General features: G+C 45.8%; 1 protein-coding gene across 1 annotated transcript; it reads right to left on the minus strand.

Moving 5' to 3' along the window:
* Window positions 1-5,957: 5,957 nt before the first annotated feature.
* On the minus strand, window positions 5,958-31,537 carry NPS (neuropeptide S). The gene is made up of 3 exons (XM_040322113.1): window positions 31,263-31,537; window positions 31,098-31,173; window positions 5,958-6,277 (listed from the first exon to the last, which is right to left on the minus strand). Exons 1-3 carry the CDS (start codon window positions 31,298-31,300, stop codon window positions 6,098-6,100), a joined length of 294 nt encoding a protein of 97 aa, XP_040178047.1. The 5' UTR covers window positions 31,301-31,537; the 3' UTR covers window positions 5,958-6,097.
* Window positions 31,538-72,089: the final 40,552 nt, after the last annotated feature.

Here is a 72,089-nt window from a genome sequence, read left to right on the forward strand (position 1 = left end):
TTTAAACAGTGGAATTTTTTTTAGATCTCCAGACTAGTGTAGGAAACAAATGACTCCACACACTGTATGTACACACAGTGAGTAGAAATTTTATGTGTAATTGTTATTCTTTATATTAATTTGAAATCTATTTCTGTAACGACACGTCTGTAAATTTAAGTCTGGTAAAACAACGATGGGTCAGGGTCTTTGAAGAGAAGCCATCAGGTGGGAAAGCTAATGCCACACAATGTGGTCAGGTAACATCAATATTGGCAGCTCACCAGGTGGTCAGGGGGCACAACCTTGGCATTGTTCCATTATATCTCTCCAAACTCTAAATTGCAGAAGGTTTTGGGCACCATTGTGTAACTTTGGTCCTGTGATGACAAAATGAATAAGATAATCCAAGCATGGTTGTGATGTGCTTCCAGGTTTTTTGAAGTGATATTATAAGTTGCTGCCCAATCCTGATACCATTCACCATATACAGTATGTGCTTGCCTAACATGGTAGCGATAATCCTGTATCAAGTGTTTGTTGTTAATTATATTCAACCAGACAGACTGGCTACCTCCAGCCTTCACAAAAACTAGTTTTAGCAGCTACACTGGTATTGAATTAGGTTTATGGATGATCCACACTCTGATCACTTTTCAGAGGATTTTAACACGTGATGAGGAGGCAATATGGCCTCTACACATTGTCTGTTTTAACCCAGTAAATGGAGCACCTGCCCACCAAAACTGCGTGCTTAAATCATGTGAACAAGCCTCTTCTTGCTGGATAACCAGGCAGTGGCGGCCCATCCATAAAGAGCGCACAGGCGCCGCCCCCCATTCTATACATCCGGCCCCCTGATCTACATATCAGGGCACTGGACTATGGATTCCAATAGGGAGGAGTGTTTTTTTGAAGCACGTGATTAGAGCCTGAGGCTCTAATAGTCTTCAAAATAGGGTGGGCTTGGGGCGCAGAGCACTGCCCCCAGAGCCCACCCAGTTGTGTGACAATAGTGAATTAATTTTCACACTTAAGTTCCTCCCCCCTAGTCAGGAGGCAGGTCGTGAGACCTGTTTCCCAATTAGCCAAAGCATCGGGCAATCCTATTGGATGCCTAGCACTTAGGCGGAAAAGAGAGGAGACACACGGCGGAGGAAGCTGCTGGAGGAGTGGACACCAGAGCCGCTGCCCGCAGCCCGCTGCTGGAGGACATCACAGCCCGCCACCTAGATCGGGTAAGTGCCGGATTGCCGACCTCCAGATTGGGTTGGAGGTAGTACCACGCTGCCAGCTACCTGGGGGGTGGTAGTGTCATGCCGCCAGCTGCCGGGGAGGTGGTTGTTTGCCATCCCCCCAAAAGAAAAACCCACCAGCCGCCACTGTAACCAGGGGAAGATATTGGAACAAAAAAAAATGCAGACAGCACATCCAAATTTTAACAAATTGCAATATATTACTATTTAGTTCTTGGGATTAGATAACATTTTAATTACATGAAATCAGGTCACATGTGGAGGTGGCAGAATTGTGATCCAGCTGGTCTCTATTCCATTGCACAGTGCTTTTCCAGCCACTGGATCCTGGATGAGCTAGATCCGATAATCCCGTAGGAGACTGCTTCTCCTGCACGCCATCACTCTCGGTTTTCCAGAATTGCAATAGCATTTGCTTTATCACAGGAAGGTTCTGAAATTATGGGCTGTACTCTATTACAGCAGGAATATTGCATCATACTAGTAACAAGACATCAAATTTGGAGCATGACATCATTGGGGTAAAATGGCATCACTTTGACAACATAATGCCAAGGCCAAGCTTGTTGGTACAATTATAATGCGTTGTGGATCCTTCATCGTAATGAGGGAAGGGGAGATGAAATAAATATTTGTGTGTGTAACAACGTTACGCGTTAAGTAGAAACCACGGCTTGTCTGAGTTAATTGATTGTAGCTACAAGCCCAGCATCTCTGAAATAAATGTAATTTCCCCGGCTGCCTGTAAAAATTAATCAATATATCCCAAGAGATTACTTCCTTGCTAAATTGCTTCAAAGAAATTAGACCAACCATTGTGTACAAATGGAGCTGCTTTCACCCTCTGCAATTTCACTGCGATTATTTTTTTCACCTTTTTTATTTAATTTTTCATTCCATTTGATGTAATTGTAATTGAAGCCCGTAAGTACATATTTGGCCCTGCTGATTTTATTTAGATGCTTATTTAATTAGGACGCTATAAACATAGAGAATAACTTAGTGATGATAATGATGCATGAGCAGCCTGTGTGTCTTCAGTTTTTTTTCTATACGTTGCCTAGGAATGTTTATGATGAAACCGGATCATGTTTGGTATTGATGGTTGTGGTCACTATGCATATTAACTAGGCTGGAGTTGCCATGATCTCACATTAAGCAGTCACCAACTCACAACACCGTATTTATTGTTCATTATATAAAGTCAGAAAGAGCGTTCACTTTATATTCTAGTGCTGCCAGAATCATCAGATTCTTTTAGAGTGCTTCTGAGCAGGACTGCTGCATAATTCTGTAATTTGCAATGTCCTTGTTAAGAACCACAGAGGGCGTTATTCAGTAGCCTAAGAACACTCAACCTTTTTTTTTTTTTTTTCTGGGATATTTATAATTTAAGGATACTAGGACTCGTTCACACCAGCAGCATTAGACTGTCTTACCCAATGTAGTCAAAATACAAGGGCAAGGCAAATAACCATTTCCTAAGATTTCCATTCTGTGCTATGTTGTTGTGCACTCCAAAAAAAAATTGGGAGGTTGCATTTCTGCACAGGACATGGTACTGTATGCCAGTGCTATGGTGTGAATGGGCCTTTAATGGATTTGGTAAATATTCCATAATGAAAAACAGAACCATTCAATGTATAGACTGCACCCCAAGTGGCTTTATTGCAAGTGTTAATGTTTGGGTGAAGTGTACCTCTCTAAAGGGTAAGTCCATAATAGCTTTATTCCCATTTGGCATGGAGGCTAGGCTTCTTATATTTATCAAGGGCACTGGTGCTGATGTCACTACCCTTGCGTGGGCAGTTCTGATCTGCCCTTGTGTCTTTATAAGAGCCCAGTTCTGCCCACCTGCTCATGTGTCTTGCTGAGTATCCAGTTTTAGCCAACTGCAATTGTTCCTTCCTGAGTGCCCAGTTCTGCCCACATGCCCCTGTGTCTTGGAGTGGCTAGTTCTACCTACTTGTGTCTCCAAGTGCATCAAGTTCTTACCCACCTATTTGTGTCTTCCTGAGTGCCCAGTTTTGCACACTTGCCCTTGTGCCTTCGTGAGTGCCCATTTCTGTCCATGTGCCTTCCTGAGTGCCCAGTTCTGCCTACCTGCCCCCGTGTCTTCGCAGTGCCTAGTTATTCCCATCTGCCCTGTGTCTTGAAGTGGCTAGTTCGGCCTACTTTCTCCTGTGTCTCCAAGTGCACCCAGTTCTTACCACCTCTTTGTGTCTTCCTGAGTGGCCAGTTTTGCACACTTGCCCATTTCTGTCCACATGCCTATGTGCCTTCCTGAGTGCCCAGTTCTGCCTACCTGCCCCCGTGTCTTCGCAGTGCCTAGTTATTCCCATCTGCCCTGTGTCTTGAAGTGGCTAGTTCGGCCTACTTTCTCCTGTGTCTCCAAGTGCACCCAGTTCTTACCACCTCTTTGTGTCTTCCTGAGTGGCCAGTTTTGCACACTTGCCCATTTCTGTCCACATGCCTATGTGCCTTCCTGAGTGCCCAGTTCTGCCTACCTGCCCCCGTGTCTTCGCAGTGCCTAGTTATTCCCATCTGCCCTGTGTCTTGAAGTGGCTAGTTCTGCCTACTTTCTCCCGTGTCTCCAAGTGCACCCAGTTCTTACCACCTCTTTGTGTCTTCCTGAGTGGCCAGTTTTGCACACTTGTCCTTGTGCCTTCATGAGTGCCCATTTCTGTCCACATGCCTATGTGTCTTCCTCAGTGCCCAGTTATGCCTACCTGCTCCTGTGTCTTCCCAGTGCCTAATTATTCCCATTTGCCCTGCCTCTTGGAGTGGTCAGTTCTGTCAACATGCTCCAGTGTCTCCTAGTGTGCTCAGTTCTTCCCACCTGTCATCGTGCCTTCCTGAGTGCCCAGTTCTTCCCACCTGCCCCTATATTGAAGTGACCAGTTCTGCTGACCTGCCCCTGTGTCTTCCAGAGTGCCCAGTCCTGCCCAGCTGCCCCTATATTGGAGTGGCCAGTTCTGCCGACCTGCCCCTATGTATTCCAGAGTGTCCAGTTCTGCCCATCTGCTCCTACGCGTTCCTGTCTGATTACTTTCTTTTTTTTCCAACAGATCCAATGGAAACCGAAACTTAGTTCAACTTTTCATAGATATGACCTGTTTGAAACATGCATGGATACATTTATTTGAATACCCGTATATAGTTTCTCAAAAATACATATACTGTGCGTACAGTCCTTTCAGAAAAAGAAAGCTGAACTGATGGTAGAGGGATGAAGCTGATGGTGGAGTTATGGGGAATGGGAAACGATGGTGAAAGAGTGATGGGAGATAGGAACTGACGGTAGTGGAGAGTGGGGAGCTAATGGTGGTGGCGGGATGGGAGCTGCTGGAGAATAGGAACTGATGCTGCAAGGATGGTTGGGAATGGGAGCTGATGCTGCAGGCTTGGAGGAGGGTGGCAGCTGATGGTGCAGAAGTGGTAGCGGATGGGAGCTGATGGTGGAGGGCTGGTTGGGTATGGGAGATAATGGTGCATGAGTGATGGAGGATGGGAACTAGACATGTGCATTCGTTTTCGTTAGAATGCATTTTCGTCCGAAAGTGCAAGTAACGAAAACCGAATAATCCGACATAAAAAATGCTTTATTTTCGTTTTCGTTGCGGTAAAAATTAGATATAGAGAGTTTCGACATTATAGGGAAAAGATTCGACATTACAGAGAATAGATTTCGATTAATGAGAAAATAGATTCGACATTATAGAGAATAGATTCGACATTATTACTAGTCATATAACATTAGAATTCTTGTAGGCGGAATATTCGAACGGAAATTTACGATTCGACGTAAAGATTCGACGTTCCGTCTAATATTCTTTTGACCATTCGACAGAAACCAAAAAGATTCGACGTTCCGGCGAATATTCTTTTGACCATTTGACAGAAACCAAGTATTATTGGATTTTCGGACGAAAGCTATTCCCCAACGAAAAACGAAATAAATCAAAATTATTTTCGGGAGTAACTAAATTTATTTTCCAAACGAAAAAACGAAACAAAATATTCCAGTCTGCACATGTCTAATGGGAACTGTTGACGACTGGTGGGGGATGAGTGCTGGCTTAAATGAAAAAAGGGGTAGGCAAGTTTCTTTCCTTTTCCTCCAAAACGGCAAATGTTCTATAAACCATTTTGTGATCAAACACAGAATATATAATTTTCAGTGTTAATGCTCTCTGTGGTTCTGAGATTGCAGGTCATTTGACACTTATGCCGCGTACAGACGGTCGTTTTTTGCGATGGAAAAAAAACGACGTTTTTGAAACTTCATTTTCAAAAACGACGTAGCATACAGACCATCGTTTTTTCACAATGCTCTAGCAAAGCGAGGTTACGTTTCACCACTTTTTTCCATTGAAGCTCACTTCATAACTAACTTCTGGGCATGCGCGGGTTTAAAAACGTCGTTTTATACGTCGTTTTTTGCTACACACGGTCAATTTCTGTGAAACAAAAACAACGTTTTAAAAAACGACACAAAAAATTCGAGCATGTTCGAATTTTTTTTTGGTCGTTTTTTTGAAGACATAAAACGACGTTTTGCCCACACACGATCATTTTAAATGCCGTTTTTTTCATCACAAAAAACGGCCGTCTGTACGCGGCATAAGTGTAACAACACTTACTATGACAATTGATGAACAACGCAGGAGGGAGAAAATGTCACTGCTCACAATTCTTAGGACAGATGAAGGTGACAATAGCTTTACATTACAATCCAGTGTTTTACTTCTACTGTAGTATTAAAAGTAGCATCTTCAAATTACGCAGAATAGGTCCACTTTCAGTTCATCCATAAAATAATTCTTCCAGTGTGTGAAATGGGCCTGTGTGAGAACACTTTGTTAGGATTTTGCCCTTCTGAAGGAATTTTTTTTAAATCCCGATCCAACGCCATTCCGGAAGGACCTTTTTTTAAAAGACTTCTCCAATAGAGGCTTGAGAAAGGCGAGCTCCTCGCTTCGGTCAACTTCAACCAAGCAACTGTTGAGCAGGATGAGACAGTGGTCCGTTTTCCCAGAGGACTGGAAGAGGAGATAAGCATTGTACAAAATTGAGGAACCATACTGTATAAATAATTCATAAGCTGCAGGCAACAGGTGTAAACATTTGCCTCAGGCTGTGATTGGCTAAGTAGAACATACTTTGACTCAGTCATCTCGCATCACTTAGTTTACAGTAATATCTAACTCAATATAAAGTTGTTTAAGCATTGTGGCCGTTTAAACACTTATGCCGCGTACACACGATTGGAAATTCCGACAACAAAACTGTGGATTTTTTTCCGATGGAATGTTGGCTCAAACTTGTGTTGCATACACACGGTCACACAAATGTTGTCTGAAATTCTAAACGTCAAGAACGCGGTGATGTACAACACTACAACGAGCCGAGAAAAATTAAGTTAAATGATTCCAAGCATGCGTGGGGTTTTTGTGCGTTGGAATTGCATACAGACGATCAGAATTTCCGACGAGGACTTTTGTTGTCAGAAAATTTGAGAACCAGCTCTCAAATTTTTGTTGTCGGAAATTTCCGACAGCAAATGTCCGGTGGAGCATACACACGGTGTAAAGCTCACATCGGAATTTCCGATCGTGTGTCTACGCGGCATTAGAAATCAGGGTCTCAATACGGGCTAGGGTTAGGGCTAGGGTTGTATGCTGTTCTTGTTATGTTTTTTCTCTGTTTTTGTTGTTTGTATATAAAAGAAATAAAAAAATTATTTGATTTTAAAAAAAGAAGTCAGGGGTTACTGATATTGCACTAATTCTCTGGCACTTGTCCGATTACAGCTGAACATATGATTGAGAAAAGCAGTCATTTGAAAGACTCACCTTAAAGTGTATGTAAACCCTAAGGCCCCTTTCACACGGGGCAGGGGAGGAGCGGTGGCGGTATAGCGGCATGATTTTTAGCGCCACTATACTGTTGTATTTACCGTGATATTCGGCCGCTAGCGGTGCGGTTTTAACCCCCGCTAGCAGCCTAGAAAGGGTTAATATCGGAGAGGCACATTGCCGGCGGTATTGCCGTGGTTTCCCATTGATTTCAATGGAAAGGAGCGGTAAACACTCCGCTCCTATACCGCTCCAAAGATGCGGCTGGCAGGACTTTTGGAGCAGTCCTGCTAGCGCCAGGGCTGTCCTAATGAGAGGGCACACCTGGGCACTGCCAAGGGACCCCAGCTGCATGGGGGGCCCCTGCACTTTCCCCAAAGCAGCTGGTCCTTAACCACTTAAGCCCCGGACCAATATGCTGCTAAATGCCCAAAGGCGTTTTTACAATTCGGCACTGCGTCGCTTTAACAGACAATTGTGCGGTCGTGCGACGTGGCTCCCAAACAAAATTGACATCCTTTTTTCCCCACAAATAGAGCTTTCTTTTGGTGGTATTTGATCACCTCTGCGGTTTTTATTTTTTGCGCTATAAACAAAAATAGAGCGACAATTTTGAAAAAAATTCAATATTTTTTACTTTTTGCTATAATAAATATCCCCCAAAAACATATATAAAATTATTTTTTTTCCTCAGTTTAGGCCGATACGTATTCTTATACCTATTTTTGGTAAAAAAAAACGCAACAAGCGTTTATCGATTGGTTTGCGCAAAATTTATAGCGTTTACAAAATAGGGGATAGTTTTATATATATATTTTTTTTTTACTACTAATGGCGGCGATCAGCGATTTTTTTCATGACTGCGACATTATGGCGGACACTTCGGACAATTTTGACACATTTTTGGGACCATTGTCATTTTCACAGCAAAACATGCATTTAAATTGCATTGTTTATTGTGAAAATGACAGTTGCAGTTTGGGAGTTAACCACAGGGGGCGCTGTAGGAGTTGGGGTTCACCTAGTGTGTGTTTACAACTGTAGGGGGGTGTGGCTGTAGGTCTGACGTCATCGATCGAGTCTCCCTATAAAAGGGATCACTCGATCGATGCCGCCGCCACAGTGAAGCGCGGGGAAGCCGTGTTTACACACGGCTCTCCCCGTTCTTCAGCTCCAGGGAGCGATCGCGACGGGGCGGCTATTAACGAATAGCCGCGCCATCGTCCCGGATCGCTCCCCATGGGAATCCAACCGCCGCATGTAGCGGGGGGGTCCCGATCGGACCCCCGACCCGCGGAAAGGCGGGGACGTACCTGTACGCCCATATGCCTGTACGTGCCATTCTGTGGACGTACATATACATGCGGCGGTCGGCAAGTGGTTAAACCCACGCTGCCCCGAAATTGGGGGCCCCATGATGGCACTGAGAGTGATAGATACACAGGGGAGCCGGCAGTCTGCCTCCTACCTACTTGATGTCTGTTTACCTGCCCTTCCATCATTGTAGGGCCCCCAGAGCATTTCTTTGCCCAGAGGCCCATGATGCTATTAAGACAGCCCTGGCTAGCGCACCGCTTCAGTGTGAACGCCTTCGGGCTTTCACACTGAAGACTGCAGGGCAGGAGTTTTCCAGGCGGTATAGCGGCGCTATTTTTAGAGCTAAACCGCCTGAAAAACGAGTCAGTGTGAAAGGGGCCTAACAATGAACTTTTCTTATTGGCTCCTGTTTGGTCTGTTAAATATATCATTGTAAGTGGAACGATGCCCTGCCGATTCGGAGCAGATGACTCTTTTGTGACACTTGTGTCCATTTCATTCTTTCTTCCATCTTGTAGTGGAGAAAGAAACGTAGCTTAGCGAACCCATGTTATGTCTATTGGCAAGCGGATGTACACATATGTGCATTTGTTTAAATCATTTTTCCTCCAATCTATCGTGTTTAGGTCTGAAAAAACCCCAGAAAAGAACACACACTTTTTTCTTCATTTTTTTTTGGACCTAGACGGACTTGGAGGTAATTGACTTGTAAACCGATTCACATCCATTTATATCCACCTGCCATAGCATAGCATTGAGCATCTATTCAGATGCAGCTAAAAAACCGACAGGTTAATCTGACCAAACCTTTAGGCTTCATATAAACTACCTATATTTACCGTGGCCACGGGCAATCGCAAAAACATGCCACGATTTTTCTCTGGTCAAAACGTTCCTCTCCTGAACTTGCTTCTTCCACATTCAGGAGAGGGATGTTTAAGCCTAAAGGCGGTAGCTCCTAAACTCTGCAAAAAGCCTATGTGTACATTGAGACATAGGCTTTTATGGAGTTGATTTTTGGAGCTTTGGCAAAGAAATAAAATAAATATGCAAAAGCTCTTAAACCCAAGTTTAGGAGCTGCCAGCGTAGGCTAGTGTACATGAAGCCTAAACCCCTTTCACACGGTCGGACCGTCCAGGTCCGCCTGTCAGTTTTGTCGGCGGACCTTAACGGCCGCTCCATACATCTCTATGAAGCGTCGGATGTCAGCGGTGACATGTCTGCTGACATCCGACCTGATCCGATCCGCTCAAATCATATCAGATCGGGTGAGATCTGATGAAAATGGACATGCGGTCCGTTTTTATCAGATCTCTCCATAGGAGACAGAGAGGGACCTGTCATCCACCGGCTTAGTGGAGATCCAAGGAGAGATCTCCCGCTGAGCTGGTGGACTCCTGGCGTGAAATGGGCCTTAACCTGGCCATTCATGGATCGAAATTTGGCCAGTTTAGCAGGATCCAGAATAATTTTGATTCATGCATGACCATTCCCATTCAAGAGGAGCTGATCTAGTCATCGATTTCTCCCGAAAGGGACTATTGGTCACTATATCACTCGATTAATGTATTCTCTCATCTACATCAAATGTGTGGCTAAGGGAATCATTTTTTTTTCTTTTTAACCACTTCCCTACTGCCTATTGTCATATGACATGCGCAGGAACACTCTGTCCCTCTTGGCGGGACGTCCTCGGCTTCCCGGCGGTATAGGGGGTTGCGCGCACGTCACGTCACGCCACTTGGGAGCCAATGTGCGTGCACAGCGGCTGCGATGTCCGCCGGGCACCTGCAATTGCTGGTGACAGAACAGGAACACGGATCTGTGTGTGTAAACACAGAGATCCATATCCTGTCAGGGAAGAGGAGGCCGATCGTTTGTTCCTTGTATATAGGAATACCGATCGGTCACCTCCCCTCCTCCTACAGCATACGCACGGCTGGGATTCCCAACCAAAAGCTCCCATGGCAGTTTTCCTGTCAGGAAACCCGGTCGTGTGTAGGGGGAAAAAGTTATCAAGCAGGTTCTCTGTTTTCCCCTCAGGTTTCCCGGCGGACTTTTTTTCCCGCCGGGAATGCCGTACAGTAGGTGTGGTAACACACTTAACCCCTTGGAAGACTGCCATGAGAGCTTTTGGGCGGGAAAACCGTCCGTGTGTACGCTCCATCGCAGTTTTCCCAACCAGCTCTCTTTTTTCCCGCCAGAATTCCTGGCCGTTTTTAACCCAGCAGTTTTCCTATGGGAAACACTGCGATGTAGCATACGCACGTCTGGGATTCACAACCAAAAGCTCTCATGGCAGTTTTCCTGTCAGGAAACCCGGTCGTGTGTAGGGGGAAAAAGATATCGAGCAGGTTCTCTGTTTTCCCCCCAGGTTTCCCGGCGGGAAAAAAAGCAGCAGGAATCCCGTACGTGTGGTAACAAACTTAACCCCTTGGTCGCCCCCTAGTGTTAACTCCTTTCCTGCCAGTGACATTTATACAGTAATCAGTGCCCACTGATCACTGTATAATTGTCGCTGGTCCCAAAATAGTGTCAAAAGGGTCTGATGTGTCCGCTGCAATGTCGCAGTCACGATAAAAATCATAGATTACCGCCATTACTAGTATAAAAATAAAAAAATGACACAAATCTATCCCCTATTTTGTAGGTGCTATAACTTTTGCGCAAACCAATCAATATACACTTATTGCGATTTGATTTTTAACCAAAAATATGTAGAATATATATATATTGGCCTAAACTGAGGGGAAAAAAAGTTAGTTTTTTTTTAACAAATTGGGATATTTATAATAACAAAAAGTATTGTGTTTTTTTTCCCCAAATTTTCGCTTTTTTTTGTTTGTTTATAGAGCAAAAAATAAAAACTGCAGAGGTGATCAAATACCACCAAATGAAAGCTCTATTTGTGGGGACAATAATGATGATAATTCATTTGAGTACAGTGTTGTCATTTAAAATGTTTCACTGTCTTGAAAACTGAAAATTGGCCTGGGCAGGAAGGGGGTGAAAATGCCCTGTATTGAAGAGGTTAAATAGCCGACTCTGATAAAAAAAAAAGATCCATCTATATATATATATATATATATATATATATATATATATATATATATATATAGGTTTACTCTATACTTTGTGGAAATGTGAGTAGGGGATAAATGCAGTATTTTACCAACAGATAGCGCCCAGAAGCGATTTAGCGCCCAGAAGCGATTCAGTTCGCATGTGCCGCGCTATATAAATTTTTCATTCATTCATTCATTCAGACAATTGGGCATCCTCCCATTCACATAGCAGCCGCAACGCTTCACTTACTGATTCCCTCACCGAGGATGGCGGCAGGGCAGCCGAGACCCGAGTGATTGCTTGGCTTCGGCTGCCCGACATTGCAGGCACCATGGACAGGTAAGTGTTCTTATTAAAAGTCAGCAGCTACAGTGTTTGCAGCTGCTGACTTCCGCTTTAACCACTTGACACCCGCCCGCCGTCAAATGACGGCGGGCGGAATGCTCTGCTGTTTTGACAGGACGTCATATGACGTCCTTTTATTTTAAGCCTCTAGGGCGCGCGCGCCCGTCGCGTCACTCGAAACACAGTGCGCGTGCCCGGCGGCCAGTAACTGAGCAGGGACGTGGAGCTCTGTGTGTAAACATAGAGCTCCACGTCCTGTCAGGGAGAGAGGAGACCGATCTGTGTCCCTTGTACATAGGGACACAGATCGGTCATCTCCCCCAGTCACCCCCCACAGTTAGAACACACCCAGGATACACATTTAACCCCTTCCCCGCCCCCTAGTGGTTAACCCCTTCCCTGCCAGTCACATTTATACAGTAATCAATGCATATTTATAAATGTGAATGGTCCCAAAAATGTGTCAAAAGTGTCCGATGTGTCCGCTATAATGTCGCACTCCCGAAAAAAAAACGCAGATCGCCGCCATTCCTAGTAAAAAAATAAATAAAAAAAAATCATTATGTCCCCTATTTTGTAGGCAATATAACTTTTGCGCAAACCAGGTTATTGCGATTTTTTTTTTTTTACCAAAAATATGTACAATACGTATCGGCCTAAACTGAGAAAAAAATATATTTTTTAAAAAAAAATGGGATATTTATTATAGCAAAAAGTAAAAAATATTGGCCCAGATTCAAAGAGATTTGCTCTTTTTTTGCGGAGGCACAGGGCAACGATTTTGCCCTGCGCCCCCGCAAATTTGCGCCGCTGCCCTCGATTCACGGAGCAGTAGCTCCGTAAATTGCGAGGGCGCGCCGGCAAAATTGCCCGGCGTAAGCGCGCGCAATGTAAATGATCCCGCCGGGGGCGTGAATCATTTAAATTAGGCACGTTCCCGCGCCGATCGTAAAGCGCATGCTCCGTCGGGAAACTTTCCTGACGTGCATTGCAGCAAATGACGTCGCAAGGACGTAATTTGCTTCAAAGTGAACGTGAATGGCGTCCAGCGCCATTCACGATTCACTTACGCAAACGACGTAAAATTCGAACGTGGCGACGCGGGAACGACGGGTATCCTTAGCATTGGCTGCGCCTGCTATTAGCAGGAGCAGCCTTGCGCTAAGCACGCCGTACGGAAACGACGTAACTTGCGTACGCAGGGCCCGCGCAACAATTGTGAATCGGTGTTAGTATGCAATTTGCATACTATACGCTGATCGCAATGGGAGCGCCCCCTAGCGGTCAACGCAAGAATGCAGCCTAAAATCTGCGTGGCATAAGAGCCTTATGCCACGCAGATTTTAGGCTGCAGTCGGCGTTACGATGTTCCTGAATCAGGAGCATTCGTAACGCCAGAGCAAGTAAGCAATTGCGCTGCGTAACCTATGGTTACACAGGCGCAATTGCTTCTTGAATCTGGGCCATTGTGTTTTTTTTCAAAATTGACGCTCTTTTTTTTGTTTATAGCCCAAAAAATAAAAACCGCACAGGCGATCAAATACCACCAAAAGAAAGCTCTATTTGTGGGGAAATAAAGTACGTTGCACAACCGCGCAATTGTCCGTTAAATCGACGCATTGCCGGAAGCTAAAATCTCGTCTGGGCAGGAAGGGGGTATATGTGCACAGTAGGCAAGTGGTTAAAGCGGAGGTTCCGCCGAAATTACAATTTTTTTTTAAAAGCCAGCGGCTACAAATACTGCAGCTGCTCACTTTTAAAATATGGACACTTACCTGTCCAGTGCACAGCGATGTCGGCACGAGGCCGAGCAATCGCTCGTCCCTTGGCTGCACCCGTCGCTTCCTTGGTGAGGGAATTGTTATAGTGAAGCGTTGCGGCTTCACTGCCCGGTTCCCTACTGCGCATGCGCGAGTAGTGTGGCGCGCCATCACTGGTCCCCACTCCTTCCTGGGAACAGTGTGTTTCCCAGAAGACAGCGGGGGGGGGGGGGGCGTGACTGCCACAGGAGAGTATTCCCGGAAGTGGGTGCAAATACTTGTCCTAGACAGGTATCTGCACCCCCTCCCCCCTGAAAGGTGCCAAATGTGACACTGGAGGGGGGGGGGGAGGGATCCCGAAAAGCAGAAGTTCCATTTTTGGGTGGAACTCCGCTTTAAGTAGACACCACCGCTACAGTGATCTCCACTTGAGCGTGACTTTCCTGCCCAGCCTCTCCATCTCATCCATATAGAGAACACTTTGCATTCATTCAGAAAACACAAAGCATTCTCTGAATGGTGCCCAGCCCATTACCTTCTCCATCTTGTTCACCCAATACATACAGTTTCAGCCTTAACCACTTCCATACAGGGCACGTATACACCTTCCCGCCCAGACCAATTTTTAGCTTTCAGCGCTGTTGCACTTTGAATGACAATTGCGCGGTCATGCTACACTGTACCCAAACTAAATTCTTTATCGTACATCACGGGACACAGAGCGGCATATTCATTACTATATGGGTTATATGGAGTACCTTCAGGTGATGGACACTGGCAATCTCAAAAACAGGAAGTGCCTATCCCTATATAACCCCCTCCCATAGGAGGAGTACCTCAGTTTTTACGCCAGTGTCTTAGGTGTTGGTCATGGTTTAGCTTGCCTCCACATCCTTGGGATTAAGGTGGGCTAACCGGTTCTGTCCAAAGGCCTCAGTGCTAAAGTGGTCAGCAACCGGACCCCCAAACCATTGGGGTATAGCCCATAATGCTTTCTGTCACAGAGAGCTGGACCCTGGGCCTAGAACTTAGAAACCTTTGGGGGCCTAATGTTTCTGTTGCCAGAGTGCTATATGGGCCCAGGACAGTGGATCCTTCATAGGAACCCAGGGCCTGAAGGTCTAGACGCCCCACGGAGATGGGGGAAGATTGGACCTCTTGCTGTGCAAAGTCCTGCGGCATGGAGCAGGTAAGTGAAGGGAAACTTGCGGAACTTGGTTCGCAGCAGGTTTTTCCGGGGGGAAGGTCACAGTGGGACATGCCTATGGTTATGCGCTGCATCTGGCAAGGTGAGTCACATATCTTAGGATAGGATGACTGTATGTATATATTCCCCATAATCGTGACCTCCCTGGTAGTATTGCAACTGTGCTAGAAAGCATTGAAAAAGGGTCTTTGTGTATAGTGACAATTCTCTCTAAGAGAAGCCCCTGGGAATCTACTGAGGTTTCTTATGAAAGGGAGTGAATGCTCCTACCTGCAAGCCTGCTCAGAGAGGTCCAGGCGGTTGCTGCAGGAAAAGATGCCGCTCTGTGGATCCTGGCCTGGACGGCAGGATCAGCCTCTGACCTCCTCGTGGGCCCCCTGCCCCCCCCCGCCGGCGCGCGCGCGCGCGTCCCCGTGATATGGGCGCAATTTCGCGCCGTTTTGCTGAAGGGGAAGGGCGGGCCTGTAGGTAAAAGGAAGGGGCGGCCCTTCCAAAGGTTCCCAGCTCAGTGAAGTGTGGAACTGAGAGAGGAAGGACCAGAGCGGCAGCGTGGGGCGCCGAGGACACACAGTGGCCAAAGAAAAGTATTACAGTCTTCAAAGACTGTCTTTTACCCTAAAGATAGGGTTTCTTTTTCAGCAGTTTTTTGTTTGGCAAATACTACTAAAGGGGGACAGAATGGTTTTTCTTTCTTTGGTTTAAAAAAAAAAAAGAAAAAAGAAACAGACCAGTTAATAAGAAAGAAGGCATTTTTTCCCCAGAAGGTTTTGGGCAACAACTATTTATTTTCCCAAACACCGTTAAGTAGCGGGCGTACCTCAGTATTGTACCATGGCGTCTGGTTTAGAGGGTACAAGAGGTGGGGATTCCCCCAGAGGGTCTGAGGTCTCAGACAAAGGCATGCCGCTACTTTCCCCAGAGGGAACCTTGGTGGGACCATCGAGTTCTGGAGCTGGAGCTGGCACGGGTCAGTCCAACCCTAGGGTGGTCACGGACGAGGTACTGTCCACCTCTCTAAAGGAGATGGAAAAAAGAATGGAAAAAATGATAGCCAAGGCTATGCGGGGCAGAAAACGGAATAGATCTCCGTCGCCCGAGCGTGAACCCTCAGATGAGGAGGTCCCTTCCGCAGGGGAATGGGAAGACCTCTTGGACAAGGACCAAGTAGGTTCAGGGATCGAGGATCCGGGTACAGAGGAGTCTGGCGCAGCCTCCCAAGGGGAGAGCTGGTGGGTTCAAGTCTTAACAGACTTGGTCCATAGGACGTTCAACTTGCCAGTACCAGATCTCCAAGTATCAACGGTCTCAGCCTTGGGCTCACTAAGAGCGCCTCAAACCAATGCGGTTTTTCCGATCCATCCTCTACTAGAGGAAGTTATGTTCCAAGATTGGGCCAAGCCAGATAGAATCTTTGTACCACCAAAAAGATTCTCTGCCTTATATCCTATGGAAGAGAAATTTTCCAAGAGATGGGCAGCCCCGGCTGTAGACGCAGCCATCTCATGTGTTAACAAATCTTTAACATGCCCTGTAGAAAACATACAGGTGTTCAAGGATCCGGTTGATAAACGCTTGGAAACGCTACTTAAAACCTCCTTCACTACTGCAAGGGCAGTAGTGCAGCCAGCTGTGGCTGCAATTGGGGTTGCACAAGCATTATCGGATCAAGCTAAGCAGATGCTTAAACTTATTCCTGCCCAGCAGGCAGAAGAATTTTCGGACGTCCCTAGGGCCATACGCTTTACGGTAGATGCGATTAAGGATTCGATCCAGCAAGCGTCACGTTTATCGTTATCCTTTATCCATATGAGAAGACTCTTATGGTTAAAGAGCTGGGAGGCAGAGCCCCCATGCAAGAAGCTCCTGGTAGGGTTCCCCTTCCATGGAGGACGACTCTTCGGAGAAGACCTGGACAAATACATCCAGACCATTTCAAGCGGAAAAAGTACGCTTTTGCCCACCAAGAAGAAGTTTCGGGGGCCTGCGTTTAAACGACAGTACTCCCCTGGGCAGGGGCCCTCCAATACCAAACAGTGTCGACGGCCTCCTGCAAGATCAAATTTTAACAAGTCGCAGGGACAGGCCGGCGCAGGCAAGAAGCAGTGGTTTCGCAAGCCAGCAAAGCCAGCCCCCAAGCCGGCCTTATGAAGGGGCGCCCCCACCCTCGAAGGTGGGGGGAAGACTGCGTCTCTTTGCAGAGGTTTGGGAGGCCAGCATTCCCGACAGATGGGTACGGTCCTCTGTGGCTACAGGCTACAAACTAGACTTCCTAAAGTTTCCTCCTCCTCATTTTCAGGAGTCAAGAGTACCAAACGATCCGAAGAAGGGAGCCGCATTAATAGCGGCATTGAATCATCTACTCTCTCAGGAGGTAATAGTAGAGGTACCAGTCCAAGAACAGGGGCTAGGTTTCTACTCCAACCTATTCATCATCCCAAAGCCAACGGCGATGTCAGGCCAATTTTGGACTTAAAAATGGTAAATGCATACCTAAAGGTCCGCTCATTTCGGATGGAATCCGTGCGGTCAGCAGTTGCCGCACTTCAGAAGGACGATTTTATGGCATCCATAGACATAAAGGATGCTTACCTTCATGTTCCAGTTTACCAGCCACATCAAAGATTTCTACGCTTCTCGGTGGCTCTACGTCATTTCCAATTCATGGCGCTTCCCTTCGGGTTGGCTACGGCCCCCCGGGTGTTCACGAAGGTCCTAGCTCCAATCCTAGCCAATCTAAGGATCCAAGGGGTCACGATCCTAGCATACCTGGACGACCTCCTAATCATAGATCACTCGTCTCCTGGCTTGGAACGAGCAGTGGCCCTCACAGTTCAGTACCTCGAGAGGTTCGGCTGGGTCCTAAATCGAGAAAAATCAGCATTCCAGCCCACAAGGCAGTTGGAATATCTCGGCATGAGATTAGACACAGAACAACAGAGGGTGTTTCTGCCTCTGATAAAAGTCAAAGCCATCAAGGAATCAATCCTACTGGTTTTAAGCAAGAAGGAACCAACTGTTCGCCTATGTATGCGGTTACTAGGCAAGATGGTGGCCACATTCGAAGCGGTACCGTACGCCCAGAGCCACACTCGCATCCTGCAGGCAGCCATCCTGTCAGCATGGAGCAGGAGGCCACAGGCCTTAGATATCCCTTTGCCGCTCTCATCAAGAGTCCGACAAAGTCTATGTTGGTGGTTAGACCCTCAGAATCTACTGAAGGGGAAGTCTTTCAGCCCAGTGGCTTGGAAGATAGTAACCACAGACGCCAGCCTGACAGGCTGACAGGATGGTTGCACTCGCCAAGGCACTTGGGCAAAGCCAGAGAAGCAGTTGCCCATCAACATCTTGGAGCTCAGAGCTGCTCGACTAGCCCTCAGGGCTTGGACGTCCAAGTTGCAGGGGTTCCCGGTGAGAATTAAATCGGACAATGCCACGGCAGTGGCATACATAAATCACCAAGGGGGAACCAAGAGTCAAGCCGCTCAGAGAGAGGTGAGCTTGATTCTCCTATGGGCAGAAGCTCATGTGCCCTGCATATCGGCAATATTCATTCCAGGAGTGGACAACCTTCAGGCGGACTTTTTAAGTCGCCAGACTCTGTTGCCGGGGGAATGGTCTCTACATCCACAGGTCTTTCAGACACTCTGCCAGAGATGGGGAGTGCCGGACGTGGACGTCATGGCATCAAGACTCAACAAGAAGCTAGACAGGTTCATATCCCGCTCAAGGGATCCGATGGCCTGCGGAACCGATGCACTGGTTTGCCCTTGGCATCAGTTCAAACTACTTTATGCTTTTCCCCCGCTCCAGTTACTACCCCGCCTACTGCGCAGGATCAGGGTGGAGCACATACCAGTCATCCTGGTAGCTCCATCATGACCCAGAAGGGCATGGTATTCACTAATCCTAAAGATGGTAGTGGGAGACCCTTGGACTCTTCCTCTACGGCCAGACCTGCTATCGCAAGGTCCGATCCTCCACCCTGCCTTACGGCATCTAAATTTGACGGCCTGGGAGCTGAATCCCTGATTCTCAGGGGTAGAGGTCTGTCTCAGAAAGTAATCTCTACCCTAATCAGAGCCAGGAAACCGGTCTCTAGGGTGATTTATTACAGAGTCTGGAAGGCCTATGTAGGCTGGTGTGAGTCCAAGCGATGGCTTTCTCGCAAGTTTACCATCGATAGAGTATTACGTTTTCTCCAGCTAGGAGTGGATAAAGGACTGGCATTAAGCACAATCAAAGGACAGATTTCAGCTTTGTCAGTGTGGTTTCAGCGGCCGCTGGCCACCCACTCGCTAGTTAAGACCTTCCTTCAAGGGGTCTTACGTATTAATCCTCCAGTTAAATCCCCGCTTTGTCCGTGGGATTTAAATCTTGTTCTGTCAAGTTTACAGAAACAACCTTTTGAGCCGTTGGCTGAAATTCCTTTGGTTTTACTGACAAGGAAGTTAGTATTTTTGGTCGCCATAGTTTCCGCCAGAAGAGTATCGGAACTGGCAGCCTTATCCTGTAAGGAACCATATCTTATTTTTCATAAGGACAAGGTCGTTCTCCGCCCTCATCCTTCCTTCCTACCGAAGGTTATATCCAGTTTTCATCTAAACCAGGATTTGGTATTACCATCCTTCTTTCCTAAACCTACTTCCAGAAAGGAAGGGTTGCTGCATACCTTGGATATTGTCAGGGCCATGAAGGCCTATCTTAAAGCTACAGAGAAGATCCGGAAAACAGATGTGTTGTTCATTTTACCGGATGGGCCCAAGAAGGGGCAGGCAGCTGCAAAATCCACCATCTCGAGGTGGATTAAACAGTTAATCACTCAGGCCACGGCTTGAAAGGGTTGCCTCCTCCGTTATCATTAAAGGCTCATTCTACTAGGGCCATGGGCGCCTCCTGGGCAGCACACCACCAGATCTCTATGGCTCAAGTTTGCAAGGCGGCAACCTGGTCTTCTGTCCACACGTTTACAAAATTCTACCAGTTGGACGTAAGAAGGAATACTGATACAGCCTTTGGGCAGGCAGTGCTGCAGGCTGCAGTTTGAGACCCTCGGATTCCGGGGGCTCCCTTTTGAGTTAAATTAAAAATTATTTTTTCTCAACTAAGTTGGATTTATTATGATTTGAGTATATCTCTAAATTAAATCCTTTTGTCTTAGGAAGATGTTCTCCCTCCCCTCATTGTAAGCATTGCTTTGGGACATCCCATATAGTAATGAATATGCCGCTCTGTGTCCCGTGATGTACGATAAAGAAAAAGAGATTTTTAATACAGCTTACCTGTAAAATCTTTTTCTTGGAGTACATCACGGGACACAGAGCTCCCACCCCTCTTTTGGGGACCATTTTGGGAGGCATACTGCTTGCTACAAAACTGAGGTACTCCTCCTATGGGAGGGGGTTATATAGGGAGGGGCACTTCCTGTTTTTGAGATTGCCAGTGTCCATCACCTGAAGGTACTCCATATAACCCATATAGTTATGAATATGCCGCTCTGTGTCCCGTGATGTACTCCAAGAAAAAGATTTTACAGGTAAGCTGTATTAAAAATCTATTTTTTATCATTTTGTACCCACAAATAGAGCTTTCTTTTGGTGGTATTTGATCACATCTGGGATATTTATTTTCTAAAAAAAAAATTAAAAAATGACCGAAAATGTAGAAAAAAAAAAGTATTTTTTTGTTTGTTATAAAACATTGTAAATAAGTACGTTTTCTCCTTCACTGATGGGCACTGATGGTACTGCACTGACGGGCACTGATAAGGCGGCACTGATGGGCACCGATGATGTGGCACTGATGTGGTGGCATTGATGGGCACTAATATGCAGCACTGATGGGCGGCACGGATGGGCACGGATAGGTGGCACAGACGGGCACGGATAGATGGCACGGACGAGCACGGATTGGCGGCACGGACAGGCACGGATAGGCACTGATAGGCGGCATGGATGGGCACTGATAGGCGGCATGGATGGGCACTGATAGGTGGCACGGATGGGCATAGATGGGCACTATTGTATGTGTTGTACTAATGGATGCCAATCAGTGCCAAACAATGCCTGCCAATCAGTGATGCCCATTGTGGGCACTGCTTGGCATCCATTGCGGCACTGATTGGCATCCATTTTGTGTGTCCTCCTCATCCCTGGTGGTCTAGGGTGGCATCCTTTTTATTTTATTTTATTTTTTTACACTGGTGGTCTATATGGCCATCCCTGGTGGTCCAGTGGGCATCCCTGGTGGTCCAGTGGGCATCCTCGGGGGGGGGGGCTGTGCTGATGATCGATCAGCACAAACCCCCCCCTGACAGACGCGAGTGAGGAAAAGCCGATTACCGGCTTTTCCTATTTACATCGTGATCAGCCGTGATTGGACACGGCTGATCACGTGGTAAAGAGTCTCTGTAAAGAGTCTCTTGATCGGTGTTGCGGGGTGTCAGAATGACACCCTGCAACAACGATCGCCGCGAAGCGCGCCCCCGGGGGCGCGCAGCGGCTCAGAATCCTGAGGACGTCCAGTCAGGATTCTACAACCACTTTGCCGACGTCAATATTTCATTGGCGGGCGGCAAGTGGTTAATCAACAAAAGTTTCTTGTGAACCCCCTTTAACAATCACTTCTGCTACTGTAGCTATTAATCCTTGTGCTCCAAATGACACACCAGCAAATTTCAGTAAATCAGCCGGACCTGGTCTTTTGAAACAGACCTTGGCATGGGGTGATAGATGGCGATAGGGTGAAACAGGGTGATAGCATGGGGTGATAGATGGCAGACTTCATTTCATTTGTCCTGATGCAAGCAATTAAGCCTAGCTTAGTGAAAGACCCATTTGTATGTGATATTTTAGCACATTGACTTTTACCGCACAGTGCACGTTGTTTCATGATTAATACATTCAACCTTTTCCTACCTGGAAATGATGGTCGGAGAAAGTGTATTAAAAGACAGTACTGTTGATACAGATAGATGATGGAAAGTAGGGAACGCATCTGTCCATCCAACTAACTTATAAAATTCCACTTAAAACTTATATTTTAGGTTTGGATGGGTTCCATGTTCACTGCCAATGGGGAGATTTTCTTTAACTCCCACAAGAACATAATAAAAAAAAAATAGGATTTTTTGTACTCACCGTAAAATCCTTTTCTCTGTCGTCCATTGACGGACACAGCTCCTTAAATCTTGACATGTGGGTTAAAGCGGTGGTTCACCCTCCATAGCAACATTTTAGCATAAAATTAGGCATAGTAGCGCGAGCTACAGTATGCCTGTCTTGATTTTTTTAGTCCGGTACTCACAGTGCAATCGTACATTGAAGATTCCGACTCCCCGCGGGGAATGGGCGTTCCTATCCAGACGGAGGATGATTGACGGCCGGCTCTGGCACGTCACGCTCCCCGAAGACAGCCGGAGTAGGTCTCGGCTCTTCACGGCGCTATACGGCGCCTGCGCACAGACTATGCGCAGGCGCCGTGAAGAGCCAAGCCTATTTCGGCTATTTCCGGAGAAGCGTGACGTGCCAGAGCCGGCCGTCAATCATCCTCCGTCTGGATAGGAACGCCCATTCCCCGCGGGGAGTCGGTATCTTCAATGTACGATTGCACTGTGAGTACCGGACTAAAAAAATCAAGACCGGCATACTGTAGCTCGCGCTACTATGCCTAATTTTATGCTAGAAGAAAAAAAAAGTTTTTTTTTGTTTATAGGGTGAACCCCCGCTTTAAGTTCCTGTTCATAGGAGAGGAGTCCTCTCCTATGAACAGGAAAATAACCCACATGTCAAGATTAAGGATGAGCTCCAGTGTGTTCGCATAGTACACGTGCAGAGCCCGCCAGGAAGTCTTCACGGCGCTGCGCTAATCACAGCCAGGGAGACATTGCCCCGATGCTCGGCGGCAGAGATCGGGAAATGTCTCCCTGGCTGTGATTAGCGCAGCGCCGTGCAGACTTCCTGTCGGGCTCTGCACGTGTACTATGCGAACACGCTGGAGCTCATCCTTAGTCAAGATTTAGGGAGCCGTGTCCGTCCATGGACGAAAAGGGAAAAATCTTTTTTTTTTTTTGGTAGCTGGACAGTTCAACAATATGATTACAGTGGAAACTTGGTTTCCGAGTAACGCGGTTAACGATCATTTTGAAAGACGAGCAACTTTAAAAAAAATCAGACTGTTGTCTCGCAAAACTAGAATTCAAGCTAGTGAGGTGTGCAGTACCGCATTTGGCCAGAGGTGCGGGGGCGCCGATGACACTCGGAACGGTTCAGGTGGGTTTCCGAGGTCAGCCGAAGGTATCCCCAAGCATTTCCGAGGCTCTTCAGCACCCCCCCCACCTCTGGCCACATGCGGTATTGCATGCTATTGAAGTCAATTACATAGGGGAGAGCGGAGAAAAGACAGGGCGGTCCCTGCACAGTGTCATCCACCGGCTCAGAAGGGATCAACGGAGCGATCCCCGCTGAGCTTACGGAGCATACGTAGGCGGATCATTACCCCGTGTGAAAGGGGCCTTAAGCTTTGAGTTTTTTTTTTTTTTTTTTAAATGACAAACATGATGTCATACTTACCTCCACTGTGCAGTTCGTTTTGCACAGAATGTCTCCAATCCAGGGCAGGATTGGGCTAATTTTAAACTTGCACCAAGGTATATAGATAGGATGATACAGTGTAGGAAGGTCAACGGGCAAAGAGGGATTCAATAGGAGACAGAACTCCGGAGATAGGGGAGGGTGGGAGGGCGGGATCAAGGGTTGGGGGGGGCTTGAGGGTGGGATAAGGGTTTGTTCGGCTAGGGGACACTAATGTATCTATTCACGTATTTAAGAATTTTGCTTTTCTTTATCTCCTTTTGTATATTTATTGACATATATTAAAAAAAAAAAAAAATAAGAGAAAGAAATTTCCAACCATGATGCGAACAAAGGAGACTGCAAATTGAACGCTAAAGTGATTGAGTATCCTGATAGTTCTCTGAGGCGGAAAGCAAGAAAAAAAAAAAAAAAAGAATGTCTCCAATCCTCGTCTTCTGGGGTGCTACGGCGGCTCCTCTCCGCATTAGATAACCCCCTCTGGAAAGGTCTCTCCCGAGGTGGTTACCTTGCGGGCGCGCTCCGGTGTCATACACTCAGCGTCCATAGACCGCGTCATTGGATTTGATTGACAGCAGCCGGAGACAGTGACTGCGATACTATCAGTCTATCCAATGAAGAGCCGAGAAGCCATGGAGAGAGCAACGCAGGATCGTGCCCACAGAAATTTGGGGCTCAGGTAAGTAAAACGGGGGGAGGGGGGCTGGGGGGCCGGACACTGCAAGGTGTTTTTTCACCTTAACCTCCCTGGCAGTATGCCTGAGTGTGGCTCGGGGTGAATTTTTCATACCAAAAGCGGTAACCCCCGAGCCACACTCGGGATTGCATTGCAGGATACATGTAGAGCAGGGGTCTCCAAAATTTGCAAAGAAAGGGCCAGTTTACTGTCCTTCAGGCATTAGGGGGGGCCGGAGTGTGGCCAGTGAAAGTAGAAAATGTCCCAGCATCAGTGGGGGTAAACCGTGTCCCATCATTGGTTTTTGTGGAAGGAATAGTGCCCCATTGATGGTGTCAGTGGGAGGAATGGTGCCCTATTGATGGTGTCAGTGGGAGGATGGTGCCTCATTGATGGTGTCAGTGGGAGGAATGGTGACCCATCATTGGCATCAGTGGGAGGAATGGTGCCACGTTGAGTGTCTGTGGGAGAAATGATGACCCATCATTGGTGTCAGTGGGAGGAATAGTGTCCCATTGATGTGTCAGTGGGAGGAATCGTGTCCTATTGATGTGTAAGTGGGAGGAATGGTGCTGCATCATTGGTGTCAGGGGGGGGAATGGTGCCCCATTGATGGTGTCGGTGGGAGGATGGTGCAACACCAGGAGTCCATGGGAGGAATAGTGCCTCATTCTTGGTATGAGTGGGAGAAATAATGAATAATGCACCATTAAATGGTGTCAGTGGGGGGAATAGTGCCTCATTCTTGGTATGAGTGGGAGGAATAATGAATAATGCCCCATTGATTGGTGTCAGTGGGGGGAATAGTGCCTCATTCTTGGTATGAGTGGGAGGAATAAAGCCCCATTGATGGTGTCAGTGGGAGGAATGGTGTTCGTTGAAAGAAAAGTGTCCCAAGGGCCGGATAAAGGCAAGCAAAGGGCCACATCTGGCCCCTGGGCCACAGTTTGGAGACCTCTGATGTAGAGGTTACTTGCATTGTCCCCTGGATCCTGCGATGTCTCCCCGCTGTGATCTGCGATCCTCCGTGTCTCGCTCGATTCACAGTGCCGAGCTCCGTTTCCTGCGTGTGTTTTGCGACGCACGGGGACGGAGTTCGGCGCCAAATTAAAAAGTAAAAAACACAGTATATATACAGTATACTCTGTAATCTTAGGCCCCATACAACGAGAGGATTTATCCGCGAATACGGTCCAGCGGACCGTTTCCGCGGATAAATCCTCTTGAGGATTTCAGCGGATTTCCATGCGATGGAGTGTACTCACCATCGCATTGAAATCCGCGCCGAAATCTTCTGGCGATGACGTGTCGCGCCGTCGCCGCGATTATGACGCGGCGACGTGCGCGACGCTGTCATATAAGGAATTCCACGCATGCGTCGAATCATTACGACGCATGCGGGGGATCCCTTCGGACGGATGGATCCGGTGAGTCTATACAGACCAGCGGATCCATCCGTTGGGATGGATTCCAGCGGAAAGATTTGTTTAGCATGTCAGCAAATATTTATCTGCTGGAATCCATCCCAGGGGAGATATATCCGCGGAAACAGATCCGCTGGAGTGTACACACCATAGGATCTATCCGCAGAAACCCATTCGCTGGGATTTTTCAGCGGATGGATTCTATCGTGTGTATGGGGCCTAACAGATTGTATACAGTACTGTATCAAATAAGTACACACCCCCTTTGTCCCTAGTGGTCTGTCCAGTGTCCTGCATGCACTTTTATACAATAAAAACGGTACTTTCTGCCTGAAAACTGTAGATTGTCCATAGCAACCAAAAAGTGTCCCTTTACGTCAAAAGTGCTTTTAGAGCAGCTAGAAAACAGGCACACGGATAACAATAAAAACCGAATAAAACTCTCAGCCCTTTCCATTCTATTCAACACTATAAAATGTTTTGACTGCAGTTGTGCTGTAAAATTCTTATTTTTTTTAAATACTTTTTATTTCATGAATCTGCATTGACAAACGTAATAATATCACATTTCGTTTTACAATTCATTTGTTTCCTCATATTAACCACTTCATTACCCGGCTATTGTAACATGACGTCCGCATCCTGGGCAGGAGCGTCATATGACGTCCTGGGCTTCCTGGCCGTCTAGGGGGCGTGCGTGCCCCACCACGTTGCTCTGGACCCGGTGTGCGTGCCCGGCAGTCGCGATGTCCGCTGGGCACCCGCGATTGCCCGTGAACACAGCAGGACCATGGATTTGTGTGTGTAAACACACAGATCCACGTCTTGTCAGGTGTGAGGAGACCGATGTGTGTTCCCAGTACAGAGGAACACTGATCGGTCTCCTCCCCTTGTGAGTCCCCTTACAGTTAGAATCACTGCCTAGGAAACATAATTAACCCCTCAAATGCCCCCTAGTGTTAACCCCTTCCCTGCCAGTCACATTTATACAGTAATCAATGCATTTTTATAGCACTGATCGCTGTATAAATGTGAATGATCCCAAAAATGTGTCAAAAGTGTCCGCCGCAATGTCACAGTCATAAAAAAAAAAAATCTCAGATCGCCGCCATTACTATTAAAAAAAGAATTGTCATAAAATCTATCCTGTATTTTGTAGAGGCTATAACTTTTGCGCAAACCAATTAATATATACGCTTATTGCGATTTTTTTTATTTCGTACCAAAAATGTGTAGAAGAATACATATCGGCCTAATTTGAGGAAAAAATTCATTTTTTTTAATAAAAAAATTTGGGATATTTATTATAGCAAAAAGTAAAAAATATAGTTATTTTTTTTCAAAATTGCCGCTCTTCTTTTGTTTATAGCGCAAAAAAATTAAAAACGCAGGGGTGATCAAATACCACCAAAGGAAGCTCTATTTGTGGGGGAAAAAAGGCATAAAAATTTCATTTGGGTACAGTGTCGCACGACCTCGCAATTGTCATTCAAAGTGCGACAGCGCTGAAAACGTAAAAATTAGTCTGGGCAGGACAGGGGTGAAAATGCCGGTATTGAAGCGGTTAATCAATGCATTCCATAACAGACAAACCAAACACATTATATTTCCTCCCAGACTGCAAAAAAAGAAAAAAGGGACTAAAAGAAAAAAAATTCTTAGTTATATATTAAATATTTTTTTCCTAATAAACTAGTTCAGATCCCACAAGCGTTTTTTTTTTTTTTTTTCTAATCTAAATGCATCAATTTGACCTAAAACTTGTTTTATTGCTTACAAGCATGTTTTTTTTTTTTATTTCTACTAAAAAATAAATAAATGGAAACTTAGAACCTTTTGAACCGCTTTAGATTTGAGTGGAAATGACACAATAAGATTTTCAATGAATAGGATGTCAAAAAATAAAAATAAGAAGACAGGCGTGATCAAAGGGAAAAAAAAAAAAAACGGTAAGAGTGTTCAAATGGCGTAACATTTCCAAAATACTACCGACAGGATCTGCCCTGGTCACTCAATAAGTGTGTAAGTAATAATGATTCTGTATCTTATTTAAAGCGGAGGTTCACCCTAAAAAACATCTATGTACCATCCCATCCAGCATACTTGCGTCAGCTATAGTATGTTTTATTTATTTTATTTTTTTGCGCTGTATTTACTGTTTAACTGTTTAACCACTTGACGACCGCCGCATGTATATGTACGTCCACAGAATGGCGCGTACAGGCATATGGGCGTACATGTACGTCCCTGCCTTTCCGCGGGTCGGGGGTCCGATCGGGACCCCCCCGCTACATGCGGCGATCGGCTTCCCGCGGGGAGCGATCCGGGACGACGGCGCGGCTATTCGTTAATAGCCGCCCCGTCGCGTTCGCTCCCCGGAGCTGAAGAACAGGGAGAGCCGTATGTAAACACGGCTTCCCCGTGCTTTACTGTGCTTTACTGTGCTGGCTGCATCGATCGAGTGATCCCTTTTATAGGGAGACTCGATCGATGACATCAGACACACCCCCCTACAGTTGTAAACACACACTAGGTGAACCCTAACTCCTACAGCGCCCCCTGTGGTTAACTCCCAAACTGCAACTGTCATTTTCACAATAAACAATGCAATTTGAATGCATTTTTTGCTGTGAATGTGTCAAAATTGTCCGAAGTGTCCGCCATAATGTCGCAGTCAAAATATCTATCCCCTATTTTGTAAACGCTATAAATTTTGCGCAAACCAATCGATAAACGCTTATTGCGATTTTTTTAACCAAAAATAGGTAGAAGAATACGTATCGGCCTAAACTGAGGGGGAAAAAAAAATGTTATATATGTTTTTGGGGGATATTTATTATAGCAAAAAGTAAAAAATATTGATTTTTTTTCAAAATTGTCGCTCTCTTTATGTTTATAGCGCAAAAAATAAAAACCGCAGAGGTGATCAAATACCACCAAAAGAAAGCTCTATTTGTGGGGAAAAAAAGGACGTCAATTTTGTTCGGGAACCACGTCGCACGACCGCGCAATTGTCTGTTAAAGCGACGCAGTGCTGAATTGTAAAAACGCCTTTGGGCATTTAGCAGCATATTGGTCCGGGGCTTAAGTGGTTAATCGCTCAGTTTCATTTCAGACTCCCGCGGGGAGTAGGCGTTCGTATGAAGAGGGGAACATGATTGACGTCCGGCTATGGCGCGTCACGCGTTCTGAAAATAGCCGGAGTAGAACTCGGCTCTTCACGGCGCTATACGGTGCCTGCGCACAGACTAGGAGCTGACTGCGCAGGCGCCGTATATATCCGAGTCCTATTTCGGCTATTTTCGGAACGCGCGACGTGCCATAGCCGGACGTCAATCATGTTCCCCTTTTCATACGAACGCCTATTTCCCTGCCGGAGTCTGAAACGAAACTGAGAGATTAAACGGTAAATACAGCGGCGGAAAAAAAAACAACATACTATAGCTGACGCAAGTATGCTGGATGGGATGGTACATAACAAAAAAAAGAAAAGTTTTAGGGTGAACCTCCGCTTTAACAATATGTAGATATATTGATATACTGTATAGATGGATGTGAATCCAAAATCCACAGCGTTTTTTAAAGTCTTCCAATAGTCAGTGTAAATTCCACCTCCCTAATCAGTCAAAACCCCATCCGATTTTGTCAGCCACAACCCATCACTGTCCGGCTTAAACAGATGATTGGTATAGGAATTGTGAGAAATAAATGCAGGGCATCAAATCTTGTCATAATTTGCTACAAAAATGTCAGTAGCTTATTTTGTTTGTCTTTTATTATTGATTCTGAGTTCAGCATCTTAATATGTTGCTAAGGGAACATACCCTGATTACATTACAAGAAGATGCTTAAATACTAGGATGCTGGAACAAAAAAAAAATAAGTAAAAATAATCCCTTTGCTGTCCTCCAGTAAAGAATGTAAAACATCATGTTCAATTATTGTCGCAAATGCTTCCGAAATTTATTTCATAAGCAAACAATGTATAATAATTCTAAATCCCCTGCCCTTTGTGGTAACGGGTTCTCCTAAATCACTGACAATTCCTATTTCAACCAAGACCACTTACCGTATATACCCGAATATAAGCTGAGGCACCTAATTTTACCACAAAAAACTGGGATAATGTATTGACTCGAGTATAAGCCTAGGGTGTCCATCTGCTTGCCTCACTGTGCCCATGCCCCACTGTGCCTATGACTAGACTGACATTTAACATGGGAGTCTATGGAAGGGGTGCCCAGCTTTGAAAAATCGGTGCTCCCCTGCCGTAGGTCCTCCGGACAACAAACTTTGCACACTTGTAGAGGAGTGGGCAGGGGCGGACTGACCATTGAGGCACTCGGGCACTACCTGAGGGCCCCATGCCACTAGGGGGCCCCATCAGGGTTACCAGGCTCAGTAAAACCAGGGACAGTATGTAAAAATCAGGTTTTTTTTTTTACATCTGTCCCTGATATGTCCGAAAACGACATGCTTTTGATATGAAAATCCTGAGATTTTAGCTGCCCCACCTCTGCACTGCCTCCTGGCGTGGTGGTCATCTGTAAGCCCAGGGGCCCCATAATCTTCTATTGCCCCGGGACCCCATGAGTTGTCAGTCCGCCCCTGGGAGTGGGGCTACATGTGTGCCAAGTTTGGGGTCGCCGACCGGTACAGAGTCAGCAAAATCCGGGAGATCAGGTGCAAAAAGGTGACTCGATTTATAATCCCAGGCGTATATTTTCAGCACGATAAAATGTGCCCGAAAAACTCGGCTTATACTCGAGTATATACGGTATTTGCACCTTTTCTGGTAAATATAACATTCTATGGGCAAGTGGCAAATTCAATATCTTTTGTAATTAGTTTTCATTACCTATTGTTTCCATAATGCTTGTGCAGGCTCCTGAGGTACCCATTGCTTCCAGCTGGAATTGTTGATTGTAGAAGTGAGTAAACTGTAGACGCAAGAAATCCTGTGACTACATAATATTCCATAGTCACCTCCAGATTGGTGTAAACTGCTGTATCCACAGACATCCCTTCAATATGTACAAACCCTTGACCACAATAGGTACTTTAGGAGCCTGCATGCAAGTGTATTTAATCTGTAATAAGTATATTAACTCTACACAGGACGAATTATATATATATATATATATATATATATATATATATATATATATATATATATATTATACACAGAGCTTTTTTTCTCAAAAATAGGTGCAGGAACTCAACCACGACCCCGTTCAGATTTCACAAACAGTAGAAGGGTCTTAAAGGGGCATTAAATACCAGGATTGCATTACATACAGAGTGCAGAGTTCAGGGGGTTACACACAGAGTGCAGAGCTGTCATTTGTAAACACAGAAGTGATTGTGGTGAGCAGGCACAAAGGTGGTGAAACTGAGTTCCCCCAAGTTCCCCCTGAAAAAAAGCCCTGTATATATATATATATATATATATATATATATATATATATATATATATATATATATATATATATATTTATATATATATATATATATATATATATATATATATATATATATATATATATATATATATATATATATATATATATATATATATATATATACACAGCAAAATTGACAGTACCTGTTTGACACTTACCAGAGTCAGCCCAGGCCGATACCAGAGATGCATTGCAGATATCCAGAAGATGAGCACAAAATGGAATTTGGCTATACTGTGACACAAAGAACATACAAAGAAATGAATATACCTACCGCAATGAGTTTTAAATGCCGTACATCACATTGATTTTATATTCCTTACCTGCTCAGCTGTCTTCCTTCCATAGTGACAACAGGCATTCGAATCCTCTAAATGTCCTCACACTTAGGGAGCATTTTATACTCTCTGCCTGGGTCAGGGTAGCACACTGTAGCACGTCTCATTGATGATGAGGTGGCCTTTAATGAATGTTAAATTGCGTAAATGAGACCAAATTCACAACTTTTCTCCAGGAGAGGAAAACTTGACTTGGATCAACTTGTGGCCTTTCAGGAACGGACACATGTCAAGCTGCCATTGCAAAAATAGTTCAACAAAGACCCAAGTACTGGAGATGAACTGATATTTTCCTGCTAAACCTGACGTGGCAAAGTACAACTCAACACGTCAAGTCTGTAAATGTCAACTGAGTAACTAGTATCGTCACTTCTCTGCGTACCTCTGGCAACCCTGACACGAGGTTGCCTTAATATTTTGCCGTTCTGGGCTTGATTTTTGAGAAAACGTAGTCCAATGAACTTGGTTCCTGCTTAGGCAATATTGAAAACCTAAGCCAAGTTAGAATTAATTAATTTGTTAAACACTATCGTAGCTGTGTTTTTTTTTTTTTATTATCTGTGTATCAAGTAACACTAATATAAAGTTGCCACCGCAATTTGCCTGCATGTGTTTTTTGTAATCATCCATAAATTTTCAATGAGCCCCATTTTTTGGTTCTATAGGCCCAGATTCACAGCAGAGATACGACGGAGTATCTCAGATACTCCGTCGTATCTCTCAGAGTATCTATGCGACTGATTCATAGAATCAGTTACGCATAGATAGCCCTTAGATCCGACAGGTGTAATTGAATTACACTGTCGGATGTTAGGATGCAGTACCTCGGCCGCCGCTGGGGGGAGTTCACGTCGTAAACCAGCGTCGGGTATGCAAATTAGTAGTTACGGCGATCCACGACGGTTTTTCGCGTTCGCTTCGTCGCTGCTAGTCTAGTTTCCCGTCGCAAAGTTAGTCGTCGTTTTTGCTGCCCTAACTTTACACAGCACACGTATGTGCTGTATAAAGTATGGCCGTCGTTCCCGCGTCGAAATTTGAAATTTTTTTTATCTTGCGTAAGACGTCCGGGAATACGAAAGTACGCTACGCACGTCGCCGTTCGAAAAAATGACGTCACTTCGCGCAAAGCACGGCGTGAATTTCAAAACGGAGCATGCGCAGTAGGTCCGTCGCGGGAGCGCGCCTAATTTAAATGGCACACGCCCCTTTGAATTATGCAGGCTTACGCCGCAGGCCGCCAGCGTAAGTTTTCATGCAAGTGCTTTGAGAATCAGGCACTTGTGATGAAAACTTGCGGCGGTGTAACGTATCTACGATACGTTACGCCGCCGCGATTCTACGTGAATCTGGGCCACTATGCCCCGTACACACGGTCGGAAATTCCGCCAGCAAAAGTCCGATGTGATCTTTTAGTCGGAAATTCTGACCGTGTGTATGCTCCATCGGACTTTTGCTGTCGGATTTTCTGCCAGCAAAAGATTGAGAGCAGGTTCTTAAAAAAGTGGTATCAGGACAACCCTATTTTGTAGTTTCACCACAGCTGGAGGGTCAAGGTTGAAACACTTAGGCTGCTTTCACACTGAGGCGTGCAGCCGCGGTGACGGTATAGCCGCGCTATTTGTAGCGCGGCTATACCGTCGTATTTACCGCGATATTCGGGCGCTAGCGGTGAGGTTTTAACCCCCGCTAGCGGCCGAAAAAGGGTTAAGACCGCCCGCGTTGCGGGCGGTATTACCGCGCTATCATTGATTTCAATGGGAAGGCGCGGTATAGGAGCGGTGAACACACCGCTCCTATACCGCGGTAAAGATGCGGATAGCAGGACTTTTGGTGTGCTCCTGCTAGAGCACCGCTTTAATGTGAAAGCCTTCGGGCTTTCACATTGAACACTACAGGGCACGATTTTTCATGCGGTATAGCAGCGCTATTTTCAGCGCTGTACCGCATGAAAAACGCCCCAGTGTGCAAGGGGCCTTAGAATGGAGTCTCTAAAAATGTAATTTAGTGGGTATTTCTTTTTGTTAAAATAAACTATTGTTTTAATTAATCAGTATGGAGAGTTATTAAATCTGATATAAACAGATTTTGCAAATTATTTTAGTTCTTACAAATATTTGGCTTTGGAAACGTATTCACAATTTTGGGGATATGTTAAGGGATACATTAATGCGGGCAATATACTAATGTGTAGGTAGATAGAGTTTAATATGTCAAAGCCCAACTCCAGGCTGCTTTTAAATAGTGGTACCCCCTTCAAACTGCATGAGGTAAATGCTTGTATGGCTTGGGGGAGAATAAGTACAAATACTGTATCTATTGTGACATGGGGGATGTTTAACTCAGTGGTAGATTCATTCAAGTAAGTTTATGTCAGTCAGGAACTATATTTAGGGGCCTGGTAGCCCACTTTTATTAAAAGGAAAACGAAAAGTCCATAAAACATATTGGCCCAGATTCTGAAAGGACTTACGACGGCGCAGCGCCATGTACGCCGTCGTAAGTCCTAATCCGACCCGTCGTATCTATGTGTCTGATTCTTAGAATCAGTCACGCATAGATATCCATTAGATCCGGCAGGCGTAAGTCTCTTACGCCGTCAGATCTTAACTGCATTTTTTTTTTGCCTGCTAGGTGGCGCTTCCATCAAATTCCGCGTCGAGTATGCAAATGAGCTAGATACGCGAATTACCGAACGTACGCGCGGCCGACGCAGTAAAGTTACAACGTTTACGTTAGGCTTTTCCCGGCGTATAGTTGCCAGTGGGGATAGAAAGTTTGGGCACCCCAGGTAAAAATTTGTATTAATGTGCATAACGAAGCCAAGGAAAGATGGAAAAATCTCCAAAAGGCATCAAATTACAGATTAGACATTCTTATAATATGTCAAAAAAGTTAGATTTTATTTCCATCATTTACACTTTCAAAATTACAGAAAACAAAAAAATGGCGTCTGCAAAAGTTTGGGCACCCTGCAGAATTTATTGCGGGCACTGCCCCCTTTACAAATCTGAGACCTGCCAGTGTCATGGATTGTTCTAAATCATCGTCTGGGAAGACCAGGTGATGTCAATCTCAAAGGTTTTAAATGCCCAGACTCATCTGACCTTGCCCCAACAATCAGCACCATGGGTTCTTCTAAGCAGTTGTCTAGAAAACTGAAACTGAAAATAGTTGATGCTCACAAAGCTGGAGAAGGCTATAAGAAGATAGCAAAGCGTTTTCAGATGTCAATATCCTCTGTTCGGAATGGAATTAAGAAATGGCAGTCATCAGGAACAGTGGAAGTTAAAGCAAGATCTGCAAGACCAAGAAAAATATCAGACAGAACAGTTCGCAGGATTGTGAGAAAAGTAATTCAAAACCCATGTTTGACTGCACGATCCCTCCAGAAAGATCTGGCAGACACTGGAGTTGTGGTACACTATTCCACTATAAAGAGATACTTGTACAAATATGGTCTTCATGGAAGAGTCATCAGAAGAAAACCTCTTCTACGTCCTCACCACAAAAATCAGCGTTTGAACTTTTCAAATGAACATATAGACAAGCCTGATGCATTTTGGAAACGTGTTCTGTGGACCGATGAGGTTAAAATAGAACTTTTTGGCCGAAATGAGAAAAGGTACGTTTGGAGAAGAAAGGGCACAGAATTTAATGAAAAGAACCTCTGTCCAACTGTTAAGCATGGATCAATCATGCGTTGGGGTTGTATTGCAGCCAGTGGCACAGGGAACATTTCACGAGTAGAAGGAAAAATTGATTCAATAAAATTTCAGAAAATTTTGGATGGTAACTTGATGCCATCTGTGAAAAAACTGAAGTTAAAGAGAGGATGGCTTCTACAAATGGTTAATGATCCTAAACACACCTCAAAATCCACGGGAGATTACATCAAGAGGCGTAAACTGAAGGTTTTGCCATGGCCTTCACAATCTCCTGACCTCAACATAATTGAAAATCTATGGATAGACCTTAAAAGAGCAGTGCGTGACAGACAGCCCAGAAATCTCAAAGAACTGGAAGACTTTTGCAAGGAAGAATGGGCAAAGATACCTCAAACAAGAATTGAAAGACTCTTGGCTGGCTACAAAAAGCGTTTACAAGCTGTGATACTTGCCAAAGGGGGCAGTACAAGATATTAACTCTGAAGGGTGCCCGTCGTTCCCGCGTCAAAATTTGGAAAAGTTACGTCGTTTGCGTAAGTCGTCCGTGAATGGGGCTGGACGTCATTTACGTTCACGTCTAAACCAATGACGTCCTTGCGGCGTACTTTGGAGCAATGCACACTGGGAAATTCCACGGACGGCGCATGCGCCGTTCCGCAAAAATGTCAATCACGTCGGGTCACAGTAGTTTTACATAAAACACACCCCCCTGATCCAAATTTGAATTAGGCGGGCTTACGCCGGCCGATTTACGCTACGCCGCCGCAACTTACGGAGCAAGTGCTTTTTAGAATACAGCACTTGCCCGTGTAAGTTGTGGAGGCGTAACGTAAAGCGGATACGTTACGCCCGCACAAAATTACGCCGCTGGATGAGAATCTGAGCCATGGTTTCCCACACAGGGGTTCTTCTTCAGCAAAAGGTACAAATAAAAAATGCAAGCCCCTCTGGCTCTTAAGCTCTCACTCAACTTTAATCGCAGTATCTGTCCCCTTTAAACCGGTCACCCAGACTACTGGTTCATTGATGCAGATGGCTTCACTCCAATGTGCACAGCGCCTCTGGTCTTGGTCCTCAGGCCTTTATAGCTCCTCTTTGGCTCTGGGAGAGGAGTCCCCTGACTCCTGGATGAGAGACCCTCCTGTCTCTCTTGGGTAGAGCCCTGAGGTATTTCCAAGCCTCCATCCCGGACACTGTGTTAGAGATTTTGCCTGCCTAAGACACTATGTTATCTACAAACTATGGAGCCCCATCCAGGAATACCAAAACCTGGAGTAAGTTGCAAAAGCAGTTTTCTCCACTCAAAATAAACGCTTCTTAGTCCTGCACTCAGCAAACTTGAAACCCTGTGTCCTTTTCTTGACCAATTCCACAGTGACAGTGCCCTATATATTGGTGGTCAGTAGGAGGAAGAGTGTCTACAGGTTGGTGGCTATTGTGAAGAATGCTGCATTCTTCTCGCTGAATACTATTGAAAGGGGGTTTCCTACTTATTTATTTATATATTAAAAGATGTTGACCTTTTTCAGAAAAATTAATGCGCATTTTTTTGTAAGTAAAAAAATGTTCATTTATAATTTTTTGTTGCAGGAGCCTGGAAAGCATTGCACCAGCGATCAGCAGATTGATGCCATGCAGGTCTCCTGCAGACCTGTCAGTGTATGGGCTTGCTCATACCTCATACGAGGAAGCCGATACATGCTGACAGGAAGAATGAATTAAAGCGGGATTCCACCCGCAATTTTTATTTTTTTTAAAGTCAGCAGCTACTAAAAGCTGCTGACTTTTAATAAGGACACTTACCTTGTCCTACGTGCCCGCGCTGATGGCCCCCCGATGCCAATCGCACGACTGATGCAGGTCCCGCGCCGCCATTCACACTAGGGGAAACAGGCAGTGAAGCCTTACAGCTTCACTGCCCATTTCCTACTGCGCCTGTGTGAGTCTCGTGCCGGCTTGTGAATGGGCAACTGCTCTCTGAGAACACACACAGTTTCCAGAAAGCAGCGCGCCCCATTCACTAGGAGAAGAAGAAGAAAACATGCCGCGGTGCCGAAGAGGCAGATTACGGACTTCCGCATAGCAACAGGTATTTCGGGTGAGTATACATTTTTTTTTTTCACTTTTTTTTTATTCTATTTTTTTAGGACTTTTGGCCAAATGTTGTTTTCCTGGGTGGAACTCCGCTTTAACTACCACAGTGGTATTTCTTGTACCTACAGGTAAGCCTTAATCTAGGCTTACCCGTAGGCAAGAGTGGTCTGTAAGGGTTTACAACCACTTGAAGTTCTAATGAAACAGATATTTCTTCTATGCTAACTGGCCTGTAGAGAGAATGAAGATTCTGAGTCCTTGTGTACAACTACAGTACCTCTGTGTTGTAAACATAGAGTTGGCATTTCTTTACTATGGGGCAACTTGGTTAAATAATAAAAAGATTAAACTGACTTAAATAACAGTAAAAAAAAAAAAAAATATATATATATATATATATATATATTTTTTTTTTTTTTCAGCTTCAAAAATTAGACAAGTGTCACCTTCAGCCTGCATACCTCTGTGTTGTAAACATAGAGTTGGCATTTCTTTACTATGGGGCAACTTGGTTAAATAATAAAAAACATTAAACTGACTTAAATAACAGTAAAAAAAAATGTATATATATATATATTTCAGCTTCAAAAATTAGACAAGTGTCATCTTCAGCCTGCATACCTCTGTGGGTGGATAATAAGGATTCCTGTATTGGATTATACTTCCCACACCATCATAAAATGACAGCGTTTAAGCTTTGATGCGTCTCGCTGCCATTTCCCCAGGTACAGCATAGTCTGCTAAAGGAGCACTAAGCAGTTTGCTATAACAAATCCCATGTGAAATTTAGTGATAATATCACATTGCTTGTCATTTTTCAGATCACTAAATAGTGTGACATCTCTGGAGAGGTCTCAGCCTGTTCTCCTCTGTACTCACATGTCACCAGAGTTTGATGGGGCCTGTCTACCGTCATTGACTTTTCCGGAGAAGAGTCGTATTATCTGTGGGAGTGTGCGCAAGTTCATTCTGTGGGTAAGTCTCTGTCATTTATATGTTTTTCACTAATGGGTAAGTCTAAGAAGACATTTTAGGTAGAGTGACTCGAAAGAGATTTTCTACAGTACCTGTATTGTATCCAGTCCCCTTTTGACGTTTTAAGGTGAACGAGTACACATGTTTTAAAAGAACAGCATCAATCCTCAATTCTCAAAACCCCCTTTCCCGTCAAATATTTGCATTGTTCTTTCATGTAAGCTGGTGGGTAACTCACAAAGCAGCATCTTAGCTTCTGGACAGCAGGAAGACCTCACGGATATTTATTAGTGACCAGCAGACTGGTTCTCCTGAACTGAGTATTGACCCAGGTTGGACAAATCGCAGCAAAATTTAGATTTGGCATAGGTGGAACTTTACCCTTAACAACTTGATAAAAATAATGGGCCAAATCCACAGCCAGCGGCGCAAATTAAGTTACTCAAAACTTATGTCATTTAAGTTACGGCGCCCTAAGTTGGTGTCGTAAGTGCCGTATCCACAGCGCATTTGCGCACAAAATTGCGCTTACGTAACTTAAATTCCGAGGCGTAAGGCGGGGTTATTGCAAGTGGGAAGGAAGTGGGCGTGCTTCATTGTAATGAGCCGTGACCCCATGCAAATGAAGGGCCGGCCGTACTGCGCATGCGCGCACGAATCTGCTGCTCACTGCGCATGTGCAGAACTTTGCTCGGCGCAATCAGTGAGATAGGTAAAAGGCCAAGCGTACTTAGTTTGAGGATCGCCCTGTGTATAAAAAGCCCCAGTCAAACACACTTCCCTTGCAAAAGTATATCCCAGTGTTTCCCTTCCATGAGCAATTTGCTTCTGCTCTTAACGTTTGTTGGTGTGTTGTTAAGTTGTGTTTGTGAGAAAAGTGTTTGAGGAGTTGGAGAGTCTAGTTGGTGTTTGTTTTTGATAAGTGAATTTTGTTAATTTGTTTGTTATTGTTTTTGCTGTTTTTTTTTTGTGCTTGTATTTTGTTTGTTTTTTGTTCGTGTTTTATTTTGAATTTATAGTAGCTGTCTGCTTGTGTGTTTAGATTTTTGTCTGTGTTTTGGGTGTATATTTCTGTCTGTTTGTTGGGTGTATATTTTTGTCTGTTTTTTGGGTGTGTATTTTTGTCTGTTTGTTGGGTGTGTATTGGTGATTGTTTTTTGGGTGAGTTTCTTGGTGCTGGGTGGTGTCTGTGATGGCCCCCAAGCGCAGGAAGCTTAATTTCACCCTGGGAGAGAAGCGAGTTCTTGCTTGGGGCATCGTGCGATATGGGCGATATCTGCATGGCCCTGAGAGCCGGAACACCCCCCCGGCCAGGAGGAAGGAGCTCCTTAAACGGATAACGGATCAGGTCAATGCGGCGGGGGGGGGGAGACCAGGACCCCCGCTGGCATACAGAAAAAAATTAACGACCTTAGGAGCGTCGTCCACAATAAGATGGCAAAGATGGACGCCCATACCAGGGGCACTGGAGGAGGGGGACCCTGCCCAGTCAGACTGACGGAGGAGGAATGGGCAGTGGCCCAGTGTTTCCACACACAGCAGGTGGTGGGCCTGCTTGGCTATCAGTCAGATGTTCCTGTGAGGACAGGTAAGTTTTTGGTTTTTCTCTCTGGTGATTAGCATGTGTGGGTGGGGGAAGGGAAGATGTGCCAAGTGTGTGGATCCTCAAACCTGTGATTGTTTTGTGTCCTCCACAGATGGCCAGGAGGTTGCAGGCCCATCAGGCCAGGAGGTTGCAGGCCCATCAGGCCAGGAGGTTGCAGGCCCATCAGGCCAGGAGGTTGCAGGCCCATCAGGCCAGGAGGTTGCTGGCCCATCAGGCCAGGCTGCTGCACCACCCCCAAGACAGGCTGCTGATGACTCCCAAGAAGGGCAGGATTCCCCAGGGGAGGGGAGTGGCCAAACCTCCCCTCATGAGGAGGTTGAGGGGGAGGAGGATGAGGGGGAGGAGGAAGAAAATATTCAGATTGGCCGGGAAGTCCTGTTGGCGTCTGATATGATGACCTTTGAGTCTTCCCCTGAGGCTACCCCAGAGGCTGGCACCAGTCAGGCCACCATCAGGGGTAGCCCCTCCCACTTCTCCCCCAACAGGCCTCCACCCACAAGGGTCACTCTATCCCCTCCTCCCAGGCCACAAGCCTCAGGGGCAGGCAGGATGGCGACCCAGGACACCATGGAGGTGGCCGAGCGTCTGCCGGTCAGTCTGCTGAGGGACAATGCCCGGCAGACCCGCACTCTGGATAAAATGCTCCAAAAAATGACCCAGATGGAGCACAGCCTGGGTGTAATGATGGAGGCAGTCGGTGATGTGGCCACCAACTCAGTGGCGGTCATTACATGCATGAACGACCTACAGACCGCCACAACAGGCGTGGCCCGGGAGGTGACTGCCCTGACCCAGGCTGTGCAGGACAATACTAGGTCTGGCCAGGCCAATGCGGCTGCCCTCACTGCCTGTCTCAGTAGAATTGCAGTGGCCTTGGAGGGCAGGCCAGCAGGGGAGGCTCCTCCTTCCCCTGCTCACCCCCCCCAGGAGGCTCCTCCTTCCCCTGCTCACCCCCCCAAGAGGCTCCTCCTTCCCCAGCTCACACCCCCCCCAATGGACATCCTCCGCGAGGGCGTGGCCGTGCCCGTGGCCAGCCAAGGCGTAGCAATCGCCGCCGATAAGTAATTAGCAGGGATACTTTTTTTTTTTTTTATTATTATTATTTCATTTGGTATTCTGTACTTATGATTTGATTTATGTGTGTGAATGATGTGTGAATGTGGGGGGGTGGCATTCCTGATAAAATAAGGGTGTCACCCTCAGTTTTGGTGGAGAAGGGATCCCCAGGACCAGGGAGAAGTGATCCCAGGTTCCTGAATGGTGTATGAATGCACAGTGACATAATTGGAGCCGTGGCGTGGCGTTGCTGCTCCCAAGTACCAAATTGGATCTAATCCAATTCGATGTGCATGTGATGTGTCTGTGCTAGGGACCACAGTGGCGTGCATTCATGCATTCTCATTGTGACATCATTAATGTGCGTTTACTCTGCAAATATGCATTCTGCGAGGCGTCTCCTGACTGCTGTTCCCTCAGAAGAGGGGGTACCCTGGGTTACTAAAGTCACTATTATAGATAGGGGCATGGATGCCCCTGGCATGGTGGCATACAGATTGTAGTCCAGCAAGTGTGTGTGGTCAGCTCTTCCTTCATGGTATTGCTTTAGCTGACCTTTACATGTGTAAAACTAGGGCTGCTTTTATAAAGTGTAAAATTGCTCCGGGAAACTAACAGAAGCGCACAGGTCGTAATCTACGCCGCACACACTTAATTTTGTGGATCGCCCTATCTCCCTCATTTGCATCTTTGCCTATCAAATACAGCGGCATGTCTAGCGTAAAGAAGCGCCGGTGTAATTATTTTAGGTAGGACGGAAATACCGGAATTTCATGCGTATCTCGTTTTGAGGATCAGGCGCAAAGATAAGCGCCGTGTAAAATTAGAAATCTCGAGTTAAGTCGGCGCATCTGCTTTGTGGATTTGGCCCAATGTTCTTTAGCAAGAAACATACATTTTACATTAATAATTATGCTACCAAAATTAGTGTGTGCTGTAAAATTACATCCAGCTTTGTTCCTGTTTCTCCTTGCTGAAGGCTGAAATTTTTCTGAAGCCCAGAGCCCCTGAACAGCAATAAAACTTTAGGCTGTCTACAGAGGCGGTTCTCGGCTTTGTGAGGCAAAACTTAGACATGAGGCCCCCCTCACGCCCATAATTGGAAAAATAATTAAAGTGATACAAGTTAACTGTATAAGGCGGGTACAGTACAAGGGAGAGCAGGGGGGCACAGGGCAGGGGCTGTAGAGTACAGGGGCAGGGTAAGTGGACACAGTACAGAGGGCAGGAGGGGTAGAGTACATGGGGAGAGTTGGTGGGCACAGTAGAGGGGGCAGGTGGGTAGAGTACGGGGGAGGGTAAGTAGGCACAGTACAGGGGGCAGGAGAGGTATAGTACAGGGGGAGAGTTAGTGGGCACAGTACAGAGGGCAGGAGGGGTAGAGTACAGGGGGAGGGTAAGTAGGCACAGTACAGGGGGCAGGAGAGGTATAGTACAGGGGGAGAGTTAGTGGGCACAGTACAGGGGGCAGGAGGGGTAGAGTACAGGGGGAGAGTTAGTGGGCACAGTACAGAGGGCAGGAGGGGTAGAGTACAGGGGGAGAGTTAGTGGGTACAGTACAGATGGCAGGAGGGTAAAGTATAGGGGGAGCAGGAGGGCACAGTACAGTGGGAGGCTAAGTGGGCACAGTACAGACGGCAGGAGGGTACAGTATAGGGGCAGTAATGTGTAATACAGATATGGTCTCCTCAAGCAGAGCTGCACAGGGAAGCTGCTGTCACATATTCTACTTTTTCTGGCAAGCTATCACTAGGCTAAATCTACACTGAAATGACATCTCCCACTCTACCTTCCCCTCCAGAGTTTCTGGCTCTCTTCCAGCACTTTGAATGTGTTAAGAAAGAACTCTGAGGCAGAGCATCGTTTTACTGCTGCTGTTTGTGTGGGTGGCACTGATAGGCAGCACTTATGGGCACTGATGGCACTGACAGGTGGCTGGCACTGAAATGCAGCAATAAATGACATGACTAAATGATACACCCTACACTCAGCATCAGTAAGGATCAGCAGACATCTTGTTACACCCAGCCCAAACTATATGGGCTGGTTGTAACAAGATGTCAGCTGCTGGCTTACTGTGGCCAAGTGCAGGGTGTGCCAAGATGGGCATCGGGCAGTCCAAGCTGACGGTGACCGAATGTGATGGTCCGGTCACTGATCCTGATGCAGCTGCACCCTGACAGCTTACCTAGCTTTTTCTCTACTGCAGGTGAGGACTCTCCGTCCCACTGGCTTCGCACGCTCCACCCACTGAGGCCGCCCGCCTACTGACACCGCCCGCCCTCTCCGCCTACTGACACCGCCCGCCCTCTCCGCCTACTGACGCCGCCCGCCCTCTCCGCCTACTGACACCGCCTGCCCTCTCCGCCTACCGCCCACTGAATCCGCCTGAGTTAGCCCGCCGACCAAGTATCGGGTCAGGCACCGGGAGCATTTGTGCGAGTACAAGTATTCGCACAAATGCTCGGTATCAGTCTCGATACTAGTATCAGTATCAGGACAACCCTAATAAAAAGTAAGCTGATACCCCTTTACCGCATCTAAAATCAGTCCTTGTAGATAAGTTGGAGCAGGGGCGTCTTCCTCCATCTATGAATGAAACGGTGGTTATCCTTCTCCTCAAACCTGGCAAGAATAGTCTACTTCCCGATTCGTATAGACCCATTTCATTGTTGACATTGGATGTCAATATCTTGGCTAGAGTTCTGGGCACACAATTGGCAAAGGTTATTTCTAAACTCATTCATAGAGATCAATCGGGGTTTATCCCTGCTAGATCTACAGCTCTGAACATTAGAAGTTTGTTTTTAACCCTTCAGGTGCCTGTAGATAATCCAGGTAACTGCGCTGTCCTATCCCTAGATGCTGCCAAGGCCTTTGACAGCATCAAATGGCCATACCTGTGATAGGTCCATGTTCTGCTTGAAATGCTTTGGCCTGGGTACTCGCTTTATTAAGAGGGTGCAGGTTCCACACTTTACTTTATGGCGTTCCAGTTTCAACATCTTGGGGGATAGGGTTGTTCTGATGCCTGATCTGTAAAATGCTCTTTGCTGAAACCATGATTCTAAAAGCTTTATCCAACTTAGAAATGGGGCTCTCCAATCACCACTTTCAGGGCCCACGGTCTCGCTAATAAGGAGACTTTGGACAGAAGTTAAGCGCAGTCTACAACTATTGTTTTTTTTTTTTTTCCTGCGACGCCTTTATGGCACCATCCCGAGTATACTGAACTAAACAAACTAGAGGGATCTCAGGCATCGGATACAACAGGTATACAATATCTATCCCAATTGTATAATCGGAACATTTTAAAATCTTTTTCTGAGCTACAGGTTGAATTTGCTTTACCTAGACAACAATTCTACAAATAGCTACAATGACACCATGCCTTACAGGCCCAAATGCGTTATTCTACTCTTACACTATCAGATCATCCTTTGTTGCCGAAAGTATTCACTTTGCCCAGCAAGAAAGGTATGATCTCCCTGATCTATTCTACACTAATTTCAACAATGCCAGATGCAACCGCTCTACCGTGTAGGTTGGTTACGAGACCTGGGGGACGTGTGGGAGCTGTGTTTGCATTATGCAAAGACAGAGATTCACCCATTTGCCCTATATTACTCCATTGAAGAAGGAACTCTTATTTATTTAATGTGGCGATGCCCTGAAATATTCCGTTACTGGAAAGATGTGATGGATACAATCTCTGTTATATATGATTAAGGTCCCACTGGACCCCCTGTTTTGTCTACTAGGTGTAGTGGATGAAGAGAGCTCTGCCCCCTCAGCTAACATAGTTGTACTTAAAGCGGGGGTTCTCCCTAAAAAAAAATTTTTTTCCTAGCATCTTATTCAGCATAGTAGCGTGAGCTACAGTATGCCTTTATATATTTTTTTGGCGCCGTACTTACTGTGTAATCGCCTATGAAAGTTTCCGGGGAATGGGCGCTCCTATTCAGAGGGTTTGCGATTGACGGCCGGCTATGGCGCGTCACGCTTCACGGAAATAGCCGAAATAGGTGTTTGCTCTTCACGGTGCCTGCGCAGTCAGCTCCGATGTCTGTGCGCAGGCGCCGTATAGCGCCGGGAAGAGCCGAGACCTACTCCGGCTATTTTCGTGAAGCGTGACGCGCCATAGCCGGCCGTCAATCACGAGCCCTCTGAATAGGAACGCCCATTCCCCGCGGGGAGTCTGGAATTTTACTACGCGATATAACAGTGAGTACGGCGCCAAAAAAATATATAAAGGCATACTGTAGCTCGCGCTACTATGCTGAATAAGATGCTAGAAAGTTGTTTTTAGGGTGAAACACCGCTTTAAAGGGTCACTAAAGGAATTTTTTTTTTAGCTAAATGGCTTTCTTTACCTTACTGCAGTCCTGGTTTCATGTCCTCATTGTTCGTTTTTGCTCTGATGTTGCTTTAATTCAGTTTCCTGAGGACCACAGTACTGGGAGATTCTAGTTTCATTTTCCAAACCATCACTGCTCTATGGCTCTGTACATGCACACAGGCAGGATAACATGCAAAAACTAAACTAGATGCAAAAATGAAACTAGAGGTACATTATATGATTGATTTTTATCTATTTTTAATCAATTTTAAAAGGAATCAGTTAGTTATTATGTCTCTATACCCTGTAAACAGTCATTTCAGCAAAAAAAATGTTTTCCTTTACAACTCCTTTAATATATATATATATATATATATATATATATATATATATATATATATATATATATATATATATATATAGCTTTTATATATAGCTCAGGAGCAAATAGCTCGCTTTTGGCTTTCCCATCATACTCCAACTGAGAAAATCTGGATAGAACAGGTTAATTCTATACTTGTAAGGGAACGGTTAACATACCAACACAGAAATGCGAATCGAAAGTTCTCTTCTATATGGCAGGCATGGTTGGATACTCCAGGTCTTGCACCATCACAGCTAGTTTTGGGCAGATTATTACAGGCATATATGTTTGAGTCTCTGCCAACTCCTTATCCATGTCAGAATGTAGGAGACACTACTGGTTCTCAGAAATAAGTCCTATGTCCCCTCTAATGGAGTTTCTCTTTGATATTAATTATCTTCAGGGATAGGGAAAATATGTATTATATCTGGCTGATCGGCTGGTGGTCCCTCTCTCCGCAATGGGAGGGAACCACCTGTTTAGTTAAAACTTCCCGGTTATAGTTTTAGCTTACTATATTATTTTTTTTTATGCCAAAGTGCCTCATATTTGTGCCATGCATAAGATGAATCTTACATGCTCCGAACAACTGATGTAATATCCTGGTCCTCTCATTTGCTTATATTGTTTATATACCATGTGCATTGTACAATACCCAATTGCTTGTCTTCTGGTTTATTGTATTGTATCTTTGCTGATTTTTGGCAAACATTTATGATAAAAAAATAAATAAAAAATAATAAAAGTGAATGCATTTAAAGGAAAAAATTTTTTTTTGCTGAAATGACTGTTTACAGGGTATAGAGACATAATAGTTAACTGATTCCTTTTAAAAATGATTAAAAATAGATAAAAACCAATCATATATTGTAACAGACCTATGCATGCTGCCGGGACATCGATAATCTTCATGCAGGGAGGACTACAAGGAACTGCATGGCTTGTCACAATTGGATGTACCACATTGTATTCTGAGCTCAAAGGGTTAACTGGACAAAGGGTCTATTTCACTGCTGAATGCTAATGTTCCCTTCGCATAGCTAATGAACTCTCTTTTGTGTAGGTAACAGCCCCCTGTGAGGTGTATGCTGATGGGGATTATGTGTGAGTGATAATTGTTTTAAAGGTTAATTGAATTCTATTGTCTGATCAAGTTAAGTTTAGGAGCCAAGACGGCTAGCGGCTGATTGGCTCAAGGGAGTGTCATTTGTTTCTGTACAGTTTGTAACCAGATATAAGGAGGAAAAATGTGTTCAGTCTGCTTGACTCTGCAAACGTAGCCCGTCTCGTTTCTTGAAAGGGCGTTCGATGGGATATACCGGCGGTACCTGCATATCGTAGCTTGCCAGGGAAAATGACGTCTCCAACGGCTGAGACCCTCACACTTTATGGGTAGCCGTTACATATATTGTACCTACAGTTTAGTTTCGTTTTTGCTGTTGTTTCCTGGTTCTCTGATGTACAGAGCCAGAGAGCCAATAGAGGGCAGTGAAGGTTTTACAAAACGAAACTGGATTGGTGCTGAGGAGTTTTAGACACACAGGGCCAGATTCTCGTACATCGGCGTATCCTTGAGTGGGCGTAATGTATCCGATTTACGTTACGCCTCCGCAACTTAGACGGGCAAGTGCTGTATTCTCAAAGCACTTGCTCCGTAAGCCCGCCTAATTCAAATGTGGAACGGGGGGCGTGTTTTATGTAAAATATCCATGACCCGAGGTGATTGACATTTTTCACGAACGGCGCATGCGCCGTCCGTGGACATATCCCAGTGTGCATTGCTCCAAATACGTTGCAAGGACGTATTGGTTTTGACTTGAACGTAAATTACGTCCAGCCCCATTCACGGACGACTTACGCAAACGACGTGAAATATTCAAAGTTCGACGCGGGAACGACGTCCATACTTAACATTGGTACGCTGCATGTACGCTACCATATAGCAGGGGTAACTTTACGCCGGGAAAAGCCTAACGTAAATGGCGTATCTGTACTGCGTCGGCCGGGCGTACGTTCATGAATTTGCGTATCTAGCTGATTTACATATTTCTAGGTGTAAATTAGCGTACACGCCCCTAGCGGCCAGCGTAAATATGCAGTTATGATCCGACGGCGTAAGAGACTTAGACTCTAATAGAAATCTATGCGTAACTGATTCTAAGAATCAGGCGCATAGATACAACGGCACAACTCGGAGATACGACGGCGTATCTGGAGATACGCCGTCGTATCTCCTTTGTGAATCTGGGCCACAGTAATCACACCTTCTTGATTAGTCACCACAGTGAGAAATCTCCCAGTACTGTGGTGATCAGGAAACAGACAACCAGGAAGTGTCCAGATCAGAGAGGAATTACAGCAACATCAGAGAAAAAACGAACAATGAGGACATGAAACCAGGAATGCAGTAAGGTAAAGGAAGCTATTTAGCTAAAAAAAAAAATCCTTTAGTGACCCTTTAATGCTGATCCTGTGTAAAGACACAGGATCAGCACTATGGATAACACCATACGCTTTGAATGTTGGCAGCAAATCCAGCTCATGAATCGCTCCTGTATTTTCCAGAGTATAATAAATCCACCCAACTGTCTGGTGGAATGACTAGAGATTAGAAATGACACTTGCCCATGTATATATTGCCCATAATGATGCATATTTAGCCAATTTTCTGATTCAGGGAAACAGGGACGCGTTTTAGCGCCAACTTCATTTGACAGAAGATGTTGTCTTCCCACAAAACCCCAGTAATTCCTCCATTAATTCAGGCAACACAGAGCATAAATCTTTTTTGCAGGAAAGACTTTCTTTAATGTAGACATCTACAACAGTCAACATCAGCAAAAAGGGATGCTACAAATAAACACACTGGTGTCAGTATAAAAGAAAATTAGCTGAGCCACCTAAAACAATTCCATTCTATCATGTTTCTGAGTAACTTATACAAGCATTTAGTTTGCATTTAATGACAGCGGTTAATGGTTTCTATCTATTAAAGCTGAACGGTAGCCATGTAATGAGGCTGCACTACCATCTTTTGTGTGCAAATTTCATCCCCGTTTTAATCTTTTACACCTTTTACTTAGTTTTAGTTTCTCTTTCAGGCTGGGTTCACACCATTGTGAATTGGATGCGGGGTCCCCGCATCTAATTCACAATAGCAGGATATTTTTGGGTAGATTGACGTACCCTGGCCTAAAATTAGGACGGCCTAGCCTAGTCTTTTTAGGCTACACCGCCGTAAATTATTTAGGCTATTAGTGATTCTCAAACCACTTACCTGTTAATTTTCGGCGGCGTAGCCTAAAACGAGCGGGCGTAAGCGTGCCTAATTCAAATGACTAGGAGGGGGGCGTGTTGTATGGAAATAAGGCTTGATCTCACGTTTTTTGACGTTTTTTATCACTGCGCATGCGCCGGGCGACTACATTTCCCAGTGCGCATTGCGGCTAAGTAGGCCGTACGGGCCTATTGATTTCGATGCGTACGACTTGCGCAAACGAGATAAAAAATTCGAACCTCGCGGCAGGAACGGCGGCCATACTTAACATTGTTATTCCACCTCATAGGTGGAATAACTTTAGGCGGCCTATCGCGTACGGAAACGACGTTAATCGACTGCGGCGGGCTCGCGTTCGTTCGGGAATCGTCGTAAATTCTCATTTACATAATCTAGGTCGGCCGCAATGTAAGCGCCACCTAGCGGTAAGCCAAAACATTGCAATCTAAGATAGGACGGCACAAGCCAGCCTATCTTAGATATGTTTAAGTGTATCTCTGTTAGAGAATACACTTAAACATAGGTCGGCTTAGCTTCAGAGTTAGGTCGGCTTATCTGTAGATAAGCCGGCCTAACTCTTTGTGAATCTACCTATTTGACCGGCTCTCTATGGAGTTGGTTCACATATCTCCGCTGCGGCTCCAGTGCAAATTTACACAGGAGCCCTGTGCGTATTTTGGTCTGTTTCAGCCAAAAATTCAGGCTGAAATCGGACCTGAAACGGTAAACCAAGATGCACCGGACCCCTGCTGGGAGCTGCATGCGGCAACCCATCCTAAAGCCTCATAGACACGATTGGATTTTCATCGGACAAAGTGTAGGACTTTTGTCCGAAGAGCGTTGGCCAGGAACTTGTCTTGTATACAAACGGCAAAGAATTGTCGGCCAACAAACACGAAACTACATGTTTTTTCAGCTGTTTAGCGCCACACTTTGGGCAACTTTTGCTAATGTGCTATGGTGAGCATTGCTTCTGAGCATGCATGTTTGTACTTTGGATATTTGTACGACGGACTTGTGGTACACACGATCGGATAATCTGACATCACACATTTGAAGCTCAATGCGAAACGCGTCAGCTGTTTTTCCCACTGTATGCTGGTTCCTGTAGTGCATTTTTCTTTTTACCCAATAAAGGGCATGTCTTTTTAAGACTTTGGAGTGCGGCTGTCCATATATACTTTTCTCTGCATATCACACATTTGTTGGCAGACGATTTTAAAGCATGCTATCCCACATTTTGTCTGCGAAAAATCTGACAACAATTGTCCGATGGAGCGTACAAATGGTCGGATTTATCGACAACAGCCTGTCATCACACAATTCCAGTCTGATAATCTGATCGTGTGTACGAGGCTTAAGAGTTGGGTCTGGCTAAGCTGCATGGCTGCAGTGTGGTAATACAAGTGGTTGTCCGGGGGACAGATTCAGAGAAATATGCTCTTTCCATACTACATGGGCCCGGATTCTCAAACGAGTTACGCCGGCAACTCTGAGACCGAGCCGTCGTATCTATGCGCCTGATTCTTAGAATCAGTTACGCATAGATTTGTATTAGATCCGACCAGCGTAAGTCTCTTACGCCGTCGTATCTTAACTGCATATTTACGCTGGCTGCTAGGGGCGTGTACGCTGATTTACGCCTAGAAATATGTAAATCAGCTAGATACGCGAATTCACGAATGTACGCCTGGCCGACGCAGTACAGATACGCCGTTTACTTTGGGCTTTTCCCGGCGTAAAGTCAATGTTAAGTATGGACGTCGTTCCCGCGTCGGTTTAGAAAATTTTACGTTGTTTGCGTAAGTCGTTCTCGAATAGGGCTGGGCGTCATTTACGTTCACGTCCAAAGCATTGGCTTCTTGCAGGTTAATTTGGAGCATGCGCACTGGGATACTTTCACGGACGGCGCATGCGCCGTTCGTAAAAAGCGTCATTTACGTGGGGTCACAGTAAATTTACATAACACACGCCCACAACAACCACATTTGAATTAGGCGGGCTTACGCCGGCCTATTTACGCTACGCTGCTGCAACTTTGGTTTGAGAATAAGGCACTTGCCTGTCAAAGTTGCGGAGGCGTAACGTAAATACGCCCGCACAAAGATACGCGGATCTACGTGAATCCGGGCCATAGTCTACAAATGTAATGTTGCTGTGGGTTAAAGATGTGGACATGTCAGTGACGGCACTGCTTTGCCCTACATGGGCTGCTACACACAATGGTCATGGACTTTTTGCTGCTGGCCTGCCTGGGTTCTCAATAGGAAACTGCATGTGAAATATTGTGAAATTTAAGCATAAGATTATTTTTATTCCTTTAAAGTGAGAAGTGCGATGAGTTTTAGATGTGGTGGCATTGCATGAAATACCATTAGCGCCTTTGATGACAATGATTGGATGGAAACCAAGCAAGGTCCTTTAAATGCTCTAAAACAATGACTTTACTCTAAAAGACACACATTAATGCAGCCATTAAAGGGGTTGTAAAGGTTTAATAATAAAAAAAAATTACAAACATGACATACTTGCCTCCACTGTGCAGTTCGTTTTGCACAGAGTGGCCCTGATCCTGGTCTTCTGGGGTCCCTCGGCGGATGTCTCAGCTCCTTCCCACAAGAGCTAACCCAAGGGGGAGGGAGTGCTCTCCCAAGGGGGTTAGCTTGCGGGCACGCCCCCATGTGATACACTCGGCGGCCATAGCCGCCGAGTGTATCACTCGGCCGGCCCTGCCCCCGGCACACCACATCATTGATTTGATTGACAGCAGCGGGAGCCAATGGCTGTGCTGCTATCAATCATCCAATGAAGAGCTGTGGGAAAGCAACGCAGGATCGTGCCCACAGAGATTCAGGGTTCAGGTATGTAAAACGGGGGTTCAGGGGGGGGGGGCGGAGAGTGCAAGGTGTTTTTTCACCTTAATGCATAGGATGCATTAAGGTGAAAAAAACACAAAGCTTTACAACCCCTTTAATGTGGGGGAATTTACTAAGGCTGAAGCAGCTAGAATCGGGAGCAGCTATGTATGGCAACCAATTAGCTTCTACCTTTTTTTATTTTTAAAGCTCAATGAACAAGCTGAAGTTGGAAGTTGATTAGTTGCCATACATAGCTGGATTCTTTAAAACTGCATGTGAAGTTGTGCACCAGTACAATGCAAACGTTTTTTTTTTCTTAAAGGGAAGGGATATGTTGTTTACACAAATGTATACTGTCTCCTTAAAAAAAAATTGCATGGGGTTTCCCTCAAAATCTAGGCCGGAACCATATCCAGGCATGCAGCTTGGCTGGATAGGAAAGGGGAGGGCAGTGATCGTGCCTGATAATGGGGAAAGGGTACCTTGGGGGGTGAAGTGAAAAATCTCCCCCTTTCCCTTGGAAGGCACCTTGTCCTCATGTTGATGGCTAGCTGAGGTCTACAGCATGGATTTGTTTGAATCTGGAACCCCCTAGACAGCCCCCCCATAAGTAAGGGATACATAGTATACCAGACCAGACCAAAGTCCAGCCCGCGGGCCTTTTGCGGCCCGCGTTTCAGTTTTGAACAGCCCGCCGGGTTATTTGCATATATATATCTTTTGTGGACCCTGAAGATCTCCCAGCGCCGGGGCCGGCCACAAAAGATGTATATGCCTTGGAACAGGGAGGAGGCGGGACGAGCGCCGCTGCCGTACACACACACAGGAGAATTTCCTGTTTACGAGCAGCCTCTGTAATAGGAAGTCCCGCGCTGCCATTGGACGTCTGTTCTGTCTATCAAAGGAGGCGGGACTTTCTATTAAAGAGGCCGCTGTGTAAACAGGAGATTCTCCTGTACTACATTTTTAGCGCTCATGAGTGCATTACTGGCAAATGGTGAGTGCATTACTGGCAAATGGTGAGTGCATTACTGGCAAATGGTGAGTGCATTCCTAGCAATGGTGCTGCATTCCTGGCAATGGTGAGGCTACATTCATGGCAATGGTGGGTCTGCAGATGGGCACTTGTGAGGCTGCAGATGGGCACTGACCCTTATTTTGCTTCACAGTTCTTTATTACATTTTTTTTTTCCCCTGAAACTTCACTCTTAATGTGAAGGCGTGTGTTATACGCCAATAAATACGGTATATCCAAATAATATGCCCAAGCTCATCTCTTTACTCACACACAGCCAAGAGAATTCTTGTCGGGCGTTGTATTAGTGCTCGGAAAAACACACTTTTTATGGTTCAAAGAATGTCAGGCAAAATGGTCGGCCCTCACGCATGTTCACTTCATCAAATCTGGCCCTCTTTGAAAAAAGTTTGGACACCCCTGTTATACTTTAATCGTTTGCAAAAAAATGTTGAATAGTAAATAAAAACACAGATACCATGAAAAAAAAGTAATTTGATTTCAAAATAAACAGTATCCTCAGATGCAAATCCAATGCCCATTATGTCCTCTAGCAACAAATAATGAAGAGTGAGGACCCAACAATACTGCCCCATCACTACTCCTGTCACAAATGCAGTCCCTGGCCAGCTACTGCAAGTAAGAAGAACCGGCTGGGGATGCTGGGTGATTGCCTTGGCCAAATATGGTCAGCCTGAAGCTATCATGAAGTGGAGATAATGATACCCCCAATAAATGAATTACTTCTCGCTGCATGAGCCAAACGTTTATGCCCATTTTGTTCATCCATTCAACCAACTGTGAATAGGCTGGGTTTGGGTCAAACTCGGTCTGAACCTGAAGCTCATCTCTCTATTACAAGGGGCATGTTGATAGGAGGAAAGAACAGATGGATGACCTTGTCAGTCTGCGGCTGTTGTCCAAAGTGTGGAGAGATGATGTTACCCAGTGCCGGATTTATAAGGATGCAAAAGGGGCAACTGCCCTGGGCCCCCCCTTTATATAAAAAGTATATAAAACAATATAAAAAGATTATATACAATAAATAATAATAAAAGAATATCAAATGTACAATCAAAAATGTACCTTTTATGTATCGTGAGAAATAATATTTTTCTGACTATCTGTAAAAGTTTGTACTCTGGACCAATATATTGTATCGTTTTTAAAAACAAATTTTGTTGGCTCAAGCTAACCACTCATAGAGCACTATGACTGCGTCTGCACGCATGACCTCCGAGTGACATTGTGTCATGCATTTTAGTAATCTTTGACTGTCATTGAGAATGTAAACCAACTCTGGCCCAGATTCTCAAAGGACTTACGACGGCGCAGCGCCATGTACGCCGTCGTAAGTCCTAATCTGGCCCTTCGTATCTATGCGACTGATTCTTAGAATAAGTTACGCATATCCATTAGATCCGACAGGCGTAAGTCTCTTACGCCGTCGGATCTAAACTGCAATTTTTTTTTTGTCCGCTAGGAGGCGCTTCCGGCGATTTCCGCGTCGAGTATGCAAATTAGCTAGATACGTGAATTCCCGAACGTACGCGCGGCCGACGCAGTAAAGTTACGACGTTTACGTTAGGCTTTTCACGGCGTAAAGTTGCCCCTGCTATATGAGGCGCAGCCAATGTTAAGTATGGCCGTCGTTCCCACGTAGAAATTTTTAAAAGTTACGTCGTTTGCGTAAGTCGTCCGTGAATGGGGCTGGACGTCATTTACGTTCACGTCGAAACCAATGACGTCCTTGCGACGTCATTTGGAGCAATGCACACTGGGATATTTTACGGACGGCGCATGCGCAGTTCGTTCGGCGCGGGGACGTGCTTCATTTAAATGATACACGCCCCCTACCCGCCGAATTTGAATTCCGCCGGGTGATTTACGCTACGCCGCCGCAACTTTACAGGCAAGTGCTTTGTGAATAAAGCACTTGCCTAAAAAACTTGCAGCGGCGTAACGTAAATCGGATACGTTACGCCGCCGCAGAGATACGCCCATGGTACAAGAATCTGGGCCTCTGTGTATAAGGGGCTCCCCGAACCTGAAGTGCCCCGGGCCCCCCCCAAATCTGGCTCTATTACCGATATCTATATCTGCAACAAAGAAAGTGGTGACATCTGTGCTGTGTGACAGAGCCATATATATCTCAGCAGTGGATGGACAGAAATGTGAATACTTTGTCGGATGCTCTGCATGTTAAAACCATATACATTTTGCACCCTGATGAAAATGTACAGGCATTACAACAATTTGGCGCTAGTTTTCAGTGGCTGCATTCTATGGTTCCCTTTTCGTTCTTCCATGATCGCTCTTCTCTATTTCTGACAATCTGACATCTAATTGTCATCATTTCATTTTTAGCACACCGGGCTAGAGACTACCTCAGATGATAATGTGAGTCATGTTTTGTGCAAGCGCTATGAATTAACTCAGGACGAATGCAAACGAGAAGTCACTGTTGGACGTCACGCACAGGAAAGTAATGTACGTTGACACCGAGTGTCACAAGCGATCGCTGACATTTTCGGTTCTAAAAACATACGATAGTCTGAAAGTTGGCTTTATTTCTGTTCCAGAACAGTCTCTTATACATATGTCCAACGAGATGATCATAACGCCGGGAATCAGATGACAGAATTTTAGCTCTAAATTTTATCAAATTTTTGTCCTTTTAAAATTGTACGTCACCTAATACATAATTTCAGCTCCATCCTCCTTATTAATATGCTATTGCTTTATTTGGCAGGCGGAACTCTTATTTTTATTTTTATTTTTCTGTGTCATTTTCCCTTGTTTTGTTAGCCATAGGACTTGGCTTATACTTCCCAGTCCAACAAGTTCTGACAGAGTCAGCAGAGATGCTGCAGGCATGCAAGTGCTGCCATTTCAAATCGAAGTGTAGTGCAGAAAGTACACAGGCCTGCCATGAGAGAGAACGGGAGGGAAGGAGGACCATGGAACGTCTGAAAGGAAAATACAACCAGTCAGATTGTATTATAAAAGTAAATATATTTAATAGCGTTACATAACCATGTTGACAATTTCTACCACATGCTTTATCATTTTCCTGCTGTATTTTCTGATGCACACCTTATTTTTTGTGAGGCTCTCTAAATAGAGTGATGTATTTTCTTATTGCTTACTATTATTTTTAACAAAACTTCTGCAAATTTTGGAATGCTGCCTTTACTTATCCCCAGAGGTGAGACAACCACCACCCAATCTGGAATCTTTGGGCGCCAATCTCACATCTGCTAGGACAGAGTGCCCAAACTGAAATAAATAAGTTGGTTTTGTGTTGTAAAGTGCCAACACGGCAATTCGCGAGAGATGGGGGGGCTGAGCGAAAAGAGGGTGTGTGTGTGTGTGAGAGAAAGAGAGGTTGTGTGTGAGAGAGAGAGGGGGGGTTGTGTGTGTGTGTGAGAGAGAGAGAGAGAGGGGGGTTGTGTGTGTGTGTGTGTGTGTGTGTGTGAGAGAGAGAGAGAGGAGGGTTGTGTGTGTGTGAGAGAGGGGGGTTGTGTGTGTGTGTGTGTGTGTGAGAGAGGGGGGTTGTGTGTGTGTGTGAGAGAGAGAGGGGGGTGTGTGTGTGTGAGAGAGGGGGGGGTTGTGTGTGTGTGTGTGTGAGAGAGAGAGGGGTTGTGTGCGTGTGTGTGTGTGAGAGAGAGAGAGAGGGGTTGTGTGCGTGTGTGTGTGTGAGAGAGGGGTTGTGTGTGTGTGAGAGAGGGGTTGTGTGTGTGTGTGAGAGAGAGGGGTTGTGTGTGTGTGTGTGTGTGTGTGAGAGAGAGAGAGAGGGGTTGTGTGTGTGTGAGAGAGGGGTTGTGTGCGTGTGTGTGTGAGAGAGAGAGAGAGGGGGGTTGTGTGTGTGTGTGTGTGTGTGTGTGTGAGAGAGAGAGAGGGGGGGTTGTGTGTGTGAGAGAGAGGGGTTGTGTGTGTGTGTGTGTGTGTGTGAGAGAGAGGGGTTGTGTGTGTGTGTGTGTGAGAGAGAGAGCGAGAGAGGGGGGTTGTGTGTGTGAGAGAGGGGTTGTGTGTGTGTGAGAGAGGGGTTGTGTGTGTGTGTGAGAGAGAGAGGGGTTGTGTGTGTGTGAGAGAGAGAGGGGTTGTGTGTGTGTGAGAGAGAGAGGGGTTGTGTGTGTGTGAGAGAGAGAGGGGTTGTGTGTGTGTGAGAGAGGGGTTGTGTGTGTGTGTGAGAGAGAGGGGTTGTGTGTGTGTGAGAGAGAGAGGGGTTGTGTGTGTGTGAGAGAGGGGTTGTGTGTGTGTGAGAGAGGGGTTGTGTGTGTGTGTGAGAGAGGGGGGTTGTGTGTGTGTGTGAGAGAGAGAGGGGGGGTTGTGTGTGTGAGAGAGAGGGGTTGTGTGTGTGTGAGAGAGGGGTTGTGTGTGTGTGAGAGAGAGGGGGGTTGTGTGTGTGTGTGTGAGAGAGAGAGGGGGGGTTGTGTGTGTGAGAGAGAGGGGTTGTGTGTGTGTGAGAGAGGGGTTGTGTGTGTGTGAGAGAGAGGGGGGTTGTGTGTGTGTGTGTGAGAGAGAGAGCGAGAGAGGGGGGTTGTGTGTGTGTGAGAGAGGGGTTGTGTGTGTGTGAGAGAGAGAGGGGTTGTGTGTGTGTGAGAGAGAGAGGGGTTGTGTGTGTGTGAGAGAGAGAGGGGTTGTGTGTGTGTGAGAGAGGGGTGTGTGTGTGTGTGTGAGAGAGGGGTTGTGTGTGTGTGAGAGAGAGGGGGGTTGTGTGTGTGTGAGAGAGAGAGAGAGAGAGAGGGGGGTTGTGTGTGTGTGAGAGAGGGGTTGTGTGTGTGTGTGAGAGAGAGGGGGGTTGTGTGTGTGTGTGTGTGAGAGAGGGGTTGTGTGAGAGAGAGAGAGAGGGGTTGTGGCTGTGTGAGAGAGACAGGGTGGTTGTGTGTGATAGAGGGGGGACAGAGAGAGATACTGAGAGGGGGGGGGCAGGGAGATGCTGAGAGAGGGGGGAGCTGAGAGAGATGGGTGTTAGAGAGAGAGAGAAGGGGACAAAGAGAGGGGACTGAAAAAGAGGGGGGCTAAGAGAGAAGGAGGGGGGCTGAGAGGAGAGAGAGACCTCTATCTCTGTCCTATTCTGCCATCCCTGCTCTGCCTCCCTGCCCCGGTCTTTGTCTGCAGGTAGTCAGTGTATATTTGTGCTCGGTACCTGTCGCCGTCCTTGATTCGGGAGACCTCTCTGCTCTGTTCCATCCAGCGGCTCCCTCACAGCCTGCACCTCTCACCTGTCCTCCTCTTCAGGGCTCACAGTCCACCTGTTCTCCGGGGCCTCACTGTTAAAGAGGAGATTTAAGGAGTCCAGGCTCCGGAAGGCGCAAGGGATGCTGTGCCCGGTGCGACCCTCTTCGGCCGTCAAGTAAGCGCTGAAGCTCCTTTCTCCCTCCCATGCTCTCAGGCCTGTAACCTTCCGCGCAGAGGCTGCAGGGCTGCCCACTCACCCGGGCAGATTGTTTCCTGCACCTCACCGCTACCTGCTTCTCTATGCCCCATCCTCTCAGGCCTGTAACTTACTGCGCGGAGGCTGCGGGGCTGCCCATTCACTCGGGCAGATCGTTTCCTGCACCTCGCGGATACTTCTCTCCCTCCTATGCTCTCAGGCCTGTAATCTTCCAGGCTGAGGCTGCGGGGCCGCCCATTCACTCGGGCAGATCGTTTCCTGCACCTCGCGGATACTTGCTTCTCTCCCTCCTATGCTCTCAGGCCTGTAATCTTCCAGGCTGAGGCTGCGGGGCCGCCCATTCACTCGGACAGATCGTTTCCTGCACCTCGCTGCTGCTGCTTGCTGCCGGGCTCTCCCTGTCGCGAACCTGATCCGTCTTGCGTACCCACAGAGATGGCTCTGCGTGCCATAGGTTCGCCATGACTGTGCTAGGACCTGCATACACTACCGGATGGCCAATGTCGCAGGGACTTTTAACCAAGTTAGAATGTTTGTTTCAATTAGCATGGTATCCCACAAACTTTTGGTGTTTTATACACTATTTGGGCAAAATTTGTAGACACCTGTCCATAACACCTACACTGTAGGTTTGTAGACACCCCTCTAAATTATTACGTTCAAGTGTTTACAGTGAAGGGTACTTCTAATGCTACAGCATACAAATACATTTTCAGACAATTGTACACTTCCCTTGGGGCAGCAGCTTGGAGAAGGCCCTTTTCTGTTTCAAAATACAAAATAGCCACTGCCCTTACCTATAACTGGTCTATTGCAGCAAGAAACTCTGGAAGTGCGACACATGTCAAACAAATACAAGGAGATTTCCAAGCTCAAACTTGCCAACCAGCCAGCGACCAGCCAAATTGACCTATCTAACAATATGCGTAACATGCACAATGCAGACATTTGCAAATATATGCATAAGCTACAGGCCCCATCAAGGCACCCTGCTTTCTGTAGTCTCTAACCCTTACTCAGGGATGGACTGGCCATTGGGACTACAGGGAGTTTCCCGGTGGGCCGATGGCTCAGTGGGCCGGCTTCAGTGACAGCGGACTGCCTCCCCCCTCCGCTCCTCTGTCTCTCCCTTCCCGTAGCGCTCACCTCCACTTCCTCCCTGCAGCGCTCACCAGGGGGGAACAGAAAAGCAGGGGGAGGACCAGAGGAGCAGCGGGGATGACAGAGGAGCAGGGGGGAGGGGACAGACAGCTGACTCAACAGCTATGGCCTGGCAGTTTCTCACTTCTGCCTAATCTTGTCCCATAAGGGGGGGCACCGAACTGATTCTTTGCCCTGGTGAAATAATGTCTAGCTTCCCCACTGGTACTGCCTATAAGAGTACCAGCCTTCTCTACTCTAATAAAGTAGAATGGCTAGTGGCTAGTGAAGAGGGAGAGGGGGCTTGGGTGGCCTGGGGGGGGGGGGGGGGTGTGGGAGTTGTCCGGCCACCATTAGAGAGACCTGTCAAAGTGGGCCAGTCTGGATAAAGTCCAGGGCCAAATTTTTGTCCCAGTTCAGCCCTGCCCTTACTTCTGGGTCTCCACACTGGGAGCACATGCATTTTTATGGATAAGTAAGGACAGGTGGCCTGGGAGGAGCCCACCCCTCCTTAAAGGTACAGGGGCACACTGGGCCATTTCTGTTTCTGCATAACTGTACACAACGCCAGGCCCATAAAGACATGGGGGTAGATCCACGTACCTACGCTGCGCCCGGCACAGATGTCAGATACGCTACGCCGCTGTAACTTACTTTGGCTTAGTTTGAATCCTCAACGAATTTGCGCCGTAAGTTACGGCGGCGTAGTGTATCTCTCGCGGCGTAAGGGCGAGGAATTCAAATGCGGCTGGTAGGGGGCGTGTTTCATTTAAACGAAGCGCGTCCCCGCGCCGAACGAACTGCGCATGCGCCGTCCCTAAAATTTCCCGCCGTGCATTGCGCTAAATGACGTCGCAAGGACGTCATTGGTTTTGACGTGAACGTAAATGGCGTCCAGCCCCATTCACGGACGACTTACGCAAACGACGTAAAATTTTCAAAATTAGACGCGGGAACGACGGCCATACTTAATATTGAGTACGCCACCATATAGCAGCTTTAACTATACGCCGGAAAAAGCCGAACGGAAACGACGTAAAAAAAGGGGACGGCCGCTCGTACGTTCGTGGATCGTCGGAAATAGCTAATTTGCATACTCGACGCGGAATACGATGGAAACGCCACCTAGCGCCCGCCGCAAAATTGCATCTAAGATCCGACAGCGTACGCCTGTCGGATGTAACACAGATGCCATCGTATCTTGTTTGGTGGATACCAAAACAAAGATACGACGCGCGAAATTTGAAATTACACGGCGTATCAAGTGATACGCCGGCGTAATTTCTTTGAGGATCTGCCCCTAGGTTGATGCGTTTGGTGCGTTTGAACTCAAGTGGCCTGCATACAGCCCTACATCAACTCTATTAAACACCTTGGGATGAACAAGAACTTGGGGCCAGATTCACGTAGCTGAGCGGCGGCGTAACGTATCGTAGATACGTTACACCGCCGCAATTTTTCATCGCAAGTGCCTGATTCACCAAGCACTTGCGATGAAAACCTACGCCGGCGGCCTCCGGCGCAAGGCAGGCCAATTTAAATGGGCGTGTGCCATTTAAATTAGGCGCGCTCCCGCACCGGACCTACCGCGCATGCTCCGTTTCCGAACTCCCGCCGTGCTTTGCGCGCCGTGACGTCATTTTTTCGAACGGCGACGCGCGTAGCGTAATTCCGTATTCCCGGACGGCTTACACAAACGACGTTATTTTTAAAATTTCAACGCAGGAACAACGGCCATACTTTATACAGCAATACGATTGATGTGTAAAGTTAAGGCACTAAAAAAACCGACTAACTTTGCAACGGCAAACTAGACTAGCGGCGACGTAGCGAACGCGAATTTGCATACTCGACGCTGGTTTACGACGCGAACTCCCCCCAGCGGCGGCCGCGGTATTGCATCATAAGATCCGACAGTGTAAAACAATTACACCTGTCGGATCTTCTGCCTATCTATGCGTAACTGATTCTATGAATCAGTCGCATAGATAGAACAACAGATACGACGGCGTATCAGGAGATACGCCATCGTTTCTGCTCTGTGAATCTGGCCCTTGGAGTCCAAGCCTGGTTCTCATGTCTAACATCTGTACCTGAATTCACCAATGACTTTTTAGCTGAATCGGCCCAAATTCCCACAGACCGATATCAAAACCTTGTGAAAGTCTTTCCAGGAAGGGTACAGGCTTTTATAATCGCAAAGAGGGGCAAAGGGTCCAACAACATATTAATGCTCATGGTTTTGGAATGGGATGTGCAACAGGCCTGTATAAGTGTACTGGTCAGGTGTCAAAAAACTCTTGGTCTTATAGTGTATGTGAGATTGGAAAGAATGGCATCCTCTCGCTTGCTTCTGACTCCTAATCCACCCCTTTCCCTTCATACAATCATAAGCTAAGCCACATGTATATGTTTTTAGAGCCCTCTACAGCAGTGGTCTCAAAGTACCGGCCCGCGGGCCATTTGCGGCCCGCGGACCAGTTATAAATGGCCCGCAGGCAGGGTGGAAGTGGGGGAGCAAAGAGTAAAAAAAAAAAAAATTTTTTTTTTTTTTTTTTGTGAGCTGGTGCTATCTGGTGGTGAGCCGTTGGTATTACAAGTTACCACCAGATGTGAGCTGGCGCCATCTGGTGGTGGCCGTTGGTATTACAAGTTAAGCATTACAAGTTAAACAGCAATTCTAATGTAATTTTACACTATTTTCACTGCCATCTTCTTCCCTCTAATTAGAACTCCCAAACATTATATATATTTTTTATCCTAACACCCTAGAGAATAAAATTGCGATCGTTGCAATACTTTCTGTTACGCCGTATTTGCGCAGCGGTCTTACAAGCGCACTTTTTTGGGAAAAAAATACACTTTTTTTTTTATTAAAAAATAAGACAACAGTAAAGTTATCCCCATTTTTTTTTATATTATGAAAGATAATGTTACGCCGAGTAAATTCATACCCAACATGTCACGCTTCAAAATTGCGTCCGCTTGTGGAATGCCGACAAACTTTTTTACCCTTTAAAATCTTCATAGGTGACATTTAAAAAAATCTACAGGTTGCATGTTTTAAGTTACAGAGGAGGTCTAGTGCTAGAATTATTGCTCTCGCTCTACCAATCGCAGCGATGCCTCACATGTGTGGTTTGAACACCGTTTACATATGCGGGCGCTGCTCACGTATGTGTTCGCTTCTGCGCTCAAGCCCGTCGGGACGGGGTGCGTTTTCTGGCTCCTAACTTTTTTAGCTGGCTCCTAGATTCCAAGCAAATTTGTCAAACCCTGACTTACACCAGTGCTGGTGGTAATAATGCGCTCGCTGACACCAGTGCTGGGGGTTAATAATGTGTTCGCTGACACCAATACTGTTGTTTTTGAAGTTTGAAAGTTTGCATGCGGCCCCCCATGGCTTATGAAAACTTGTCTTGTGGCCCTCAGGTAATTTGAGTTTGAGACCCCTGCTCTACAGCCTACGTAAGGTTGTGTGCCTTGAAGGGTATTGTTTGTGCAACACCCTCAGATTCAGAAAATGGTTTAAAGCGATTGAAGGTAAAAGTCACCACAAGTTGCCTTCTAGTCCTGTTATTTTTAATAAGTCTTCTTCTCTGTCCCTCTGATTTAGTTTCAGTTTGTTAGTGGGGTCTGACTTTTTGTGACTTCATGACTAAGCTGCACCCAATCGCAATTTATTCTTCACTTAAAGCGGAGGTCCGCCTAAAAAAAAAACACATTAAAAGCCAGCAGCTACAAATTCTGCAGCTGCTGACTTTAAATAAATGGACACTTACCTGTCCAGGGTGCCCGTGATGTCGGCAGCCGAAGCCGATCAATCGCTCGGCTCTCGACTGCCCCCACCTCGGTGAGGGAATCAGGAAGTGAAGTGTTGCGGCTTCACTACACAGTTCCCTACTGCGCATGCGCGAGTCACGCGCTGCACGTCCTAACTGGTCCCTGCTGTCTTCTGGAACCTGGGTGTTTCCAAAAAGACGGCGGGGGGGGGGGGGGGAGTAGCACGACCCCCCCCCGGAAATCTATGCCTGGAAGTGGGTGCAAATATCTGCACCCCCTACCCCCCTGGAAGGTGTCAAATGTGACACCGGAGGGGGGGTTCCAAAACAGAGATGACCTTAACACCTTCCCATCTGGCTGTCATTCTGCTACAGTGGGCTTTACTATTCTGACTGAACGTCATATGATGTCCGTCAGGAAAGGCCACTCATGCCCTTTACGGATGCCAATCAGTGCCCATCAGTTCACATCAGTAGTGACCATCAGTGCTGCCTCATCAGTGCAGCCTATCAGTGTCTATCACTGCAGCCTCATCAGCACACATCAGTGAAGGAGAAAAGTTACTTATTTACAAAATGACATAACAGAAACTAAAAAAAACGTTATTTTCTGTCTTTTTGTGTTTAGAAAAAAAAAATTGTTTGGGTGCAGTGTTGCATGACCGCGCAATTTTTCATGCAAGTTGCGACAGCACTGAAAACTGAATATTGGCCTGGGCAGTGATTATTGAAGTGGTTAAAGTGAATAACTCTGTGATGTGAGAGTGAGAGGACACATGTAGGGTATGCTCCGACCCCTCCATTCTGTACTGGCCAGCTCCCTGGATGTTACGCCCAGAGTGTCTGGGAGGCAGACAACAGCTGAACTGAATTGAATCGAATACTCAAATTGAAGTGTTTTTGCTGTCCCTAAATCGCCTCTCCTTGCAATATCTCCTTGTGATATGAATACCGGGCCCTTTGAAAGCAGTAATACCCCTTGCTCTGGAGTGACTGCATTTAAGCTTGCACTAGCGGTACATCTGCAATGGACTTGGTATCTGCTGTGCCCGTGTTGCTGGGGTTCCCGGGGTGCTTGAGTGGTGCCTGGCGGAGTAGAATCCTTCCTATTGATTCTTGTGGTGGCCGTAAGAGTGAGGTTGGCTGTAGCTCAATCCTTGGCAGTAGCTTGGATCTCCGTAGTGGCGGTGGGTGGTGCTAGCGGAATGCCCTGGTCTCGGGAGGCCTCGGAGAGACCTGAGGAGAGAGGCTGGCATTCGTGCTGATCTCTGTGATGGTCGGCTAGAATCGTCGGGAATCGGTAGAATTCGGCAGCAATAGGCACATTTCGATAGTAATCGGCGAAATTGGGCAGTATCCGGAAGAAAACAGAGGAACTTGGCTAAATTCGTTATTGCCAGATTAAAGAAACGGGTAATTGCAATAAATGCTGTTTAATGGAAAACCTGGGAAAAGCTGAGATATAAAGACGCAGAAAATATATTTAAAATAAGTACAAAATTAATCAAGCCACAAAGAACTATGGGCCAGATTCACAGTCGAGATACGACGGAGTATCTCAGATACGCCGTCGTATCTCTCAGAGTATCTATGCGACTGATTCATAGAATCAGTTACGCATAGATAGCCCCTAGATCCGACAGGTGTAATTGTTTTACACTGTCCGATCTTAGGATGCAGTACCGCGGCCGCCACTGGGGGGAGTTTGCATCATAAACCAGCGTCGGGTATGCAAATTGGTAGTTACGGCGATCCACGACGGATTTTCGCGTTCGCTACGTCGCTGCTAGTGTAGTTTCCCGTCGCAAAGTTAGTCGTCGTTTTAGGTGCCCTAACTTTAGACAGCACACGTATGTGCTGTATAAAGTATGGCCGTCGTTCCCGCGTCAAAATTTAAAAATTCATGTCGTTTGCGTAAGACGTCCGGGAATACGGAAGTACGCTACGCACGTCGCCGTTCGAAAAAATGACGTCACTTCGCGCAAATCACGGCGGGAATTTCGAAATGGAGCATGCGCTACGTTACGCCGCCGCAATTCTACCTGAATCTGGCCCGAAGAAAGGGGTAAAAGGAAGAAAGAGGAGTATAGGAGGAATGGAGAGAAGAGGCGGTAATAGAGCGGCCAAAATATGGTAAAAAGGGCAGGGGAATTTAAACGTTGAAGCTTTAATACAAGATGATGGCGGATTTTCCCAACAAACACAAAGTGGTAAATCCACAAAAGATAAGGCTAAAGAAGCAGCAGCTGAAAATTTTGCAAAATTTATATCCACATTAAAAGATGGTGAAACACACCTTCCCCGTTCTTCACAGTGGCACTGTCATTGATCGCCAGTTCCCTGATATAGGGAAAGACGATCAATCACGACACTCGTCCAGCCCCGCCCTCCTACAGTTAGAAACACATATGAGGTCACACTTAACCCCTACAGCGCCCCCTAGCGGTTAAATCCTAAACTGCAATTGTCATTTTCACAGTAATCAATGCATTTTTATAGCACTTTTTGCTGTGAAAATGACAATTGTCCGAAAAATGTGTCAAAAGTGTCCGATGTGTCCGCCATAATGTCGCAGTCACGAAAGAAATTGCTGATCGCCGCCATTAGTAGTAAAAAAATAAAATTTGGCGCAAACCAATCGTTAAACGCTTATTGCGATTTTTTTTTTTACCAAAAATAGGTAAAAGAATACATATCGGCCTAAACTGAGGAAAAAAAATAATTTTAAATCTTTTTTGGGGATATTTATTAAAGCAAAAAATATTGCCTTTTTTTTTTCGAAATTATCGCTCTATTTGTGTTTATAGCGCAAAAAAATAAAAACCGCAGATGTGATCAAATACCACCAAAAGAAAGCTCTATTTGTGGAAAAAAAAGGACGCCAATTTTGTTTGGGAGCCACGTCGCACGACCGCGCAATTGTCAGTTAAATCGACGCAGTGCCGAATCGCAAAAAGGGGCAAGGTCCTTAACCTGCATATTGGTCCGGGCATTAAGTGGTTAATAGATCTCCCAAAACGCCCCTGCCCGTTGAAATGATTGGGCAGGGCCTTGAAAGAGCCACAAAACCTGTCTTTTTTTTTTTTGTTTCTAAGGTCCCGTTCTCACTAGACCGTAAAAAAAACAACCCGCTAGTGCCCGAAAAGCACAGCTAAAGCACCACAAAAACAACTGGCGCTTTAGCTGCGCTTCAGTGTAAAAGAGGTCTTCTTGTATGGCGATGAATCATATGTAAATGACACCAACTAGATATTGTTGGTAATATAGATCAGCAGTGAAGAGGATTAGCTCCTTTTTTGTTTTGCTTTTTTATTAGTATATTAATGCCGTCTATTTTACAACTTTGGTTTGTAAACATACCGGTTGCTATAGCAACAGTGTTTACCTTTTAGCTGACAAACCTTTTTCAGTTTGGTTGCCCCCTTCTCTGCACTTTCTCCAGATCCCTGAAAATCCTTTTTGAGAACTGATGCCCAAAACTGAACTGTGTATTCCAGATGAGATCTTACTAATGATTTGTACAGGGGGGCAAAATTATATCTCTCTCTCTCCCCCTCTCGCTCTCTCTCTACAGTCCATACGTCTTTTAATACAAGAAAGGATTTTGCTTGCTTTGGAAACCGCTGCTTGGCATTGCATGTTATTATTGAGCTTATAATCTACCAGACCACCCAGATCCTTCTCCACCATTGATTCCCCCAGTATTCCCCCCTAGTATGTATGATGCATGCATATTCTTAGCCCCCAAATGCATACCGTTACATTTATTAACATTTAACCCTGCTTAAAATCGCATTCCATGTTGGCGGTGGCAGCATCTGAATCTCTGCAACGCCGCACCGTTTTCCAAAAATAGTTTCTGTACTACTTTTATCGATTTTCGGGGTGCGGTTTCAATTGACATCTGTGTGCAGAAACCCACACAGATGTCTCTGAAATTGCCCCCGAAATCAGAACTGACATGCAGGAATGAGATTGTGTGAGTTCATCTGAATTCGCACGATTTAATTCCCACAGTCAGTGTGAACCAGGGCTAAACCTCATTTTCCATATAGTCCCCGTTTAAACAGTGTGTTGAGGTCAGCTTGTAAGTTGGAGACATCCTGTAAGGATGGTAACTGTAACGGAATGACCCGTGACACCCAGAGACTTTTGAAGGATGTGGGGTACTCCTGTGCCAGCTTCACTAATGACTCTTGGGTCATCCTATGTCCCTTTTGGGCATAGGATGACTGAGAACTGATATCTCGGATTACATGAGATGGGACATTTATGATAATTTATGTATTGCAGGAGATCTTGGAATATTACAAGTTGTTCCTTATGAACAGGTCAATAGACTGTTGAGGTGTTAATTGAGTCGGGCTCCTAAGATATTCCATTGTCCATTGTGTGATGCTAATACTGTTTTGTGTCTATTGTACTAATTAAGTCTGTAAAGGTCAGATGTTTAACTTTGAGGTGTTAATTGAGTCTGGCTTCTGAAAGAACTTCCATTGTGAGATGCTAATTAGTCTGCTCTAAGGTCTTCCATTGTGTGATGCTAATGACACTGTTTTGTGTGAAAAGTCTATTGATGATAAGATGTGGAATGTGACCAGGCTGTCTGGATAATGATTAGTAATTAGCCCATCTGAATGTGTTTTAAAGCACCCATTGTGTGATGGTTTGGGTGGAGAGTTTCATTGTCCCTGTGATTAACTGTCACATGCTTGCAACTGTATAAAAGACTGAGTTTTACCATTAAAAGTATTCATTCATTTTGGAACCAGAAACAGAGCGTGTGTCTCGTCTTACTGGGAAATGAAATGGGTCCTGTCGGATAAGCTGTTGTGGGGCGATGGAATGGAATATCGTAAACGGTGGTGACCGTTACAGTAACCATTACAATTTCCATTGGAATGGTTGGTATGGTGGACAGAGATGGGAACTCAAGTAAGTAGAGATTTTCAGCAGAGTGGTAGGGAGGCAGAGATGGGAATTCGGGTAATTGGATATCTCCATCATAGTGGTTGAGGTGCTGAGTTTAAAAACCGAGGTAAGTGGAGATTTTCACCGGAGTGGTAGGGGTGAACCTGGGATCTGAGGTAAGAAGATATCTTCAGCAGAGTGGTAGGTGATTGGATCTGGGAAGTCAGATAAGTAGAGATTTCTACAAGAAAAACTGAAATGGAAGGCGCACACAAGGCCTAGCTCTGAGGAAGGGGGTGCGCCCCGAAATGCATTAGCTGTACCCTGTGTTCTGTGCATGTCCATGCACTGTGTTTATGGCCTTTTTTCAGTTTCATTTTGTGAGTTCCCACTTTAATACGTCACACCTTGGAAGACCTATTAGCGCTGGAAGTGACTGTGTTTTAACCACTTAAGGACCGGACCAATATGCTGCTAAATGACCCAAGGGGTTTTTACAATTCGGCACTGCGTCGCTTTAACAGACAATTGCGCGGTCGTGCGACGTGGCTCCCAAACTAAATTGGCGTCCTTTTTTCCCCACAAATAGAGCTTTCTTTTGGTGGTATTTGGTCACCTCTGCGGTTTTTATTTTTTGCGCTATAAACAAAAATAGAGCGACAATTTTGAAAAAAATTCAATATTTTTTACTTTTTGCTATAATAAATATCCCCCAAAAATATATATAAATTTTTTTTTCCTCAGTTTAGGCCGATACGTATTCTTCTACATATTTTTGGTAAAAAAAAATCGCAATCAGCGTTTATCGGTTGGTTTGCGCAAAATTTATAGCGTTTACACAATAGGGGATATTTTTATTGCATTTTTATTAATTATTTTTTTTTACTACTAATGGCGGCGATCAGCGATTTTTTTTGCGACTGCGACATTATGGCGGACACTTCGGACAATTTTGACATATTTTTGGGACCATTGTCATTTTCACAGCAAAAAAATGCATTTAAATTGCATTGTTTATTGTGAAAATGACAGTTTCAGTTTGGGAGTTAACCACAGGGGGCGCTGTAGGAGTTAGGGTTCACCTAGTGTGTGTTTACAACTGTAGGGGGGTGTGGCTGTAGGACTGACGTCATCGATCGAGCCTCCCTATAAAAGGGGTCACTCGATCGATGCCGCCGCCACAGTGAAGCACGGGGAAGCCGTGTTTACATACGGCTCTCCCCGTTCTTCAGCTCCGGGGAGCGATCGCGACGGAGCGGCTATAAACGGATAGCCACGCCGTCGTCCCGGATCACTCCCCGCTGGAATCCGACCGCCGCATGTAGCGGGGGGGGGGGGGCGACCCACGTCTAGGCAGGAACGTACAGGTACGCCAATGTGCCTGTACGTGCCATTCTGCCGACGTACATATACATGCGGCGGTCTGGAAGTGGTTAAGTAGAGATTTCTAGTAGAGTGGTAGCGGGTAGAGCTGGGATCTCCGATTAGTAGATATCTCCACCAGAGTGGTAGGGGGTGGCACTGGGAGCTCAGGTAAGCAGACATCTTTATCAGTGGGCAATGCCTCGCAATATCTAACCAAAACTGAAATATCAGATCCTTTTAACATCCCAGAATGATCACTTACTGAAAATAAAAAGTCTCCCTCTTATAGACGGCGTTTATTTGGAGCCTGTGGGAAACTGAAAAGCAATGACAGCTTTTGTAATAAATAACATTTCCCGGCAACATTTATATCTTGTGATTCATGAAAAGATCATTTCTGATAAAATGCAATCTATTTTGTGCTCTGTTTCTTTTTATTTTGAACTCTGCTGATGTCCTGCCCTCACAAGTCAAAGCTATTATATTGGCTGAAAAAACAAATGACATTTATCACAGAGGACACTTTAACAAAGCAAATAATTGTGAGTCATGGAACCTTTAGCACACCAGCTCCCTTGAGGCCCTTAATAAAATATTTGCTAAAATCTTCTGTAAATCCCTGCCTTCACTTCTGGGGGCAACAATGAAATGCCAATCTAGATTGTCAGCACCGATCTAAAGGGTTGGTGACTCTAGATTCACCCTCCACTTCTGGCTCTTCTTACAACTGTGATGTGGGCCAATGGATGAAGTTGCAGAAGTGCAGGAATTTGGTTCGGGATCTTATTTGTCACTTTGTTCACATAGATCTTGAAGCAGTTTTTTCTCTGGCACTGTATAATTTCTCAGTGGGATGCACATGTTATTGGTGCAGAATAGCAGTTAAAGTATAACTTAGGCAAAACTTTTTTTTTTCTTCCACTTTTGGATAGAGGGGAGAGGGCTTAGAATAACTTGCAGTTTTTATTGCTGTCTGAGTTCCTCTTAAAGCGGAGTTCCGGACACAATTTCACTTTTTAAATATAAATACCCCTGTAATACACAAGCTTAATGTATTCTAGTAAAGTTAGTCTGTAAACTAAGGTCCGTTTTGTTAGGTTGTTACAGCATTTAGACACTTTATAAAATAGAAATTGATTCTTTTTCTTTTTCTTTTTCTTTTTCTTTTTCTTTTTCTTTTTCTTCTTCTTTTTCTTCTTCTTCTTCTTCTCCTCCACTTTAGCCTACAGGTAAGCCTAGATTAAGGCTTACCTGTAGGTCCAAGAAATATCTCCTAAACCTACACGGTTAAGGAGATATTTTCCAAAAAATGGGCACCGATGCGCGTCGTAAACTGGTGCAGGCGCACTGGTCATGCCGTTAGTGAAGGCGATAATGCCGGGAGTGACGTCATCGCTTCTCCGGCCAGCGCCGGAGCAGCGATATCCGGAACTCACTCTGGGAAACAGGAAGCCAGATGCACCGCTCGAGACGGCGTGCGTGTCAGCGTGGAGCGCAGCGTGCCGTCGTCGGACCGGAAGTGACGTGGGTAACCGGGCCAGCCAATGGGATCTGGCTTCCTGTTTCCCAGTGGCTCCCTGAGGTTCCCTGTGATACTGGACCTCCATTACACCGAGCTTTCCTGTTGGCCGAGGAACGTGGATCGGGACCAGGACTCGCTGACCACCCGAAGTGACATCGGGCCTGCATCACCATCTACATGACCTTTTACCTCTCATGTTTGTGAGTAGCCATTTGGCCGTATGTGACACACAATTCTTTTAATAAATTCTCTGCTTACTGCACTTAGATTGGCGCATCTCTTTCTCTTCTTACAATATATTCCAGAGCTTGCTTCTGCTTCAGGGCTGCTGCCGCTAGTGCATATATATGTATTTGGACTATTCATTGGACATTTGATTTAATTTTCAGTGCTTTTTATGGACCATATCATATTATATTATTGACCATTTTTGTGTATGCTCTAATAATCGTGCGCCATCTACCACAATTTCTTTATACCAATGTAAGTGTATCCTCATATTGAAATGGTACGCAGAATTATTTATTTTTTCAGCAGATATTTACACACTTATTTTACACTCTATTCTATTTGGTCACCAGGTAACAGGCAGAGTGGTAAAAGCCATTCTTAATCATTCACGAAGCGCTATATCTAATACATCGTGCCCTACTAAACATCCCGGGCCTGCCGATATTGCAGCCCCCTGTCCAGAGATCACCGGAGTATCTCGTGCTGTAAAGAAATTACACAAGTCAATAGAACACATTGATCCAGAGGTTTTCTGTGTGCGGCTCCGGAGTGCAACAGCTGAAACAGGTAAATGTGAAATGAAAATTCATAAAAGACTGCACACTAAAGAAATAGAACAATATAAATCATCACGGCTGTGACCTTTCACTAAAGACTTAGAGACACAGAGACATCCAGCATTTTTATTTGTACAATTGATTATTATTTTAAGTAAAAAGACGGGGGGGAGGGACGATAATGGGTCGGCTCAGGGGGCAAGGGCTTTTCTGATCAGTCAGGAACATATGAACTCATAAACTCACATTAACACAAATTACCAGTGCGTAGCTTGCCTCCTGCTACCATCGCCATGCAAGGCGGGCAGGTGGCTATTGGCAGGCATTCCTGTAGGCTATGCAGCTGTCACTATAGCTAAATTACAGAAAACCATAATACTGACAGCTGACATGATTGTATAGAATGTATATTGTACGTATATAAAGAGAGAACTTTTCCCAGAGGGAGCTCCTGTTTATAGCATTGAGATTTAAAGTGACTGGCCCGATATCAGATACATTGGAGTATATATCGGCGGGGTGTAAATTAGGACGCAAGTTCCGTATTCAGAAATAACTTGCGCCCTAAGTTACGGCGGCGTAACGTATGTGGTCCAGCGTAAGCCCGCCTAATTCAAATCTGGATGATGTGGGCGTGTCTTATTCAAATTTCAT

The sequence above is a fragment of the Rana temporaria genome, chromosome 8 (assembly GCF_905171775.1).
Source record: "Rana temporaria chromosome 8, aRanTem1.1, whole genome shotgun sequence".
NCBI classification, from domain to species: Eukaryota; Metazoa; Chordata; class Amphibia; order Anura; family Ranidae; genus Rana; species Rana temporaria.

What these genes read in the sequence shown, in the direction of transcription:
- NPS (XM_040322113.1), bottom strand. Translation starts at nt 31,300, where the DNA reads ATGCCTGTTGTCACTATGGAAGGAAGACAGCTGAGCAG. An exon ending in GAAGGAAGACAGCTGAGCAG is followed by an intron (nt 31,174 to 31,262) that starts GTAAGGAATATA and finishes TTTGTGTCACAG; the next exon opens with TATAGCCAAATTCCATTTTG. An exon ending in ATCGGCCTGGGCTGACTCTG is followed by an intron (nt 6,278 to 31,097) that starts GTAAGTGTCAAA and finishes CTCCTCTTCCAG; the next exon opens with TCCTCTGGGAAAACGGACCA.